The 72,089-nt window shown below is 36.4% G+C and overlaps 1 protein-coding gene across 1 annotated transcript; it reads left to right on the forward strand.

Annotated features, from left to right (window-relative positions):
* Positions 1-20,569: 20,569 nt before the first annotated feature.
* LOC141674048 (uncharacterized) lies at positions 20,570-21,493 on the forward strand. Its single transcript, XM_074480773.1, has one exon. The coding sequence runs from the start codon at positions 20,570-20,572 to the stop codon at positions 21,491-21,493; it is 924 nt and encodes a 307-aa protein (XP_074336874.1).
* The last annotated feature ends 50,596 nt before the right edge of the window (positions 21,494-72,089 follow it).

A 72,089-nucleotide genomic window follows, 5' to 3' on the forward strand; every position in this document is an offset into this window, starting at 1 on the left:
ACAGACACTTTCATCTTTTCAGAATCAGACTTTACAATTTTAGCTACAAACTTAACAGGATTTACCTTTGGCTTAACAGTTTGTTTAACAACAATTGGCTCAATTTTGTTCAGTTCCTTTTTCACCTTTATCATCTCCATAGCCTAAGCCCTCTTTCCAGTTTCCACTACTTAATAAGTTCTGAATTGTTCTGTCAGAGTTAGTCCAAGTCCTGATAATCTCTTTTTCTTTTTCTAACTCAGTTTTGAGAGATTTATTCAATTTTAGCAATTCATCTCTAACATAAAAAGCATCATCTCTCTCTCTCTTTCTGAGTTTGATGGAACATAACTAACTCCTTTTCTAAATAATCATTCCTTTTCTTAAAGCAAGATTTTCAGAAGTTAATCTTTCACATGCTAAAGTTTGATCTTTGTAGCTAATAAACATAGTTTTAAGATATAATCTCAACTCAGTAATATCATCAATATGAAAGGCATAAGTTGTTTGAGGTCCCTTTAATTCAGCAGTTTCAGGGCTTGTTGTGCATATGTTGTGTACTTGATGATTTCATAAACAAAACATCTAAGTAGATTTTACTTAGTGAAACAATGTAGCACTCGACGGATAAGAATTATAGTCCCGACGGATAACTCATTATAGTCCCGACGGATGTTAACTTATTATCCATCGAGTGAGTAGCTTATGTAATAATAAGTCTGTAACACAGTTCTGTATACATCTTTGTATAGATTCTATAGTAGCCTATAAGTCATGTTCACTTTAACTAGATATGCAGAATAGGTTGATTAATTGTATATAAATGATCTCTTGTAATTCTGCATAAGTGAAATGAAGTCAAGTACCAAAATAGCTACCGACGGATGATTAACAAAGCCATCGACGGATGATCAAATGACTATCAACGGATGTTTAGTGTAGCAGTAGACGGATGATCAATGAAGCCATCAACGGATGTTCAGAAAGTCGACGGATGATCATATATCCAACGGATGTTCATGAAATCCAACAGATGATCATATAAAGAATTCAAACAACAGTTGAACAGTGAAAGATGAGCACAGCCGTCGAGATGTATACAAATCTACCGTGGAAGCCCAATAACTGGGTAATAGAGGACGAAAAGCAGCAAAGCTTAAGACTGATAGTTTTTATATTTATTCAGTCTTTTTGACTTTGTAATCTTGGTAATATATAAACCAAGAATGTAGCAAATAGAAAAACAAGTTGTTGAGAAATAAAAACAGAGAAATCTTTGTAAGCAGAATCATTAGCATTTCCCTGTATTCTCAGCAGTTCAATTTGTAAGCAGCTGTGAGCATTTTTGCACACAGAGTCCTCTCGATATATAATATATATCTCTGGTGGAATTGTTTAAATCCACCAGAAAGTTTTTAAAGACTCTTTTTTTTAATTACTTATGTTTTGATTCAATTAAGTTTCTATTCCGCATTGTGCTAATCAAAACACTTATATCTATATTCGAGTTGAACATTTTTATTTCGAGAAAAAGGTTCAAGAATTCCATTCAACCCCCCTTCTGTAATTCTTGCTATATTGTTAAGGGACAAACAATTAGTATCAGAGCAAGCTCTTAATCTACAAAGAGTTTAAAGATCAAAATAATTCAGCAAGATGAACAAGAAAGACGTTGGAGTCAAGATTCCTTTTCTAGATAAAGATAATTACCATCATTGGAAGGTAAAGATGCATCTTCATATGCTTTCTCAAGATGAGGCCTATGTGGATTGCATCGAAAGAGGTCCTCATGTTCCAATGAGAGCTACAACAGGAAACGAGCCATCAGTTCCCAAGCCAAGTCACGAATGGTCTGATCCTGACATTGAACAAGCCAGGAAGGATAAAAAGGCCATGAACATTCTGTTCAATGGAGTTGATGCAGACATGTTTGACAACATTATTAACTACAAAACTGCCAAGGAAGTCTGGGATACTATACAGATAATCTGTGATGGCACCGAGCAAGTTAGAGAAAATAAAATGCAACTCTTGATTCAGCAATATGAGCATTTTCACAATGAGGAAAGTGAGTCACTCACTGACATTTTTAGTAGATTCCAAAAACTACTAAATGCTCTTAAGTTGCATGGAAGAGTCTATTAGACTAAAGACTCTAATCTGAAATTCCTTAGATCTCTTCCAAAGGAATGGAAACCAATGACAGTCTCATTAAGAAACTCACAAGATTATAAAGAGTTTACTTTGGAGAGACTGTATGGCATCCTGAAGACCTATGAGCTTGAGATAGAGCAGGATGAAAGGATGGAGAGAGGAAAGAAGAAAGGAGGATCCATTGCACTAGTTGCTGATTTGGAAAAGGAGAAGGAAGTGAAGATGGAAGCTGTTGAGTCAACTTCTAAGGTCTGTGAAAGCAAGGGCAAGGGGATTGCAGTAGAAAGTGAAGATTCATTGAGTCAAGATGACATGGAGGACATTGATGAGCACCTAGCATTTCTTTCCAGGAGATTTGCCAAGCTCAAGTTTAAGAAGAACTTTGGAGCAGCCAAGCCAAATAGAAACATGGTGGATAAGTCAAAATTCAAATGTTTCAAATGTGGCTTGGCAGGGCATTTTGCAAATGAGTGTAGAAAGTCAGATTCCAGTAAGAAAAGGTTTGAGTATGTGGATTATAAGCAAAAATACTTTGATCTACTCAAACAAAAGGAAAGGGCTTTTATTACACAAGAGAATGACTGGGCAGCAGATGGTTTGGATGAAGATGAAGATGTCAGCTATGTCAATCTAGCCCTAATGGCCAAGTCTGATGAAACAGAGACAAGTTCCTCAAGCAATCAGGTAATCACTACAAACCTTGCACATTTATCTAAAGATGAGTGTAATGATGCCATAAATGACATGTCTACAGAATTATATCATTTGTGTGTTACACTTAAGTCTCTTACTAAAGAAAATGCTAAAATCAAACAAAACAACTTGTTTTTAAGTGAGAGGAATAATGTGCTTGAGTCTCAGTTTGTTGATTTTGAGAAACTAAGGATTGAGTGTAAGATTGCCAAGGAGGAATTAACTGAGTCCTTGAAAAAGGAAGAGATTTTAAAGAAGCAGCTCGAGCGTGAACAAGAGGTGATTAAAGCATGGAAAACATCCAGGGATGTCCATGCTCAAATCACCAAAGTTCAAGGAATTGAGTCTTTTTGTGATGAAGCCTGGAAAAAGAGCAAAGAGAAACTAGAACCTAATTTGGTAGATGGTTTGCTAACAGATGTAGACTCGACAGATGATGAGGACTATCCGTCGGATAACAAAAAGTGTTATCCGTCGAAAGATGAAAATCCTCATCCGTCGGCTGTGAGCAAGCCCATTAGCAAAGCCAAACTAATCAAGTTGAATGAGAAGTATGGGTCTGTTTCCAAGAACTTTGTTTCAGGAGAGTCAAGTCAAGTTAAGAAAGGGAAAAAGGCTAATGTTGGTCACATGACTGTCAAACAGTTAAGTGACAGACTTGAGAAAATTGAGGTAAAAACAGAGACTAAAAGGAAAAACAATAGGAATGGTAAAGTAGGGATTAACAAACACAATAACTACACACCTGATAAATATGCTCCTAGAAAAATCTGTGTCAAGTGTGGTAGTGTAAATCATTTATCTGTTAATTGCAAATCTGCCATGCCTACTCCCATGTATGTTCAGTCTCAATTTCCTAACATGAATGACATGCCTCCCATGCCTGTTAATGCTATGCCAACACATAACATGAATGCACAGTTTGCTAATATGCCATTTGCACCTAATCCATATTATGCTGCATACAGTATACCTCAAATGCCATTTAGCATGCCTTATTGGAATAACATGTTTACACCAAGCATGCCATTTCCTGTTAGCCATAATATGCATGATAATTATGTTGCATTGAATGGTTTCAAAGGTCCAACCCAAATGACTAAGGAAGAATCTGAAATTCCTAAGTCAAATGAAATAAGACCTAAGAAACAGAAGAAGAAAGCTAACAAGGCAGGACCCAAGGAAACTTGGGTACCAAAATCAACTTGATTTGATTTTGATGTGTGCAGGAAAACAGAAAGAATCTTTGGTACTTGGATTGTGGCTGTTCAAGACACATGACTGGTGATTCTACCCTGCTCATAGAGTTTAAGGAAAGAGCTGGCCCAAGTATTACTTTTGGAGATGACAGCAAGGGTTATACTGTGGGATATGGCTTGATTCGAAAGGACAATGTCATCATTGAGGAGGTTGCCTTAGTGGATGGTCTCAAACACAATCTATTGAGTATCAGCCAGCTTTGTGACAAAGGTAATTCAGTAACCTTCAACAAAGAAGCCTGTGTTGTGACTAATAATCAAAGCAACAAAGTTGTTCTCACTGGTGTGAGAAGAGGAAATGTGTACCTAGCTGATTTTAACTCAACTAAAGCAGAATCTGTAACTTGTCTTCTCAAAATCAAGTCAGGATGAAAGTTGGCTATGGCACAAGAAGCTATCTCATTTAAACTTCAAGACCATGAATGAGCTGGTAAAGAAAGAATTGGTAAGAGGTATTCCTTTAGTGGAGTTTTCAAAGGATGGACTGTGTGATGCCTGCCAAAAGGGGAAGCAGATCAAAGCATCATTCATGAAGAAACTTGATTCAGCAATTGAAGAGCCTTTACTACTGCTTCACATGGACTTGTTTGGACCAATCAATGTATTGTCAATCTCAAGGAAAAGATTTTGCCTAGTAAATGTAGATGATTTCTCAAAGTTCTCTTGGACATATTTTCTAAAGTCTAAAGATGAGGCTAGTGAAATCATCATCAATCACATAAGGCAAGTCAACAATCATCCTAATTTCAAAGTTAGAAGAATCAGGAGTGACAATGGAACTGAGTTTAAGAACTCTGTCATGAGAGCATTTTGTGAAGAAAATGGGATACTGCATGAGTTTTCAGCAGCAAGGACTCCACAACAGAATGGAGTAGTGGAAAGGAAGAACATATCACTTATTGAAGCTGCAAGGACAATGCTTGAAGAATCTAAACTACCAACATATTTCTGGGCTGAAGCTGTAAATACTGCATGCTACACTCAGAACATTTCTCTGATTAATCAAGCAAGATGCATGACTCCCTATCAATTGTTCAAGAACAAGAAGCCAACTCTAAACTTTCTTCATGTCTTTGGCTGCAAATGTTATATCCTGAGAAATCAAACTGATCAAAATGGGAAGTTTGATGCTAAAGCAGATGAAGGAATTTTTGTTGGATATGCTGTTGGTAAAGCATATAGAGTCTACAATCTAAGAACCAACATTGTTGTGGAATCTATACATGTTGTGTTTGATGACAAAAAGATTGAAGGACTGGAAGATGGAGATTACCATGAGAGCCTCAAATTCGACAATGTTGAGATGGTTAGTGATGAAAGTGATGATGAGAGTGATCAAGAAATAGTGTCTAAGGATAATGCAGACAAATCTACCACCAATGAAGCACAAAACTCAACATCCGTCGAGTTACATAATGCTTCATCCGTCGGAAGGCAATATGTGTTATCCGTCGGAAGACAACCTGCCTCATCCTTCGGTACTCAAAATTCACCATCCGTCGGGTTATCAAAAGGAGCAGGAGGTCAAGACAGATCACCTACAGAAAATTCTCCTTTCTCAAATCAAAGATCCACAAACTCAGGGGGAGTTTCTAGAAATTAAAACTCAATCACACATCAAGACAATCATGAGGCCTCTTCATCTAGAGCTTATCTACCTCAACAAAGGAAATGGATAAAAGATCACCCCTTTGAGCTTATCATTGGTGATGTTTCTTCTAGAGTTCAAACAAGAAGAGCAACTCAGGAAGAATGTCTATACAACAGCTTTCTGTCAAAGGAAGAACCAAAGAAGGTAGAAGAAGCTTTGTTGAATCGTGATTGGATTTTAGCTATGCAGGAGGAGCTAAATCAATTTGAAAGGAATAATGTATGGAAGCTGGTACCCAAGCCTAAAGGAAAGAATCTAATAGACACCAAGTGGGTATTCAGAAATAAGATGGATGAAAATGGCATAGTAATCAGGAATAAAGCTAGATTGGTTGCTAAGGGTTATTGTCAGCAAGAAGGAATAGATTTTGATGAAACTTTTGCTCCTGTTGCAAGACTTGAAGCCATCAGAATCTTCTTAGCCTATGCAGCCCATGCTAATTTCAAGGTCTATCAAATGGATGTCAAAAGTGCCTTTCTAAATGGAGATTTGGAGGAAGAAGTGTATGTTAGTCAACCTCCTGGTTTTGAAGATCCAAATTTTCCAGAATATGTCTATTATCTACTGAAAGCACTTTATGGACTGAAGCAAGCACCTAGAGCCTGGTATGACACTTTATCAAAGTTCCTTTTGGAAAATTATTTCACAAGAGGTACTGTAGATAAAATTTTATTTTTCAGAAATGTTAATGACTCTAGTATACTTGTTCAAATTTATGTAGATGATATTATTTTTGGCTCTACAGATGAGAAACTTTGTAAAAAGTTTGCCAAATTGATGCAAAGTAAGTATGAAATGAGTATGATGGGAGAACTAACTTACTTTCTTGGTTTGCAAGTTAAGCAAGTTAGTGATGGAATATTCATTAGTCAAACTAAATATATTTTTGATCTCTTAAAGAAGTTTGATCTAATGGATTGCACATCTGCAAAAACTCCCATGGCCACATCAACTAAGCTTGAATTAAACACTACTGAAAAGTCTGTGGATATTTCAAGTTATAGGGGCATGGTTGGCTCACTTCTGTACTTAACAGCTAGTAGGCCAGATATAATGTTTGCTACTTGTTTATGTTCTAGATTTCAGGCTGATCCTAGAGAATCTCACTTGATAGCTATTAAAAGAATCTTCAGATATCTCAAGGGAACACCAAAACTTGGCATTTGGTACCCTAGAGATTCTGGCTTTGATCTAACTGGTTATTCAGATGCAGATTATGCAGGTTGTAAAATTGATAGAAAGAGCACAACAGGAACCTGTCAATTTCTAGGAAACAAGCTTGTGTCCTGGTTCAGTAAAAAGCAAAATTCAGTTTCTACTTCTACAGCTGAAGCTGAATATATTGATGCTGGCAGTTGCTGTGCACAGATTTTATGGATGAAAAATCAATTTCTAGATTATGGTTTGCAAGTTGAAAGGATTCCTATTTTCTGTGATAACACAAGTGCAATTGCCATCACTGAAAAACCAGTGCAACATTCAAGGACAAAGCACATAGATATCAAGTACCATTTCATAAGGGAACACGTAATGAATGGTACTGTGGAGTTACATTTTGTTCCAAGTGAGAAGCAACTTGTAGATATCTTTACCAAGCCACTGGATGAATCCACCTTTTCAAGGTTGGTAAGTGAGTTAGGTATGCTTAATTACTCTTAAATTTATCTGAGTTATTTTGCAAGTTGTAATGTAGCCAGAAATTTAGTTGATTTTTAAGTCTTGGATGAAATTTTGGCTAAGTCAAAACTTGCATCTCGACGGATGACCCTTATCCATCGAGTTTAGTCATCCGTCGATATACTACTTGCTAATAAAAGTCAATTATTTTTCTGGAATACTTTATGACTCGACGGATATCAGTTTATCCTCATCCGTCGAATTGTCTAAATCTCAGCCGTTAATTCCCTGAACATTATCCATCGAGTATACTTACAGTTTGTAAGCATTACACGACGGATAATGGGTGGAATTTTTACAGTTTACTTTTAAAAGGCTAATTTAGGCAATTTCTATTGGTTAATTTACTTTTCTTTATTATTGTTGTCAGTTATTTTTGAGATAGTATAAAAGCTTATTTCATTCCAATTATTTTCTTTTATCATTCTCAAATTCAACTGCTGTTATTTCATTCTCTCTCAAACAATTATTCTCTTTTTCTTCAAGCTTTCATTCTCTAACAATGGCACCTGTAGTAAAGATTATGTCTCAAACTGGGTTCATTTATGAGAAGAACAACTTCACTGTATTGGTCAATAAGGGTATTCAACAATCAGAGGACTATCACAAGATGATGGACTTTGAGAAGAACTGCAAGCTAAATTACGCCATGCTGGAATCACCCACAATCTTCTGTGAAGTTGTTGAAGAGATGTGGACCACTGCAATCTACAACTCTACTGATAAGACCATCACTCTAACCATCAAAGGTAATGAATTCTGTATCAATAGTGATGTGATAAAAGCATGTTTCAAAATTCCTGATAATAATGTGACTTCACCACACACTGACACTGATATTATCAATATGCTTAATTCCATGCATTATGCACTTCCTACTTCTAAACTGAGTGATATTAGAAGAATGGGTCTTAGGAAGGAGTGGAGTTTCATGTGTGATGTAGTTACTAAGGTTTTCTCTGGAAAAGTCAGTAATTTTGATTCTGTGAACATTTCCATGCTTAACATGCTATACATGCTAGTTACAAATAAATTTTACAATTTCAGTGACCTTGTCTTGTTTGAGTTAGGTTTTAAACTAGGTGAGTTAGCTAAAAGAGGAAAGAATATGTATTATGCTAGATTTTTCATGTTATTGGCAAACCATCTATGTCAAGAGATTGTACTTGAGAACCCAAACAACAAACTGGCTTGTTGGGTTCAAGAGAGAAGACTCATTGCAGACTTGAATAGAGCAAACCATCACAGGGATGTGACAATGTTCTACTTTCCAGTAATGCAGGCATCTCAGGTAAGTGAGGTAAGTTCATCCATCCCTTCAACTATTCCAACCTCCTCAATTTCTTTGAGTTCAGGAGTAGCTATGGCAACTGTGATAATGACCAAACAGTTGCCTACCAAAGATGCCAAAACTACTGCTATTTCTAAATTCAAATCAAAGAAAACCCCCTCTGGTATCTCTCAAAAGGTACCAGTTGAAAAATCCACCAAAGCAAAAGAGGGGAGTGTGAAGGAGGGTAAGTTAGGTGAGGGAAGGGGTGAACATCAAAGAAACCCCAAGAATAAGGATGGAGACTTGAGTGAACCCCAGCCTAGCCACACTGCAGTTTCCAAACAAACTGCAGTGCTTAAAAAGGATAAAAGCTCACTTCTAGCTACATCCTCCCAAAAGGATGCAGTTATTGAACAAAGCTCTCTGCCAAGAGCACAGGCCAAAAGGGTTAGGGACACAAGGTCACCCCAAACTTACACAAGAAAGAAGAAATCTAAAACCTCTGGGGATGCACAGGGCACACACATAGTTCAAACTGGTGCTAAAGACATAGTCCATGCACTCTCTCAAATTCAGTATGATGTGGCTCCAATAAATGTGGAGTCACATCCAAAATCTCTATTTATAGAAGCATCTGAAACACCATACTCACCAACAAACTCTCTGGAAGTGGATATGATAAACACTTCAATTCCTGATTCCCCTTCTTTAACTCTGTTGGGGAAGCCAAAATCTAGTGCAAGTGAACATCATCTTTTAGATGATTTGTTGGCTCACTTGCCAATTCTTTCAAATTCTATTGTGACATTTGTGCCCCAAATATCTTCAATCAACACAGAGTCAACAATAGTTTCTCTTCCCACCTCATTCATTTCTACTTTCTCGATGGATATTGCTCATCCGTCGAGTAGTGATTGTATCCCGACGGATAAGCCTAACAGCAGTTATCCGTCGGATAGCATTACCACTTACTCGACGGATATCACTTATCCGTCGAGTATCTCTGCACAACTTCAAACTTCAATTATTTTAAGTGCAGAAGATTTAGTGGTTGTACAGTCACTCTTAGGACTGAGAGAGGAGAGTGTATTGAGTGAGAGGCTGGGTTGCTCCCAGGCAAAAGGAGAGGAAAAGAGTGAAAATCAGCAATCCATTTATTCAGGATTGGAAAAAGTGAGTGAGAGGAGTCCCACCTTAGTAGGTGAAGGTGAGGGTGTGAGGGTGGGGAGCCAGGGTGAGACCCTGATGTAACAAAAGAGAGACTTTGAGAGAAAACCAGGTACAGAAGCCATAAGGGTGGATCCAGCCATTGCTAGTGAGTCAATGATTGTGGATGATGCTGAAAAGGAAAGACAATTTCAGCAACATTACAAAGCTGTAATTGATAACATTTCCTTGGATGCTGACACTTTTACTCACCCTGTGTCAGCCTATCAACTGTTGGCTGCTCAGGGCAATGTGGAGGCAGAACAGACTTTGAACTTAGTACACACCTCAGAATCTCTTCAAAGAGATAAAGCTGTTGTCAATAGGATGCCTTCTCAAGCTGGTGAGCCATCTGAAGAATTTGAAGTAAATTCTAATGATGATGACTCTGTCTCTTTGGATGGAAGCATGAACTTAGGGGGAGATGAAGGCCCAAGTCCTGTTTCGAATTTACCTGAATGGGCATAGACAAAGGAATCTACACCAGGACAATTTGGTGTATCTTTCATTAAGCAAGTTATGGCTATTCAAAACGCCCTTCAGGAAACTTCGGATGCTGGTATCAAGGCTATCCTTCAAGCTCACCTAGACTCTCCACATCTCATGAAGATCCAGCAATTAAGACAGAATCTGAGTGTGGATGAACTCAAAAAGGATATAGCTGACTTGAAGACCTATAATTCTGAGAAGCTGGATTCAGTCATGCCATATGGTACCATGCAGGATCTATTACTAAGATTGAGGAGAGAATCAGATTCTGAAAAGAAGCTGGCCAAGATGGAAGATAGAGTTCAAGTTATTGAGAATTCAGTGCCTACCCTTCTTCAAAATCAACAGACTTAGACAAATCTTCTCATGCAACTGGCTAAAGCACAAAGTCTAACTCCTCAACTTGATGATAACAAAAAGGGGGAGAGAGAACCAAGTGAGGGGGAGAAACTTCAAGTTCAAATCAACAAAGTAATTATACCTTCAATTACTGTCTCCAAGCCACTAGTTGCAGATATTATAGATCTAATTAAAGCAGCAGCAACAAACTTGAAAGTTGCTGAAAAAGGAAAGTTGAGTTTGATCAACTGGGAGAAGATTGATGAGGAGATACAGACAAAGTTTGAACTTGTCAAGGAGCCAGTTAAGTCAGCCATCCATCACTCTCAGTCAAGCAAATAAGTGTGAATGCGATGAGCATGAATTATCTGGAAAGAGGACAATCTTCTTGCATCAAGTCTCCAAAGGCTGAAACAATTCTTAAACCAAGGGCAAATTATCCAAAATCATCTTTGAAGAACCCCTTGGACACTGTGTATGAGACACCCAAGCCTGATGAGAAGAAGCTTCTGTCAAGATCAATTGTCTTCTATAAAGATCCAGCTGATTCAGCTTCAAAAAGGAGAATTGCTAAGATATTCAAAAATGGAAAGGAAATTTGTGTGGTAGCTGGACATCCACAATTTGCTCAAGCAAAGAGAGAAGAAAAGGCCAGATTAAAGAAGGAAAAGAAGCAAGCTGTTCTAGATGCAAAGAAGACTAAACAAAAGAAAGAGCAGATTGCTATCTTGGCCAAGCTACAGGCTGTGAATTCATCTCAACAAATTCCCTCTCAACCATCTGAAGCTGCTGAATCAAAGAAGCAAATTGAAGAATAGAAGAAATCCCCAAGGAAGAAAGAATTGGCTAGAAGAATAAAAAGGAAACAGGATATTGTTGACAAGGAATTGGAAGATCAATTTTCTAAGGAAACCACACCAGCTTCAACTCAAGCATCAAAGCCCTCTGTGGTATTTGAAGATATAAGGGTGGTCGATCCCTACAGGAATATTCATGATGAACCTATTGTGCCGAAGGATGAGCCAATAGAGTGGGATAACATACCAATTCCTAACTTCAGCTTACCAATCCTTAGCAAGCCAAAAAGGACAAAGTCAAGGGCAGTCAAGAAAGTGAAGCTGTCACCTCTCAAATCCAAATCAGTAGTTAAAGCTCAACCCAAAGTCAACAGGGGAGACTACTTGTACTTGTGTGACATCAAAGAATTTTTAGATCTAAATCTTTATCTGGATGAATTGGATGAAGTGAGTGGAATTAATGCATACAAGAACCTACCTGAAAGGTTAGTGTTCAAGTACAAAGGAGGAAGGGAGATTCAGTAACCACTTCACAGGATTCTTCAAGAAAGCCAAGCTGTACTGATTAAAGTTTATTCATCTTTCAAGAAGAACTTTGGGTTCAATGTAACTGCAAGAAGACTAGTATTGAAGAAGATTGAAGAACTAAGGAGTATTAGAGCTAAAGATGCACTCCCAAAGACTCTAATCATCCCATACACAGGGAGAAGAGTTCATCTAAGGCCCTACTGGCTGATGGAGTTCATAGATGACAAAGGTGTGAGAAGATTCTTCAGGTTAGAAGACCAATTGAGTATCTCTAGCAATGAGACTCTCTTGGAAATGCAAGAAAAGCTAGATCTCTCAGAATCTGATGAACTGGAATTCCACAGGCAACTCCAAAATCAGATTGATGAAAATAACAGAAAGCTTGGAAGAAGATCCAGACCTGCAAGAAACTAGAAAAATCTGCTCAGGCTAGAGGAGCATCTTGAAAATGACTGTGAGCCAAACCTTGTACATTTTGATTAATTGAAGCACTTTTAGTATTATCTGCTTATTTTTAAAGCTGTATGTTTAGGATATTTTGTTATCATCAAGTATCTCTTAATTTATGGCTATAATTCCAGTAGATATAAATTGGGGGAGATTGTTGTGCATATGTTGTGTACTTGATGATTTCATAAACAAAACATTTAAGTAGATTTTACTTAGTAAAATAATGTAGCACTCGACTGATAAGAATTATAGTCCCGACGGATAACTCATTATAGTCCCGACGGATGTTAACTTATTATCCATCGAGTGAGTAGCTTATGTAATAATAAGTCCGTAACACAGTTCTGTATACATCTTTGTATAGATTCTGTAGTAGCCTATAAGTCATGTTGACTTTAACTAGATATGCATAATAGGTTGATTAATTGTATATAAATGTTGTCTTGTAATTCTGCATAAGTGAAATGAAGTCAAGTGCCAAAATAGCTACCGACGGATGATTAACAAAGCCATCGACGGATGATCAAATGACTATCAACGGATGTTTAGTGTAGCAGTCGACGGATGATCAATGAAGCCATCAACGGATGTTCAGAAAGTCGACAGATGATCATATATCCAACGGATGTTCATGAAATCCAACGGATGATCATATAAAGAATTCAAATAATAGTTGAACAGTGAAAGCTGAGCACAACCGTCGAGATGTATACAAATCTACTGTGGAAGCCCATTAACTGGGTAATAGAGGACGAAAAGCAGCAAAGCTTAAGACTAATAGTTTTTATATTTATTCAGTCTTTTTGACTTTGTAATCTTGGTAATATATAAACCAAGAACGTAGAAAATAGAAAAACAAGTTTTTGAGAAATAAAAATAGAGAAATCTTTGTAAGCAGAATCATTAGCATTTCCCTGTATTCTCAGCAGTTCAATTTGTAAGCAGTTGTGAGCATTCTTGCACACAGAGTCCTCTCGATATATAATATATATCTCTGGAGGAATTGTTTAAATCCACCAGAAAGTTTTTAAAGACTCTTGTTTTTAATTACTTATGTTTTTGATTCAATTAAGTTTCTATTCCGCATTGTGCTAATCAAAACACTTATATCTATATTCGAGTTGAACATTTTTATTTTGAGAAAAATGTTCAAGAATTCCATTCAACCGCCCTTCTGTAATTCTTGCTATATTGTTAAGGGACTAACAGGGCTGCCATCAGCATTTTCCATCAAGGCATAGTTCACCTCATATTCAGAATCAGAAGAGTCTGTCCAGCTTTTTTTCTTTGTGACAAGTGCCTTGCCTTTGTCACTTTTTCCTTTCTTGCAGTCAGGAGATATGTGGTTTCTTTCACCATAATTGTAGCATTTGACTTTTGAGTTGTCTCCTCTATCAGACTTTGCACCTTTGCCTTCAGATTTTCTGAAACCTTTCTTATCAATACTTCCACCTTTCTTGAAAAACTTCTTTCCCCTTCTGAATTTCCTGTAGGCTATCTTTGTGACACCCTTCACTATAAGAGCACATAATTTCATCATCTTTTCATCAACATCTACTTTAGGTAAACTTTCAGTTTCTGAATCATCATCATCATAACTTGATGATTCTGAATCAGACTTTTTGATGAGAGGTTTTCCTTTGCCTTTCTTTGAGATAGCCACTTTGGGGAATTCCTCCTCAGCCTTAAGAGCAACTGTCCTTGACTTTCTCCCAAGTCTCTTGCTCCTTTGATCCATCTCAAGTTCATAAGTCTTGAGCATACCATAAATTTCATCAAGAGTAGTTTCATCAAGAGCATAGTTGTCTCTTATAATAGTAGCCTTCAAATCCCAACTTTCAGGAAGAGCTAAAAGGAATTTTAGATTTGAATCTTTAAGATCATATTCCTTGTCCACCAGTGACAGATCAGTCAAGAGTTTGATAAACCTGTCATATAAGTCAGTTAATGACTCATCACTTTTTGAGTCAAAGTGTTCATACTCTTGAGTGAGTATAGTCCTCCGGTTATTCTTGATTGCATCAGTTCCCTGTCATTTTGTCTCCAAAGCATCCCATATCTCCTTTGCAGTCTTGCAGTGCATTACCATGTTTGACATGACATTATCAATGGCACTATGCAGCAAATGCCTGATCTTTTACATCCTTGGAAATTGATGAGTTATCTTCAGCTGTGTACTTACTTTTCTCCTTTGGTATGGTCTTTGCTGGCTGATCTGCAACTACAACAGAGAGTTTGGTTGGCTTATGCGGTCCTTCATTAATTCTATCAAGGTATTCTGGATCTGTAACTTCCAGAAATATAGCCATCTTCACTTTCCATATGGGGTACTCAGAAGGTCTTAGTATGGGAACCCTTATAGTCTCATTTCGACTGTGGATTTGAGTCTTTTGAGTTTTTTCAGTTTTGGCGGGCTTGGTTGGATTTTCTGCTTTTTCAGACATGATTGTTTTGGATCTTTACTGTATGTGTGTTAACAGATAGGCTCTGATACCACTTGTTAGGTAATACAGTACTATAGAAGGAGGTTGAATATAGTGTAGAATACAATCAAATCGATTTAGAACACAAGTAACAGTAAACATATATATTCAATATAATAAACTCTGTTACAATGGAACTGTTCTCTCTCAGTGATGAAGAAATATCACGAGAGCTGCTAGGTTACAATGTATGATCTTCTCGATAATGATAACACATATAGTGTAAACCTATGTCTGTGTTTATATAGTACACAGTTATAAGATAACTTCTAATTGATATGGAATATAATTCAGTCTCCTAAAATATATCAATCAAATATCTTATACAATTCTTAAGTCCTCTAACTCTTTCCATGCGTATCTTCTTTTTGTATTAGTCTCGATATTATTTCCTGTAAATCAGCTTCCTTCCTTAACTGTTAGTCCTCTAGTACTTAAGTTTTGATATCCATCTTCTGATATTATCTTCTGATAATATAAGTCCTCATATCCTTAAGTTCTGACTTCCAGTAAGTACTGATTCCAGTAAGTACTAATATTTCCTGTTTGTTAAGATCTGAAAACTAAACATGAATCATATTAGATATGACATCTCAAATATATCTAACACAAAGCATCTCCTACAGATGGATTAGCATTTAACCTTCCCAGACCACTTGTGATTCCAGATTTTCGAGAGTGAGAACTTCCACTGTAAATCTTCTTTAATGTTTCAGAAAAATCTCTTATAGGTGTAGGTTTCTTACTTCCCCATAGCAGAATCTTCTTCTTCTCTTCAAGAGTAAGTTCTGGCTTATCAGAGACTATGTTTTTAGAATCAGGATTTGATAACTCAGCTTGAATTGGGTTTGAAAAATCATCAACATGAGTAGTATCAGAGGTTGTGATTGGTTAAATAATAGCTTCTTCTTTATTAACTTGAGCAATGTCATAGGTTAACTTGAGTTTTTCAGCCCAATCAGCTCCATAAATCTTCCTTCTTTGATGAGCTTGACTGACTTTTTCTTCTTCAGCAATTTCATCAGTATCAAAAGATTGAACAACTGTATAGATTGGATCTATCTTTATGATTTATTTGCTTTAGATATTGATTTCTTCTTAGCAACAACTTTGGCTTTAGGCTTTGAAAACTTGGACTTCTCTATTATCTTCTATTTCCCTTTATGACTCATATTAGCAGTTAAGATAGCTTGGGATCTAAAAGATCTTTCGGCTTCTTCCTGACACACCTCCCTTATGACTACCCGTTTGGTTGGTTTGTTAGAAGGATCATCTTCATATGGATCTTAAGAGATAACAACAATATTAGTATTTGTTGTCTTTATGGAATTCTTGAAATCTTCCTCCATTTGCCTTAGTTGTTCTAGATCAACTTCAGGATTTTCTATCTCAAATATTCTTCTACTTACCTCAGAGTCAATTTCTTGAATCTTTGGATCCTTTTAGAATAGAGTTTTCTTTCTACCTTTTACTTTCAGAGTTTGAAGATACTGACTTGCTTCTATACCAGCTTCTATCTCCAAAATGCCTTGGTCATCATCAGTAGTTGTGACTTTCACAGTTTGTTGAGTTGTTGTAGTCATGGTCAGTTCTTTAGATTTAACTCTTCTTTCATTTTCCTTACTTTCTCTTCCTTGTCTAGATTGAGACCTAGTGACATTTTTTGATGAGCCACTAATCCCAACTAGCTCTTCACCTCTCCTCCTTTCACTGTCCTTTTGTACCCCCTTATTACCTCCATCAGGATTTTCATCATCAGTATTTGTCAATGTTAGCTGCTTGCATTTAGATTTAACTATTTTCTCCCCCTTTTTAGCATCATCACCAAGCAGTAGAGAAAGAATCAGCTCCATTGAGTTCTGTACCTCTGTAAGTTGTTCAGACATTTGAATTTTCTTAGCTTCCAATCTAGCTTGATTGACTTCAATTGTGATTTGTCTGGCAACAATTGGTGTAATTTGCTTCTGAATTTCTTGATGAGCAGTCAGTCTTGAAGCAATCAAATATTCTTTGATCTGATTGATTTGAGAAGTAGTTGCTTCTTGAGCTGTATGTAAGGATCTGACAATAAGAGTAGATGCTTTCAGATGATTCAGCATATCAGGATTTAAAATTCTTTGTTTAGTTGTTTCCAGATGTTCAACAGATTTTTTTCTAGAAATATGATATGTAGCATCTTTCCATTTAGCATTCCAGATTTCTTCGAAATAATCATGCTTCTTCTTAGCATCCAACTCCTTCGGCTTCTATTGCCTCACATGATTAGGCATATCTTCACGGAAGAAAAGATCATCCTCAGGATCTATAAGAGCATTTGAAATATTAGCTTCTTCACCATCATTATATTCTTCATTTGCAACTGGATCTTGAACTATCTGCTGAACTTCATCTCCAGCTTCAGCATGTAAAATGGAATCAGAAATTGGTGTTGTATGTGATCCAGCAGCTTCAGAAGCTTCCATACCATCAGCACTTAACTCCGCATCTTCAAGAATTGTAGATAAATGAAATAGAGCTTCAAAATTTACTTCCAGAACTTCAGTTCCTGTAGAGTGTTGTGGTGGTCCTGCTATGGATAGAACTTTATGAATGGATTGTTGTGCTACTTCATCTTTAGTAACAACAGGGAGAATTTCAGGAGATGAAATAGTAGAGTGAATGGACTATTTTTCAACAAAAACAAGGATTGCTACATGTGGTGGAATAGTAGATTGAATGGACTACATGAAAGTATCTGGACTTAGACCTGCAGGGAGATTATCAGCATTTGGTACATTAGAGTTTATTCGAGGGTCAACAGACTGTTGTTCAACATATGTTTCTTTATTACTCCGTGTACCTGCAAAATATAACAAGTAACACTTAATCTATATATTCTTTTAAAGTAGTCTCACTACTCCTCACACCACACAGCTCATAACTTTTAATAGTTAGAGTTTCCTCATAAGGATTACTAAATCCTGTCTCTTATCTACCTCTTCTTTTGCCAGGAAGGATCCCGCCTCTCTTTAATTCTGTTTTTCTTTAAATCTTTTCACACGACTCACAAAAAAGCTCTGATAATTTGTCCTACAGAAATAAGAGGCGGCTAAAGAAGGGTGGTATGTGGTCATACAACTAGAGGTGGTCCTTAAATAAGGTCTAGAAATAATCATACCAACAGGATTTATAACATGCATAATAAATGCTGAAAATACCAAATCGGTATTTGAAGTAAATGCTGATAAAGTAAAATCAGTATTTATACCTTGTGAATCTGAAGATTCACAATTGAACTCACAGTTGAAACTGTGGTTATGACAGTGTGTTGTTCACTAATTATGGGAACCTCTATTTGAATTGGAGAGGATTTGACCAGGTTACTGTCAAGTACCATGGTCTCAAACCTTGTTCTTCTTGTAAAGAACTGACACTTGAATGTGTTATTTGATGCTATCACAGAGTCTTTTAGTAGAAACTGATGAAACCTCTGTGTTTTTGTTGGTGTCATCATAATCTACCTCAACATGTAGTCTCTTACCAACTTAATGTTGTTTTTGAGTGGTGAGCATAGTTACTTGAACCATGTCACTTGATTTTGGAAATATTTGAGAAATGGATTCAAGTGTTTCATCTTTAAGAATAAATTTGAGATATAAGATGTGTGATTTTGAGATTGAGTGTTAACAACTTCCTTTAAGAGAAAAAGAAAGTTTCAAAGAATATGTCTTGTTCCGTAGTATAAGACTTTTGAAATATAGATATATATAGACATTTTGATAGACAAGAACACTCAAAGATCATAATTCTCATGAGTTTGGAATTAAACCTTTATCAATTTCTTCTGTGATATCAGTTGCTTCATGTAATATTGTGCTCAATCTGTATCTAACTATCAGTAGTTATTCCTTAATTATCAGAGTTTTAAGAAACATCCTGATATCATTCTCAATTTATTCACCAATCTTGTGAAAGTAGCTTCATAGAGAGGATTGGTGAATATATTTTCTAATTGCTGATCTGTTGAAACAAAGACCAATTCTATTATACCTTCTTGCACATGTTCCCTTATGAAATGATACCTAATGCTGATGTGTTTAGTCATTGAATGCTGCACTGGATTTCTTGTCATTGCAATAGCACTTTGATTATCACAATATATAGAAATAGCAAAATAATCCAACCCATAATCCAGTAACTGATTCTTCATCCATAGAATCTGAGCACAACAGCTTCCTGTAGTAGTATATTCAGCTTCTGCAGTTTATGTGGAAATTGACTTTTATTTCTTTCCAAACCAAGAAATAATCTGCTACCAAGAAATTGACATCTTTCAGAAGTACTTTTCCTGTCTATTTTGCATCCTGCAAAATCAGTATCTGAACATCCACTTAGCTTAAACTCTGAATCTCTAGGATACCATAATCCCAGATTCATGTTGCCTTTGAGATATTTAAAAATTCTTTTCATAGCTAATAGATGACACTACAAGAAAAAGGTGAATAAACATCATATGTTAGACATCGGTCGAATGTGCCACCGATGTCTAAACTGTTATAGACATCATCCTATGAAAATGCGATGTCTATGTTGTTAATAGACATCGCTTTATTTAGAACATATGTCTATATTTTGAAAAAAAAATGAACGCGGCAAAGCCCCCCTTTCTTTCCCCCCTTAGCTAATTTTCCCCCTTAACGAATTCACTCTCCCTCTCTTCAGACAAATTAATTAAAAAATCTAAACTAAAAACTAAAAACTGCTCTCTCTCTCTCTCAAACTCTCTCTCCCCCATCAATCTCTCTCGAACTCTCAGACCCTCTCCCGTCACCGGTTCTCTCCCACCCAAACTCTCTCTCCCTCTCTCTCACTCACCATCTCTCTCACCATCTCTCTCTCGTCCATCTCAACCTCTCTCTAAAACACACAAAATGTCTCTCTCTCGCTCTCAAACTCTCACCGGAGTCTCGCCGTGGTCTCGGTCGTACTCTCTCCGACCTCTCACCGCTGCTGCAATCTACTCAACCAAAGCAACTGCGCTCACTCTTTGTACTCTCATATTTGCACTCAAATTAGGTTTATTTCTCCTTTTTTTTCATTTTATAAACTTGAATTAACCTGCATGTTAACCATTAATTTAGAATTTTAAAAACCCTGGATTTAAAAAATTGTGTGTTTTTTAAATTGAAACCCTAGATTTGAAAATATGTGGTTTTTTAAATTGAAACCCTAATTTATACTAGGTGGATGTTGCTCTGTAATTATCTTGTTGCTTGTAAATTTTGGTTTTGATTTTACATTTGTTTAATTTTAATTGTGCTTAATTGTATCTCTCTGTTTTGACATCTGTAATTACTTATAAGATAATTGTATTTTAATTATATCTCTCTATTTTTCAGTGTTGTTCTGTTAGCAATGAATTAGGATAGTGGTACAAAAACATTGATAACAATTTTGTCAATTGTTATCCTAATTTATGTTTGATATTTATGTTTTACTCATTTTATTTTAAAATTAGATAGTGGTACAAAAAAATAGTAGGAATATAATAAATAATATTAATCATATAAGTTATAAGACTGAAATTTTAGTGATATACCAGGTGGTTTTATATGGACAAGTCTTGGATAAAAGCCGATTGGGATTCTTTGCAATATGAGATTGGTGTCGAAAATTTCTTGATATTTGCCGAGGAAAATGCTAAAACCCCAAAAAAAATATCATGCTCTTGTGCACGCTGCGTTAACTTCAAAAAATTTAGTGTCAAGATAATTAGGGGTCATCTTTATGAATCTTGTTTTAGTTTAGGATATTTGGATTGGATTTGGCATGGAGAAGGGGTTGCTAGTAGTACTAAGTCATCAGTTGGTAGTACTTGTCCTGCTAAAAAGCCCACACCCCCTTCAGAAACATATAATGTATGTCAAGCAACATATAATGATGATGAATATTGGGATAATGAATCTGATGACTGTAAGAGGTCTATTGCTGATGCGGAACAACCTCTTTTTGAGGGAAGCGAGTGCACTAAACTAGAGTCAGTCCTCAAATTACATAATTGGAAGGCTAGGTTTGGAGTTAGTGATAAAGCCTTTACCAATCTTCTTGAATCCGTTGGCTCTTTTCTTCCTAAAGAGCATGTGCTTCCGGGTAGTATGTATGAAGCTAAGAAAACCTTAACTGATTTAGGACTTGAGTATGTCAAAATCCAATCTTGTCCAAATGACTGCGTGTTATACAGGGGACCAGCTGCCGAGTCTTTATCTGAGTGTCCCAAATGCCATCTTTCTCGCTGGAAAATTGGAAAAGATGGTAAAGTTAGGGTTAATGTTCCAACCAAAGTGATGTGGTATTTTCCGATAATCCCTAGATTTAAACGATTGTTTAAATCTACTACTACTGCTAAATTAATGAGTTGGCATGCGGAGAATCAATCTAAAGATGGAAAAATGCGTCATCCATCTGATTCTCCTGCTTGGCGAAATGTAGATTATAGGTGGCCCGAGTTCGGTACGAGGCTAGAAATATACGCTTAGGATTAACGGCTGGTAGTATAAATCCACACAATAATGGATTAAACAATCGGTATAGCTGTTGGCCGGTCATGTTAGTAATGTATAATCTTCCTCCATGGTTATGCATGAAGAGGAAGTTTATGATGTTATCGACATTGATTTCTGGCCCGTGTGAACCTGGAAATAACATTGACATATATCTACAACCAATGATCGATGATTTAAAAAAATTATGGGAGGAAGGGGAACCAAATGTGTATGATGCACATAGCAAATCTGTCTTCACTTTAAAGGCAGTTCTTATGTGGACAGTAAACGACTTCCCGGGATACGAAAATCTGTCAGGCTGCATAAATAAGGGGTATAAGGCTTGTCCAGTATGTGGTGATAACACTGTCGCTAGATATTTAAGTCATAGTAGGAAAATGTGTTATCTAGGCCATCGTCGGTATTTAGATGAGCATCATCCTTATAGGAGGCATCAGATAACATGTGATGGAAAACAAGAACTTGGTTACGCACCTGAGCCACTTAGCGGAGAAGAAGTGTTAATGCAACATCAGCAACTTGAATTTAGTTTTGGGAAGGGGGGAAGGAGAAAAAGGTAGAGTATGCATGGAAAAAAAAATCAATTTTCTTTGAATTGGAATATTGAAAATTTCACCACGTGCGTCATTGTTTAGATGTTATGCACATCGAGAAGAATGTGTGCGATAATATAATTGGGACACTACTTAATATGAAATACAAGATTAAGGACAGTGTTGCCTCTCGTCTTGATATGATTGATATGGGTGTAAGGACTAATTTAGCTCCTGAAATAGGTGAAAAGAGGACATACTTACCTCCTTCCCCTTTTACTTTGTCTAAAAAAGAAAAAAACTATGTTGACATCATTGTCCAATATGAAACTTCCATATGGACATGCATCAAATATCAGAAACTGTGTATCACTGATTGATATGAAGTTGTATGGGCTGAAGTCGCACGACTGCAATATCCCACTCCAGCAGTTACTACCAGTTTGTATTCGTTCCGTGCTTCCAAAAAATGTTAGGGTAAGTATAATAAGATTGTGCTTTTTTTTTTCAACTCCTTGTGCAACAAAGTCGTAGATGTGTCAAAATTGAGTAAACTCCAAGCAGATTTGATTTTGACCTTATGCGAGTTGGAAAAAATATTCCCTCCATCCTTTTTCTATGTTATGGTACATCTAACAGCCCATTTAGTAAGGGAATTGCGGTTATGCAGACCAATTTTTTAATAGATGGATGTTTCCATTTGAAAGATTTAATAAAATATTAAAGAGCTATGTCCGAAACCGATTTTATCCGGAAGGTTGTATAGCTGAAGGCTATCTGAAGGACGAATCAGCCAAGTTTTGTATGGGTTTCTTTAGCGAGAGTAGTAGAACTGCAGGTCTTCAGAAAGATGATGACAAGTTTTCCGGTCCAGTAGGTCGTGTGACAATGAAGTCTGTTGCCGAAAAAGAACGAGATGAGGCACATCTCACGGTCCTTCTTAATAATCCTGAAGTGGAACCATACGTTCAGTAAGTAAAATATTTATAAGTATATTTATAAGTGTATTAGTTATTTTTAGTAGGTGGCTCATTCTATGTACTTGCAATATTTTCAGATTGCATAAGGAACGCTTGGAAAGAATTTACCAAGGAAAAAAGAAGAGTGTACAGTGGCTTTTGGGAGAGCACAATCGATAATTTCCCTATTGGTTTTAACAAAAAGTTGGTTTACATTCTTTTTTTATTTTATTACAAATTTATGCAAGTCGTGCATTTAATTGAAATTAAATTTTATGCATCCTTACTTTACTTATAGGTAAGTATAGAAATGAGGGAAAATTCTGAAACCGTGTCTGAAACAATTAGATGGTTGGCTGGAAAGCCTTCATTTTCAGTGCTGACGTACGAAGGATATATTGTTGAGGGGTCCATTATGAAGGAGCGAGATAATGCTAGGGTAGTTCAAAATAGTGGTGTTTCATTAGTTTTTAGGATAGTCCAAGTGTCTAGTGTCACACCCCCAACTTAAATAGCAAAATAGTTATAGTTATTACATCATTTTAATGAGTACTACACAACCAAAATCCAAGATCTTACAGTTTAGGGTTTGGAACAGCCCAACACTATCAACTATTACATCTGATTACAAATACCGAGTCCTCACACAGCTATTATTACTTATTCTACCTGGGCTCGAACATAAGCATCCGCATCACAGGTCTTACGGGCAGTCTGCTTGAATCTAACCATGGCTGCTAGCTGTAATATCAGGGTAAAGCAAGAAGTGAGCCAAAAGCTCAACAAGTGCTAACAATACAACGCAAAGCATAAATCGAGATATACCTTTAGGAATGACAATGGAATGACATAATCAATGATAATCGAGAGATAAATCTTATGTGAGTTGGCATCATTTTGCTTGCATCAAAACAAATTTTAAAACCATTCTTAATCAAAATCATTTTATGACGCTACGGATTACAGCCGGTGATCAGCCGCGAAGTAATCCCGAACCTCGCTGGGTTCTAAAACATTATTGGGAATCCCTAGGCAACTTTTAAGCCTAATATAAGTGTGGAAAGGACTCGCGTCTCAGTCCAGATCCACCATTCAAGAAAACATTTGTCCCCCTTTGGGACTGAAAAATCCACGTTTTAATCATTTTAAAAACTGATGCCGATTTATGACAAAATTTCTTTCGACTGTAATTATTTTTATCAAGGGATTATAGATCAACTTGAAACACTGGAAATATGACTCTAAATCTCAGGGCCATGATCTACTAGACTTTACTATATTAGGGTAGTTGAGAGGTTTCCATAAACAAGAACTTAGACAAGGAAATTAAGCCAGGCTATTGGATAAGATGAAAGAGTAATGCCAAACTAGACTTAAAGCAACAGTTGTAGACAAGATATAGGTATTAGAACATCAAAAGATAGGCATCACTGGTTCCAATAGGATAAAGGTGTTAAAATATAAAGAAGGCGATCATCAGCTCAGTATATAACAGGGTGTCAAGCTTTAGGGTAAGGATAGGGTTATCAAACAATCATGAATGTATTTAAGAAATGATTGGCTTTTAGGTATCAAAATAAAGTTTCTATCGAGGCTATTTCAAGAGTTGAATCAAAGCATCAGGGTGCAACATCAAGATTTCTCAGGGATCAGTAGCATGATAAACAAAAGGATCAATAAGATATTATAACGCATCTCTAATTTATCATGGCATTAAACTATCATGAAAGACTTTTGAACTACTTGCAATATGTACTCGAGGGTTCATGGCATTTCTATGTAACTCAAAGATAAACAAAAGATACTCTTGATTTAAATATATCAAAATGACTCAGGATAATTGCATCGATATATATATGAACTGTTTACAGTAAATGCGAAGGTCAAGTTGAATCACTTGCCTTGAGATAGACTGGTCTGGTCTGACTGGTAGGAGCAACAACTGGAGCTTCACTCGACTTTTATGGCAAGTTTTCCCTCGTCTCGAGATCCTACATAATAATAATAATCCTCATTATAATATATTCTTTCCATCTTAACCTATTTACAACCCGAAATTAAACATGGATGGCACTTAGGCCTATACGCACTTAATTCATATCCACCTTTATATTTTCAAATGTACACATGTAACCACATAATCACATATCGTATATTAATACCAAATAACATCATATACACCATAATGCCACACTAGGCTTGGATGATCTCGACTCACCACTCAAGTTACTTGGTCGCTAACTAAACGAAGTCTTCGAATTTGGGCTTCCTAACTCAATGTGCCTTTCCTAAATTATCCAAAACCTATTGACCCTCACTTGTGCCTTTTGTTCTACTGACCTTATACTATCTTATAACTATGGTGGTCGACCTAATACTCACTTCTAAGTGTCCTAAAACTATGCGATAAGTGAAAGTGTTCACTGGTGCAAATTTCAGAATGGTAACTAAGGTTTCTTGAGTGCATTAGACACTCTTAAACTACAAGTTTTTCTTCAAAATTTTTACACAAGACTTTCCTGACCTAAGGGCATCTCACAAGCTTGATGTGGCTCAAAGGCCTGGCTTGGGCCTTCTTGGGCCTAAGCTAAAAGTCCAAGGTTCCCCTGTTTTTTTCTGGGCAGAAAATGCCCTGACTTGAATTAACTTGTGACACGTGGTTCTAGCTCATATCCTATGAACTATGGTTGGAAAAACTTCTCTGACACACCCTCTAACTAAGGCCCAATTGGGCCTAATGAGGGCCTACCCATGACATGGCCAAATCTCCCTATTTCTAAGTTGTAACAAAACTGTCCCCTGCTGGACAGATTTTGTTATTCTACTTGTGCACCTAACCAAATGACATGCAAACCTCCAATCAACTCCTAAAACCTATTATATATTCCACATACTAACTTCTGGTGGCTTGGGCCTCAAAGTGCACATCAATGACATGGTCAAAACTCGCTCTAAACCTCAGGGTACTAAACTGATTTTTCTGCAGAAACTATAACTCTCATTTTCCAAGGTTTTGACTTGACAAACCCAATTAACAACAACTAAATACTTAAACCAAGACCTATACTTGGTATTCTACTGAACTAACTCCCTTTTTCTCAAAATAACCTTGGTGAGATCATCCTTACCTAAGGTGCAACTATGGCAAAACGAAAGAGACTACTCTTAACAAATCGCAAATCTTCATGCTTTTGAAACAACAAGATATATATTTTTATAAAAGATAACCACAATTTATTACCATGCAACAAGAAGCATAAATCAATATTATCACATTATTCCTACTGAAATTAAGGCTCACTAACAAAATCTTTTCCAAATGATCAAAATCTTACAACAAACTAAGAGAATTCCACATGCATGCATGCCTTCGGGTTTTTCAAACCAAACAACATATTTTCTACATATATTCCATCTTAAAATTGACATGCAAGCCTAGCATAAGGTATACCTAGATGATCACTTAGCATGCAAGGAGTTTTATCAAATTTTCACCACAAAATTCAAGTCATTATCACATAAACATGCAAAAATTGAACAAAACAACAAGAATGATTTCAAGGACCATTCATTCGGCTCCCATATGGTCATGGCCGAATGAAATGGATGGAAATGGCCATTAAATCATCAAGAGTTTCCTTCTCAAGACTTGGCACTTATCCATTCATTGTAGTCCTCTCAAAAACAACCTTAAATCCATAAGAATCAAGATTGTATTTTGAGTTTCACTAAAACCTTTACATGCAACCCTTAAACTTAAACTTTCTACTCAAAACTCTTTGAAATATGAATGATCATGGTATGGGAGATAACATTTACTTGTATAAAGAGTAGAAGCTTGGTGGAGAAATGAAAAAAAATGGGGAGGGGTGGTTCTCGGCTAAAGGCCGAGAGTGAGAGAGAGAGAGCCGAGAGTGAGGGAGGAGGAGGGAGAGAAGAGTGAGTGTGGTGTGGGTGATGAGTAAAAATGATCATGACTTTGCTTGTCTTATGGTTTTTGTATTGGCAAAAGTGAGTGGAATTAGGAATTGACATGATTAGCCTTCCACTTGAACTTGGTTGAATTTGCATGCAAGGGTAAAGAAGGTATTTGGCTAGGAAATAAGAGTTAGTGGGGTGGTTATTGACTCTTTAGCCCTTTTGGAATGTATGGAAGGAATTTGCATGCAAGGATAACTATGGAATTTGCTAATTATATTTATAAAGATTTATTTTTATAAAATAAAACACAAGTTCAAAAATTATAAAATTTATACCATAAAATAACTTGGATTTTTAGAGATTTTATAAAGTCACTTTCAAAATTTGTGAACAAAATATCTTTTAAAAGAAAATTTCTCCAAGGCTTAGAATATTCCTTATAAATCAAAAGTAAAGGAAATAATTAAAATTTTGCTTTGAAAAAAAATCATGTATTACACATAAAAATTTTATAATGCAGAAATTCTCGCTTACACAATCGTACAATAATTGAACATATTTTTATTCGGCTTTAATATTATACCAAATCCACAATTAATATTACACGAAAATGCCGGTCGTAACATCCTCTCCCCCTTAAGGGATTCTGCCCCCAGAATCTAAGAGAACAGATGAGGATACCGGGAACGCATATCAGACTCTAACTCCCAAGTCGACTCTTCGACCTTAGGGTTCCTCCAAAGTACTTTCACTAACTTTACTGATTTATTTCTAAGACTCTTTACTTGCCAGTCGAGTACTTTAACCGGTTGCTCCACAAATGACAGGTCTGCCTGAATTTCTACAGGTTCATATTCTATCACATGGCTAGCGTCAGGATTGTACTTCTTAAGCAACGACACATGGAACACATTATGCACATGCTGATACTGAGGTGGTAAGGCCAACTCGTAGGCCACCTTTCCTACTTGACTCAAAATCTCAAAAGGACCTACGTATCTAGGTGCTAACTTTCCTTTCTTGCCAAATCTTATCAACCCTTTCCTAGGTGACACTTTTAGCAACACAGCTTCGCCAATTTGGAATTGAACATCCTTACGCGCTGGATCCGCATACTTCCTCTGTCTATCTTGAGCAGCAAGCAACCTTTTCTGAATTAACTTGACTGAGTTATGCAACTGTTGTACCAATTCTGAGCCGAGAATTCTTCCTTCTCCTACTTCATCCCAACTTGTTGGTGATCTACATTTTCGCCCGTACAAAGCTTCATATGGTGGCATGCCGATACTGGAATGATAGCTGTTGTTATATGAAAATTCAATTAATGGCAGGTGGTCGTCCCAACTTCCAGCAAAATCGATTGCACAACTGCGCAACATGTCTTCAATTGTTTGAATTGTTCTTTCACTCTGGCCATCAGTCTGCGGGTGATACGCCGTGCTCATATTCAACTTCGTGCCAAGACATTCCTGGAATTGCTTCCAGAATCTTGAGTTAAATCGGGGATCTCTGTCTGAAACTATTGATACAGGTACTCCATGCCTTAATACGATTTCGTGCACATACAGATGAACCAACTTGTCCAGTGACGACTTCTCATTTATTGGAAGGAAATGCGCCGACTTCGTAAGACGATCAATTATAACCCATATTGCGTCATGTCCGGATTTTGTTCGCGGTAGTCCTACTATAAAGTCCATAGCGATATTTTCCCATTTCCATTCTGGAATCTTCAGGGGCTGAATTAACCCGCTTGGTCGTTGATGTTCTGCCTTTACTTTCTGACAAGTATAGCACTTCGCAACCCATTCTGCCACGTCTCGCTTCATATTTGGCCACCAAAAGTTCTTCTTTAAGTCTTGATACATCTTGGTGCTTCCCGGGTGGATTGAGAATTTCGAATGGTGGGCTTCATGGAGGATCTCATTCTTTAATTCAGATACATGGGGAATCCATATTCTGGATGAAAACCTTAGTATTCCTTGCTCATCCCTTTTAGTATTAATCTCTTCTCCAGATAACTGATTTTTCTCTTTTTCCATTACTTCCTCTTGATACTTCTTTATCTTTTCCAGTAGTATTGGCTGAAAGGTCATTGCATGACAAACTTCTTTGACTTCCCCATAAGCACAAAGTTCCAATTCAAATTTTCCGATTTCTTCAGATAACTCTTTTGATGTTATCATTGCATTCAATCTTTCCTTCCGACTCAGCGCATCGGCCACTACGTTCGCCTTTCCAGGATGGTAATTTATCGAACAGTCATAGTCCTTAATCAATTCCAGCCATCTCCTCTGCCTCATATTGAGCTCTTTCTGAGTAAAAATGTATTTTAAACTCTTGTGATCCGTGTAGATTTCACACTTTTCTCCATAGAGATAGTGTCTCCAAATCTTGAGTGCGAATACTATGGCGGCTAGTTCCAAGTCATGCGTCGGATACTTTAACTCGTGCGGCTTCAACTGTCTTGACGCATATGCTATTACCTTACTGTGTTGCATCAACACACAACCCAAACCCTTATGTGAAGCGTCGCTGAATATTACAAAATTCCCTTGATCATCTGGAAGTACTAACACCGGCGCTGTTACCAACTTCTGTTTTAACTCTTGAAAGCTACTTTCACATTCTGCACTCCATTCAAACCTTTGATTCTTTCTGGTTAACTTGGTCAATGGCGTGGCGATCTTCGAGAAATCCTTGACGAATCTTCTATAGTATCCGGCCAATCCTAGAAAACTTCGCACTTCCGTAGGAGTCCTTGGCCTCTCCCAACTCATAACTGCATCAATCTTCGCCGGATCCACTTTAATTCCATCATTTCCAATAACATGCCCCAAAAATTTGAACTTCCTTTAACCAAAACTCACATTTGGTAAACTTGGCATACAACTTCTCTTGTCGGAGTATCTCCAAGGCTATCCAGAGATGCTGCATATGTTCTTCTTCCGATTTAGAATAAATAAGGATGTCATCAATAAATACCACGACAAATTTATCCAAATACTTCTTAAATACCCGATTCATCAGATCCATGAATGCGGCCGGGGCGTTGGTCAATCCAAACGGCATTACTAGGAATTCATAATGCCCATATCTGGTCCTAAATGCGGTCTTGGGAATATCTTCTTCCTTGATCTTTAATTGATGGTATCCCGATCTCAAGTCAATCTTCGAAAAACATTTTGCTCCCTTTAACTGATCAAAAAGGTCATCTATCCTTGGTAGCGGGTAGCGGTTCTTGATCGTTACTTTATTCAACTCCCGGTAATCTATGCATAGACGCATACTCCCATCTTTCTTCTTCACAAAGAGAACAGGTGCTCCCCATGGCGACGTACTTGGTCGTATCACTCCCTTATCCAATAATTCTTGTAGCTGGCTCGCCAACTCTTTCATTTCTGCTGGTGCCATCCTATACGGAGCCTTTGAAACTGGTTCCGTGCCTGGAGCAAGGTTGATCTCGAACTCAATTTGTCGATCTGGTGGTAAGCCTGGTAGTTCGTCGGGAAACACATCGGGGAACTCATTAACTACAGGAATATCTTCCATGCTGGGGCTGCCTCTCTCTGAATCCACTACATATGCTAGGAACGACTCACAACCTTTTCTAAGTAACTTCTTAGCCTGAATAATTGTAAGAAATAGTCGCTCTTGCCTCTGACTCTTAAATACTACCTTCTCTCCACTCTTCGTCTTTAAATTCACTCTCTTGGTCTTACAATTTATCTGCGCGCTATTCTCTCCTAACCAATCCATTCCTAAGATTATATCAAATTCTCCCAGCTTGAAGAGTATCAAGTCGGCCGAGAACTTATATCCTGAAATATCAATCTCACATTTTGGACAAAATCGATTCACAGGAATCTTCTCTTGGTTCGCAATTACCACATTTACTACCTCACTCATAACCGTTTTATCACATTGGATCTTATCAACAAAGGATTCTGTTATGAAAGATCTTGTGGCTCCCGAATCAATCAATACTTTGGCTTTGACATTATTGAGTAAAAGTGTACCTGCTATCACCTCAGAATTCTGAACAGCATCTTTCATCTTTAGATCAAATGTCCTTGCTGTTGCTTGCGGGGTTGGTGCGGGTGGTGGAGGTAATGCCAATACCTCAGCTGGCACGCTTGCACTGGTTCTTGCCACGTTCATCAGAGCTCTGACTGGTCCTGTTGCCTTACATTCCCTAGCCATGTGTCCAGTCTTCCCACATTTGTAGCACGTAACTCCTGGCTTCGGCATCTTGCACTCATTTGCCAAATGTCCCTTCTGATTGCACCTATAACAGGTCATACTCAGCTTATTGCATACTCCGGGGTGCCTTCTTCCACAGTGCTTGCATTCTGGCCTCTGGAACCTGTTTTCTCCAACTTGCCCTTGGTTTGCCTGATTGTTCCCTTTTGATTCTTGCCTTTTGCCCAAATTTCCTTTCCTTTGAAAATTTCCGCCCTTCTGGAAACCAATCCTCTTTACATTCCGATCTTGCGAACTTCCAGCTTCAGACTTTTCTCCATAAAATGGAACCTTCCTCTTCTTGTTATCCCTCTCTTTCCTTGACTGCATCCCATTATTCTCAATCAGAGCAGCTTTCTGTACTACTCCCGCATAAGTCTCAAGTTCAAACATAGCCACCCTATCTCTGATCCAAGGCTCCAATCCTTGTTGAAATTTCTTTGCTTTTTCTTCCTCAGTGCTGGTATACTTTGTCACAAACCTTGACAACTCAGTGAACTTCTTCTCATATTCCAGTACAGTCATGTTCCCTTGTTTTAACTCAAGAAATTTTAGCTCCATCTGATTCTGCATGTACTTAGGGTAATACTTGTCCAGAAATAACTTCTTAAATCTTTCCCAAGAAATCTGCTGAGTGACTTCCATAACTTTTACTGATTCCCACCAATAAATGACTTCTCCCTTCAAGAAGTAAGTGGCATACAGCGTCTTCTGATCGTCCCCTAACTGTACCAACTCAAAAGCCCTTTCCATCTCCTTGATCCATGTGTTTGCTATCACTGGATCAGTGGTATCCTGAAATACAGGTGGATTCACATTCTGAAAAGCCTTGAAAGTGACAATTTGTCTTGGTGGTACTGGTGGTTCAGGTGGTTGATATGGCTCACGGTTATCTTGGTTTTCAATTCGTTGTTGAAGAGTTAATTGTTGTTGAGCTATAGCATTGGTTTGCTGTTGCAAGGTTTCCAGTAGTTGAAGAATATTTGGGTCTGTGGTGAAGGTGGTTGTTGGATTCTTCTTTTTGGGAGGCATGATCCTGAAATAAGAGTTGTGTTATAACAAATATGAATGATAAAATGATTCGAGGGTATCGCATGGCATTCTTGTTTACATATGGGGTCACGTTTCCAAATTAAGCAGATATGATGATAAAAACATAAAATAACAGTTGAGAGCAAATGGAACAATAGCACATAATTATTGAAATTTTAAAGGTCACAGTACATAGGATTGGGACATAGTCTGATTCTAGAAATAACAGGCTTATTTAAAGGAAAGACAGAAGCAACTGGGGATTCCTTAGAGTTTGATAGTACAACAACATGAAAGGTAAATGGAAAGAACTAAGGCTCCACTCCATCTGAACGGGGCTTGGTAGACTTTTCCTCTCGAAGTGTCTTCACAATGCTCTGGAGCTCATCCGCCACCATCTGAATGACATACTGGCTGGTACGGTCCCGGTGCGCTGGCATCTCTTCAAGCTTAGTGTTGACGTACCCAACCAAGGTCTCAAGTCTCGCAATCATCTGCTCCTTGGGCTTCCCTTCGTAGTTTCGACTGTCCGGATACACGTTCTTCAGTCGGTCTATCAGTCGGTCGTACTTGCCCTGAAGCATGTCGAACTCGCGCCTCAACTCAGCATACACGGAGAAAGCAATAGTGTCGTCCGACCCAGAGGATGACGAGGAATGCGCCCTTTGCTGACAACCAATAAGAGGAGTATTAATAATAATTTACTTTACCTACTCTCTCGCATAGTATCTATAACCTACTCACAAGTCCTATAACCTATTTGGGCTGTCCAGGGACTCTAAACCGTAGCTCTGATACCAAAACCTGTCACACCCCCAACTTAAATAGCAAAATAGTTATAGTTATTACATCATTTTAATGAGTACTACACAACCAAAATCCAAGATCTTACAGTTTAGGGTTTGGAACAGCCCAACACTATCAACTATTACATCTGATTACAAATACCGAGTCCTCACACAGCTATTATTACTTATTCTACCTGGGCTCGAACATAAGCATCCGCATCACAGGTCTTACGGGCAGTCTGCTTGAATCTAACCATGGCTGCTAGCTGTAATATCAGGGTAAAGCAAGAAGTGAGCCAAAAGCTCAACAAGTGCTAACAATACAACGCAAAGCATAAATCGAGATATACCTTTAGGAATGACAATGGAATGACATAATCAATGATAATCGAGAGATAAATCTTATGTGAGTTGGCATCATTTTGCTTGCATCAAAACAAATTTTAAAACCATTCTTAATCAAAATCATTTTATGACGCTACGGATTACAGCCGGTGATCAGCCGCGAAGTAATCCCGAACCTCGCTGGGTTCTAAAACATTATTGGGAATCCCTAGGCAACTTTTAAGCCTAATATAAGTGTGGAAAGGACTCGCGTCTCAGTCCAGATCCACCATTCAAGAAAACATTTGTCCCCCTTTGGGACTGAAAAATCCACGTTTTAATCATTTTAAAAACTGATGCCGATTTATGACAAAATTTCTTTCGACTGTAATTATTTTTATCAAGGGATTATAGATCAACTTGAAACACTGGAAATATGACTCTAAATCTCAGGGCCATAATCTACTAGACTTTACTATATTAGGGTAGTTGAGAGGTTTCCATAAACAAGAACTTAGACAAGGAAATTAAGCCAGGCTATTGGATAAGATGAAAGAGTAATGCCAAACTAGACTTAAAGCAACAGTTGTAGACAAGATATAGGTATTAGAACATCAAAAGATAGGCATCACTGGTTCCAATAGGATAAAGGTGTTAAAATATAAAGAAGGCGATCATCAGCTCAGTATATAACAGGGTGTCAAGCTTTAGGGTAAGGATAGGGTTATCAAACAATCATGAATGTATTTAAGAAATGATTGGCTTTTAGGTATCAAAATAAAGTTTCTATCGAGGCTATTTCAAGAGTTGAATCAAAGCATCAGGGTGCAACATCAAGATTTCTCAGGGATCAGTAGCATGATAAACAAAAGGATCAATAAGATATTATAACGCATCTCTAATTTATCATGGCATTAAACTATCATGAAAGACTTTTGAACTACTTGCAATATGTACTCGAGGGTTCATGGCATTTCTATGTAACTCAAAGATAAACAAAAGATACTCTTGATTTAAATATATCAAAATGACTCAGGATAATTGCATCGATATATATATGAACTGTTTACAGTAAATGCGAAGGTCAAGTTGAATCACTTGCCTTGAGATAGACTGGTCTGGTCTGACTGGTAGGAGCAACAACTGGAGCTTCACTCGACTTTTATGGCAAGTTTTCCCTCGTCTCGAGATCCTACATAATAATAATAATCCTCATTATAATATATTCTTTCCATCTTAACCTATTTACAACCCGAAATTAAACATGGATGGCACTTAGGCCTATACGCACTTAATTCATATCCACCTTTATATTTTCAAATGTACACATGTAACCACATAATCACATATCGTATATTAATACCAAATAACATCATATACACCATAATGCCACACTAGGCTTGGATGATCTCGACTCACCACTCAAGTTACTTGGTCGCTAACTAAACGAAGTCTTCGAATTTGGGCTTCCTAACTCAATGTGCCTTTCCTAAATTATCCAAAACCTATTGACCCTCACTTGTGCCTTTTGTTCTACTGACCTTATACTATCTTACAACTATGGTGGTCGACCTAATACTCACTTCTAAGTGTCCTAAAACTATGCGATAAGTGAAAGTGTTCACTGGTGCAAATTTCAGAATGGTAACTAAGGTTTCTTGAGTGCATTAGACACTCTTAAACTACAAGTTTTTCTTCAAAATTTTTACACAAGACTTTCCTGACCTAAGGGCATCTCACAAGCTTGATGTGGCTCAAAGGCCTGGCTTGGGCCTTCTTGGGCCTAAGCTAAAAGTCCAAGGTTCCCCTGTTTTTTTCTGGGCAGAAAATGCCCTGACTTGAATTAACTTGTGACACGTGGTTCTAGCTCATATCCTATGAACTATGGTTGGAAAAACTTCTCTGACACACCCTCTAACTAAGGCCCAATTGGGCCTAATGAGGGCCTACCCATGACATGGCCAAATCTCCCTATTTCTAAGTTGTAACAAAACTGTCCCCTGCTGGACAGATTTTGTTATTCTACTTGTGCACCTAACCAAATGACATGCAAACCTCCAATCAACTCCTAAAACCTATTATATATTCCACATACTAACTTCTGGTGGCTTGGGCCTCAAAGTGCACATCAATGACATGGTCAAAACTCGCTCTAAACCTCAGGGTACTAAACTGATTTTTCTGCAGAAACTATAACTCTCATTTTCCAAGGTTTTGACTTGACAAACCCAATTAACAACAACTAAATACTTAAACCAAGACCTATACTTGGTATTCTACTGAACTAACTCCCTTTTTCTCAAAATAACCTTGGTGAGATCATCCTTACCTAAGGTGCAACTATGGCAAAACGAAAGAGACTACTCTTAACAAATCGCAAATCTTCATGCTTTTGAAACAACAAGATATATATTTTTATAAAAGATAACCACAATTTATTACCATGCAACAAGAAGCATAAATCAATATTATCACATTATTCCTACTGAAATTAAGGCTCACTAACAAAATCTTTTCCAAATGATCAAAATCTTACAACAAACTAAGAGAATTCCACATGCATGCATGCCTTCGGGTTTTTCAAACCAAACAACATATTTTCTACATATATTCCATCTTAAAATTGACATGCAAGCCTAGCATAAGGTATACCTAGATGATCACTTAGCATGCAAGGAGTTTTATCAAATTTTCACCACAAAATTCAAGTCATTATCACATAAACATGCAAAAATTGAACAAAACAACAAGAATGATTTCAAGGACCATTCATTCGGCTCCCATATGGTCATGGCCGAATGAAATGGATGGAAATGGCCATTAAATCATCAAGAGTTTCCTTCTCAAGACTTGGCACTTATCCATTCATTGTAGTCCTCTCAAAAACAACCTTAAATCCATAAGAATCAAGATTGTATTTTGAGTTTCACTAAAACCTTTACATGCAACCCTTAAACTTAAACTTTCTACTCAAAACTCTTTGAAATATGAATGATCATGGTATGGGAGATAACATTTACTTGTATAAAGAGTAGAAGCTTGGTGGAGAAATGAAAAAAAATGGGGAGGGGTGGTTCTCGGCTAAAGGCCGAGAGTGAGAGAGAGAGAGCCGAGAGTGAGGGAGGAGGAGGGAGAGAAGAGTGAGTGTGGTGTGGGTGATGAGTAAAAATGATCATGACTTTGCTTGTCTTATGGTTTTTGTATTGGCAAAAGTGAGTGGAATTAGGAATTGACATGATTAGCCTTCCACTTGAACTTGGTTGAATTTGCATGCAAGGGTAAAGAAGGTATTTGGCTAGGAAATAAGAGTTAGTGGGGTGGTTATTGACTCTTTAGCCCTTTTGGAATGTATGGAAGGAATTTGCATGCAAGGATAACTATGGAATTTGCTAATTATATTTATAAAGATTTATTTTTATAAAATAAAACACAAGTTCAAAAATTATAAAATTTATACCATAAAATAACTTGGATTTTTAGAGATTTTATAAAGTCACTTTCAAAATTTGTGAACAAAATATCTTTTAAAAGAAAATTTCTCCAAGGCTTAGAATATTCCTTATAAATCAAAAGTAAAGGAAATAATTAAAATTTTGCTTTGAAAAAAAATCATGTATTACACATAAAAATTTTATAATGCAGAAATTCTCGCTTACACAATCGTACAATAATTGAACATATTTTTATTCGGCTTTAATATTATACCAAATCCACAATTAATATTACACGAAAATGCCGGTCGTAACATCTAGTGCTAAGAATGTAAATCCCATAGAGTGTGAGTTAACATTCTATGGCATTGTATAAGAAATCTGGGAGTTAGATTACCACGCATTCAAGGCCCCTTTATTTTTGTGTACATGGGCAACCACTAATAGAGAAGTCAAGTCTGATGGTCTTGGTTTTACGCTCATGAACTTCAATCGACCAGGCCACAAACAGGACAAATTTGCCTCTGTTGACCAAGTCAGCCAAGTCTTTTATGTCGAGGATCCATGTGATGCGAATTGGTCAGTTGTGTTATCGTCAACAACTCGAGATTATCATGACGTGTACAATGAAGATGTGGAAGAAGAGACCTCCTGGAATCCTCCCACGTTCTGTTATGATATCCCTATGTGTGATCCTACTACTTGTGATGATGATGCAAGTGTTAGCAATAAAAAACAAAATGTTGAGGGTATTTGGGTGAAAAAATCATAGAATTATAATTATTATGACTTGTACTTATTTAATTAGTTGTATTAAAATTAAATTTCAATGAACTCTTTTTTTTGGCTCCCTGATTACACTTTGTAGTTATAATTATTATATTATGTGATAGAATTACGTGTATTTGCACCTTTTTGGCTCCCTGATTATAATGACTTGTACTTGCACTTTGTTTCATTATAATGTTTTGATTTTGCTTTAAGTTTAATGTTATAATTATTTTGCATTTTCTTTGGGTTTTGTTTGAAGTTATGTTAGAATTCTAGGTATTTTTCATAATAATTAGCCTTAAATTTTGCATAATATTGTGGAATTATAGCATAATTGTGTACTTGTTTTAATTTTGATAGCTTGTCCAGATTGAAGGAAGACGAGATAAATGGTACCGAAAAAGCAAAAGAAATCAGTAAAGGCAGGCTCAGAAAATAAAACAGAAAATGCATCAGAACCCGAGGTTAGAGCATCTGGTACTTGTGATAATCATGAACCTGAGGCATCAGAAACTCAACTGGAGGAGTCCGAGCAACCCGCAATTACCTCAACTGGTGCTATGGCAAGAAGTTATGGAGGTACTCGAGGGGTATGCGCAATGCACAAAGTAATTGTGAAGAAAACGCGTGGGAAAAAATTTAAAGTCATATGTGATCAGTGGGGAATTCCTAACGGGGGAACCAGGGCTCGACTGCAATCCTATATCAGTATGTTGGCGAGGACTACAATTCCAATTGATATTGCTAATTTGACATGTATAGATCCTGAATTAAAATCAAAGATTTGGATAGATATTCAGGTACTCCACAACCCCTTCATTTTTTTGCACTTGTTCTGTTAATTTCTTAATTTAAAATTGTTATTATTCCTTGTATTTTTTGCCAGTCAACATTGAAAGTTGGTCCACACTGTGAGGACATTGTCCTAAAGTCCGCGGGCTCTAAATGGCGATAATTTAAAACCGAATTGACGAGGAAGTTTCTGCTTCCGTTTGTTGGAGACAAGAAGAAACTGAATAAGCCACTTAAGAGATATGCTTTTGTCAGTAAGTCAACATGGAAGAATTTTGTGAAGCAAAGGACTGATCCTAGCTGGACGGTATATTTTATTTTATTGGACTTTTGTAATTCTCCAACTGTTTTTCCCTTTCCTGTTAATTTTACACATCAGTTTATGTAATTCTATAAATTTGTTTGTAGGGAATTTATGAAGCGCAGAGTGAAAGGGTTTCGCAGAGAAAGTATCACCATCGCTTGTCTAGAAAGGGCTATATTGGTCTAAAGGAAGACGAAGTAAGAATAAAGTCATTACTGTCTTATTAAAAAAATTGCATTTTTAATATTTTGCTGCATATTTTGAACAGATCAAAAAAGGAAAGTTACAGCCGGAAGAAGAACCCGATAGAGCAATTTTTTGGCAAAAAGCTCGGAAGCGGAAAAATGGCGAAGAGGTCGAAGAGGTTGATGAAGACCTGGCTGCTGTATGCGAAAAAATTGTAAGTGTTCATGTATGATTATGTTAATCCTGTTGGGTTTTTTTAAGTATTTTTCATACTTAGTATTGTTTTTTAATTATCGACATGGATGTTAATACTTCTGTAATTTTTTGCAATATCAATAGAATGCCCTGTTGGAAAAAAAGAAGGGTGAAATATAATTTTCTGGAGGTGAAGACGTTTTGACTACAGTTTTGGACAGTCGTGAACATTCAGGAAGGGTTTGGGCTGTTAGAGGTTACGTAACTCCAAAACAATACTTTAAGCTGCCTAGAGAGAAAAAGATTCGAATCACGAAGAAAGAGTTGCTAGCTCGTGATCTAGAAAGAGATGAAAAGGTCGATAAAAAGACGTAGGCTCTTGAGGCAGAGATTGCTGAGTTGAAGGCAATGATAGCTTAGGGATCGCTCTTCACTCCCCAATCATGTCGGAAAAGGCAAGTCATCATCCAGGAAAAGCATTTGTAGTGGCCTGCAGTGATGATGATGATGACGTTGATGAATGTGTTCCAACACCTGCACCTCCTGGAGTTTTGGTAATTTACCGATAACTTAGTATTTTTTTTAATTATAATTATGCAGTAATGATTTCTTTTCAACTTGGTACTTTATATTTCGTATTTATATTTGTTTTTTTTTTATGTATTAGAAGCAAAGATCGTGTGAGCTATCCGTCAACATGATAGACAACAAGGTCGCTTTTGGTATGGTGTACCCTAGAAAGGATAAAGAAAAAGTGCATGGAATCGATATACCACTTGGACATAAGTGTGTATCTGTCGATGGGCTACTCAAACTAGATGCGTTGCTTCCGGTGTCGGTACGTGGCGAAATGGTGACAGTCCGCGATGCACTTGGCTCCTTTTTAGCATGGCCTGAAGGATTAATCCGCTACACCACTCCAGCGGTATGCGGATATTTAAATTGTTGTCTGGATTTTAAAATTAAAAAATTCTTTTGTCCGGATTTCAAATTTTGTTAGTTTAATTGTCTACAGATTAAGAAAAAAGAAAGGAAGCGACCAGGTACAAAGCCAGGTCTAGATTTGAATAATTTAAAGTCGGATTTTTTGGAAGCAAAGCCAAGTGCAAAAGTGCCAAAAGGCTTTAACTTACTCTATAAGCATGTTGTTACATGGATGAAGACTACCGGGGTTTCGATACAATTTAAATACGAAAATGAAGTGTTTGGACATGAGAAAGTAATTTACTTGTTACATGAGAATGTTCAGGAGGTGTTGGAGTTTGAAATACTAGGGCAAGCTGTACTTGCATCTTACATGGCATAAGTTTCTTTTTTTTCCTTTTTTCAATTTCAGTAATTTTGCGGTTCAGGTTTGTTTAATTATGTCTTTTGGTAGGTACTTGTATTCTGAGATAAGTGAACGGCCAGAATTGGCGGAGACGTTTGCTTTCATTGATCCAAGATCCACTTATTACTTGAATACAGAATTTGAAACTTACATCGTGAATCGGTTGAAAGAGGGTAACCCGAATCGACTATTCTTCTTGCCGCACAATCAGAAGTAAGTTATTACTTTGTGATATTAAAAAGCTGAATAGTAAGTAAACTAGTATATAATGTGTGAAATTTTTCTTTGACATATTTTTTAATAAAAACAGTATGCATTGGATTTTGGCCATTATTTGGGAAGGCGAAATATAGTTTCTTAATCCTCTCCCTCACCCAGTACAGTTTCCAGATCTAGAAAAGGCATTATCGAGGTAATTTTGTTTTTCCTGGAACATTTGATGAGAACTTTTGATAATCTGTGGTCTTATATCAGTTTATTTAAATAATGCAGGGCATTGAAAAGTTTTAATTCTGAAACTGGTAGGGGCAATCACAAGCCATCCAAAGCAAAATTTCTAAGTGTAAGCGCTTTTTTGTGCTTTTGTAATTATGGTTAATAAGTAATTTAGTTCAGTTGTAATTTTTTGCTTTGGAACAGGGGTCCACTAAGCAACCTGGTGGCACATAATGCGCTTATGTAGTCATGCGCTACATGAAAGAAATCATCAACGACACTAGATTGACTTTTACTACAAAGGTGTGCATCCTTGTTCTGGCATTGGGATTATATAAAGGTCCATTTTTCATTTTATAAAAATAAAGTTTGTTTGAATTTTTCAGTGGCTACAGAAGACTCGCATGTGTAACACCGAGGAACAACTTGATGAAGTACGTGTTAAAGCTCTCGGTTATATCCAAGAGCACATCTGAACAGTTTCTAGTGCTACTTTGGTTTTGGACAGGTTATGTAGATCTGAACATTTGATATTATGGTTGTGGACTAGCTAGTGCATGTAGTTATTTAGGAGTTGGTTTTGTGGATTGGTAGATGTTTGTTTTGCGGATTGGTAGATGTTGGTTATCCGGATTGATGATGTCGATTTTGCGGATTGATATTTGTTGGATGTATGTTGTGAATGGTATTTATGGCCAGATTGCAGATATTGCAAATACGCGTGCAATTTTAAAATTTTGTGTTTACATATATAGACATTAGTTTTATTTATGATGCCTTGAAAAGTAATGTCTATTGGTAAAAAAATGATGTCTAAAACTTTTATTAACATCAATTTTTTCATTGCAAAAGCGATGTCTACAAATATAATATACATCACTTCTATAAATAAAAAGATGATGTTGAAAACAGGTATAGACATCAGGAAAAAATGATGTCTAAACAATACATATAAATCAGTTTTAAAATAATAAAATTGATCTTTTTATACACATAGACATCGTCCAAAACCGATGTCTAACATCTTATTTAATATCGCTTTTTTATAAATAAAACTGATGTCTATATAGAAAAAGACATCGCCTAAACGTGATGTCTAAGATGCAATAACACATCTGTTTTGTTTTTAAAAAAATGATGTCTTTAAGTCAATAGACATCGCCCAAAACCAATGTCTAATATATCTTTGGACATCAGCTTTTTTTTAAAAACCGATGTCTAACAGCTTAAAGGCATCATTTTTAGGCGATGTTTAAGGTATTCTTAGACATCAAAACTGATTTAAAAACTGATGTCTAAACCTTTTTTTGTTGTATTAGCAATTGTTCAATGGCTTATACTTGATGTAATTATCATATAAAAATAATATAGTTTAACACATTTTGTAAAAAATAGGATCTCAGACATCAGAAAATTGCTAAAAACTGATGTTTATGTTAGTACAGACATCGGTTTCTGGCCGATGTCTAGAATAGACATCGGCGACTAAGACATCGGTCAAAAAACACAAAGACATCGACCAAAAACCGATGTCTATTTGTTTTTTTCTTGTAGTGGAGGTTCCCTTGGATCGGCTTGGAACCTTGCACAGAGACAAGTAACAAACATGACATCAGGTCTACTAGCAGTCAAATATAGGAGTGAGCTAATCATGCCTCTGTAGTTAGTTATATCTACTGAAGAACCAGTATTTAAATCTAACTTAGTTACAGTGGCCATGGGAGTTGATGCAGTTAAGCTGTCTTGTATTTCAAATCTTTTGAGCAAATTCCTGGTATATTTGGATTGATTTATGAAGATCCCTTCATCAATCTATTTACTTGTAACCCCAGAAAATAACTCAATTCTCCCATCATACTCATTTGATATCTAGACCACATTAGCTTTGCAAATCTCTTACAAAGTTTATTATTAGTAGATCCAAAAATGATATCATCAACATATATATGTACTAATAACAAGTCCTTACCATGGTATTTATAAAATAGAGTTTTATCAATTGTACATCTTGTAAAACCACTTTCTAACAGTAATAGAGCAAGTATTTCATACTAGGCCCTTGGAGCTTGTTTTAGTCCATAGAGTGCTTTATCCAGTAAGTAGACATGATCTGGATACTTTGGATCAATGAACCCTGAAGGCTGTTCCACATAAACTTCCTCTTCGAGTTTTCCATTTAGAAATGCACTCTTTACATCCATTTGGAACACTTTAAACTTCTTGTGAGCAACATAGGCTATAAAAGTTCTGATTGACTCAAGCCTTGCAACTGGAGCAAAAGTCTCATCATAATCAATGCCTTCTTGATGTGAATAGCCCTTTGCAACCAGTCTTGATTTTTTCCTTGTAATAATGCCCTCACTGTCAGTTTTTTTGTCTGAACACCAACTTTGTACCAACAACTGATCTGTTCTTTGGTCTTGGCACAAGAGTCCAGACTTTGTTCCTTTTAAATTCATTAAGCTCCTCTTGCATTGTTGTAACCCAGTCAGTATCTTGAAGAGATTCTTTCACCTTCTTAGGTTCAGTTTGAGATAGAAAAGAATGGCAGAGACATTCATTTTGAATGGCTTTCCTAGTTTTCACACCACTTTCAGGATTTCCATTGATTAAGTCAGGTGTGTGTGACTTATACCATTTTCTTGTAGATGGAAGTTGACTCCTTGAAGAAGAACCTCCCCTTGATCCATGAACTCTCTGTTATTTCTTTGACTAGCACCACCACCGTGTCCTGATGCTCCCCCTGAATCAGTGTTCCCATTGTTATCAGTATTTGACTCATCAGATTGAGAGTCTAATGACTAATTTACTTATATTCCTTGAGTTGAATCACTTGTAGAAGACTCTGGATTTTAATCATGTCGCTCCCCCTCAACATATGCTTCAGTATTTGAAGATTTTCCACTGTCATGTGGATCATCAGAGCTTGGAGTGATTTCAGGATTTACTGTATCAGGACTTGCCAGTGTATCAGGATTTAGTTGTTCAGCATGTGGTACTTTATTTTCAAATCTCAACTAGTCATGGTCATCTACATCTTCTAATCCTATAATATTTTTGTCATCAAAAGATACATGTACAAATTCCATGACTTCTCTTGTTCTCTGGTTGTACACTCTGGAGGCTTTTGTAGATAATGGATATCCCACAAAAAATTCCTTCATCAGCTTTTAGATCAAATTTAATAAGTTGCTCCGGATGGGTTTTGAGAACAAAACACTTGCAACCAAAAATATGAAAGTACTTCAAATTTGGATTCTTTCCCTTCACCGTCTCAAATGGTGTTTTACCATGCCTGTTGATCATTGTGGCATTTTGTATGAAGCAAGCAGTTTGCATAGCCTCAACCAAGAAGTAGGTAGGCAATCTTGCTTCCTCTAGGATGGATCTTGCAGCTTCTATGAGAGTTCTATTCTTTCTTTCAACAACTCCATTTTGTTGTGGAGTTCTAGGAGCAGAAAATTCTTGTTTTATCCCCTTGTATTTGCAGAACTATTCCATAAAAATATTTTTGAATTCAGTTTCATTATCACTTCTGATGATCTTCATGTTGTATGTTGATCCTTTTTCCAGCTCCATCACATGATCAAGAAGAATGGATGTAGATTCATCCTTGGTGTGCAAAAAATACACCCATGTGTATCTTGTATATTCATCAACAATTACAAGTGCATACCTCTTCTTGGAAATTGACATAACATTGATTGGACCAAAGAGATCAATATGAAGTAGATGATATGGTTCAAGAATGGAGGATTCAGTTTTACTTTCGAAAGATGTTTTCCTTTGCTTGTCTTTCTGGCATGAATCACATAAGCCATCAGGAGTAAACACAGCATTGGGCAATCCTCTCACAAGATCTTTCCTCACAAGTTCATTGATATTATTGAAATTGAGGTGAGAAAGTCTTTTATGCCAGTTCTAGTTGTCTTCCACAGATGCTCTAGTAAGTAGACAAACTTCTGATTTGTCAGTATTTATGGAGACCCTGGCTTCATATAAACTACCATGTCTTACATCTTGCCATCAGAATTGATGACAATTTCAAAATGTTCCTCATAAAAGTTCACAGGGTAACCTCTGTCACAGATCTGATTCACACTAGTTAAATTATGCTTGAGTCCTGCAACCAGATGATATATTTTCAATGATGACATTCCCAATTTTGATTTTTCTATATTCCAATATTTTTCCTAAGTTGACATCTCCATAAGAAACACTTAGGCCAGCTTTCTCCCCAAATTCTGATAGCAGGGATTTATAATCAGTCATATGTCTTGAGCAACAACTGTCCAAGATTAGAGAATTTCTCCTGTTACCCTGCAATTAGTATTTGAAATTAATTAGTGTTTTTAAGGACCCAAACTTTTTTGGATCCTTTGGGCGTTTAAGTATGTTAACATATGCAGCAGAAGACTTCAGATCATAGTTTATGTTAACATTCTTACTATTAGTATTTACACATACAGAAACAGATTTTGTTTTATTTAAAGAGGGTTTCAGTTCATAATGTTCATAATATAAACTGTGATACTCTTTGCATGTATAAATAGAGTGTTAAACACTACCACAATGAAAACAAGGACCTTGAGGTTTATATCTAACTGTTCTATTCCTAAATTTCGATTTAGGAGGAACAATATTTATATCTTTATTCTTCCTGCAAGAATTAGCAAGATGACTAGTACTACCATAGTTCAAGCATATTTTTCTAGGTGCATTGGGAGTAGTTACATAATTACCATTTTATTAACACCTACTTTTCCATTCCTGTTTTCCAAGGCTTTTTCTCCTTATTTTTCATGTGTAAATCCTTCAGCTTTTGCTTAATCTGTTTTTGAGTCATTAAACCAATATTTACTGATTTTTTGTGAACTTGTTCACTCTTATCAGTAATTAATATGATCTAGGTGCTGAGGTTGAACCTACCTCCTTAACTGATTTAGCAGCATCAACACTTGGATTAAACTTAATGGTCTTCAACTGAACCTTGTTCAGTTTGACCTTAGTATCGTTATTTACCGGTTTAGTCTTCTCAGTTTCTTTTCCAATTTTCTTATCAGAATTAGATCTATTGGCATATCCTAATCCTGATTCCCAACAGCCATTCTCTAAGATTTCTAGAGTTGTTTTTCCCGAGTTAGTCCAAAGCTTAATAACCTCTCTCTCTTTAGCTAACTCCTTTTCTAGATAAGCATGCTTTTCTAACAATTTTCTTTAATATACACAACATCATCCCTTTCTTTTTGGATTTCTAGCATGGAAAGCAACTCAATTTCCAGGTGATCATTCCTTTTCTTTAACTCAGAGTTTTCACTCTTGATTCTATTGTTCTTAAAGGTTTGATTCTTATAACTAACAAGCAGAGACTTAAGAAATAATCTTAATTCATGGATATCATCAGTATCAAAAGCAAGGGTGGTATGAGGTACCTTTAATTCAACATTGTTATCCTCAGTATCAGCATTTACCATGAGAGCATAGTTAACCCCATCATCTGAATCTGATGAATCATCCCAGTTTTTCTTCTTTGTGATCAAGGTTTGTTTCTTCTCAGTTTTGGTTTTTTGTAGTCAGCTGCAAAGTGTCCAATACCATCACAGTTGTAGCATATTTCCTTTGACTTGTCAAGTTTTCCAGACTTTGATTCATTCCAGTTAGTATTTCTTCTATTATTCCTCTTATCAGAGTTTAAGGAACTGGAACCTTTTCTAGAAAATCTTCTCTCTTTCTTAAAGTTCTTGTAGACCATCTTTTTAAAGCTTTTAACCAGTAGAGAAACCATTTGTTCCATATCTTCATTGTTGTCATGATCACTGTCAGTATCTTATTCATTATCAGTATTTGAGTCATCATCATAGTTTGATGATTCAGTATCTAACTTTGCAATCATAGCTTTTCCTTTGGAGTAGCCTTTTCTCAAAGCTTTCTCCTTTGGCTTCTCTTCAACTTTGAGTGCAACTGGTCTAGACTTGGATCCTTTTCTCTTGCTTCTTTGCTCTATCTCTAGTTCATGAGTTTTTAGTATTCTAAAGATCTCATCTAGAGGTGTTTCATTAAGTTCATAATTATCTCTTAGTGATCAGACTTTAAAGTCCCACTTTTCAGAGAGTGCAAGTAGAAACTTCAAGTTTGGGTCCTCTAAATCATATTCCTTGTCGACAAGAGATAAGTCATTCAACAGCTTCTAAAATCTGTCATAAATCTCAATTAAGGACTCATTATCTCTTGAGTCAAAGTGCTCATATTTTTGAGCAAGTACTTTCCTCATATTCTTCTTGATAGCAGTTGTTCCTTGACACTTTACTTCTAAAGCATCCCATATCTCTTTTGCTATTTTACATCCAATAACCCTATTAGACATAACACTATCAAGACTGTTGTGCAAGATATGTCTAAATTTTGCATCCTTCATAATAGATGAAAGATCTTCAAGAGAGTAGTTCTTCCCGTCTTTGCCAACCATCATTTCTAGTTCTCCTGCAACAGAAACAGCTACCTTCATTGGTTTATGAGGACCATCATAAATCCTGTTTAGATATTCAGGATCTGTGGCTTCTAAGCACAAGGCCATCTTGACTTTCCAGATTGGATATTCATGTATCTTCAGCATTGGCACCTTGATGGCTTCATACCTACTCCTGTTGCTGAGCATCTGGGTAAGTTTGATGCTAAAGCAGAAGAAATCGTATTTCTTTGTGTCAGGTCCGTAATCAACTGTAGAGGGGAAGTGAATACAGTTTTTGCAAACAATTCGATAAAACTTTAACAGAATCAACAATTTTTATATTAACAGACAAAAACTGATTACAAAATTACTCTCTCAAAGGATGAACAATTATCCTTGAGAGCTTCTAGGTTATGCGAATGATATATCAATGTACGCAACATATAACGTATGAACCTAATATGTACTTATATAGTGCACAGTTACATAATTAACAATGAATCATATTCTATTACAATAAGGAAACCTATTACATATCCATGTATGATTGCTTCTAAGATAAAGTCCTTCACCGCCTTGAATTTCTGCTTTCCTTTTCTTCCTCGAATATACATTGAAGTGACAAATCCTGATGACATCAACTGTTGTAACACCCCCAAATCCGGGGTCGGGGATTCGGGTTATCACGAGTTCCATTTCCCTTATCAATACTTAATATTATCAGTCAACCAACTACTGCGTACTGTGACCCCACAATATACACACACACACCACAAGTTATAGTCTCAGAGATGAATACCAAAAATAACACAAGTCGTTTTATTCCACAATTATAAGTCATTACACCTCAAAAGGGTTTCTGAATAAATTTACATATTCTTTGCCATTATTACAATTCATAATATACATAAGTCTGGTACATCAAAAGTTGAAAGCCTAGCCTATTGGTAGATCCTACCTCTGCTACAACGGCATCAACGCCTACAGGAAACTGCGGAACGTTTCCTATCCGCTCACGAATTGGGAGCTTGATCCTGTTCATCTTGTCTATCTGTTGTTGTGTGATGAAAGAAGAAAGCAAGGGTGAGCAACAAGCTCACCGAAATAATATGTATAATGATTTACAATATATGAGCATTCTCATAGTACTCATGAAAGTCTTGGTCAAGTAAAAAAATGAACCAAGTTTGATATCTTATCGCGACCAAGTCGCAAAATATTCAGTATATATGTATATATACTTTTCAAAATCTTGGAAGTCCTCTTCCATTCATAATATACACAGAGTTCCAGTTGATAACTATATAAAAATATCGTTGCAAGGTGATCTCATATATCTAACCTTGTCTCAACGTTTTTGTGAAAATCTTTGTCATGCATAAGATAATCATTAACCAGATATAAGTTGAAAAGATGAAGTTACAAGATACTCCAATATACTTATATCTTTTCCGGATACTACTTGAACTACCACCGTTCAAGGTATCATCAGTTTCAAAAGTTCATCACATAGATGAGACTACAAGAAAAGACTTGAATAGATTCAATCTTTGAAATATCCTCAAAATGAAATGAAGTTATGAGATACTTCATTTGATGAAAACATCATTTTGAAAACTCGACCCTGCCAACACTCAACAATCGCCCAACCATAGCCTTTCTATCGAAGTGCTCTGGGTAGTGTTGCAGAAATATCCAATTGGATGATGAACTCATTACGGGAGTTTGCCGCGCCAGGAAGACCACTCACGATGATCAGTCGCAGTAGTGCAACCCCACCATTTTCTACATGTAGAGGAGAACCTGTCGGATTTACTTGTCAACCGAACACTGGACTCCTAAGGAATGGACCGTCTTAGCGGAACTTCCAGGCCACTTGGGCCAATATAATAAGGCTGGGCCGGCGCCACTCGACCAGTTACGCCACTCCTAGTTTAGATGAAATCCATGACTCTGAAACATAAAGCTCGTCCCCCCTTTCCCCAAGTAGAAACTTGTTGATACGACTCCACCAAGAAGTCGTATCTAGTTGGAAAGGAAAACTCACCGATATTTCCCAGGCGATGCCTGTTAATGGATTAACTTGTTCCAAGAATTTTACTTCCGGAGTGTTGGGTAAGTAATCAAAAACTCTTTTATCAGAATAACAACCTTGTTGCGAATATAAAATACACCACAGAGCCGAATCCCTCAGGGTTTGAGCGAGTATTTAAATCCCCTTCGAAAGGAGGATCTTAAATATAAAAATGAGTTTTGGGATCCGCCCTAACCCTTAAAAATCATTTTGAAGACTCGAAAACATTTTTAAGAATGTTTGGAGTGATGCTGATTTAATAAAATAAATCAGTCCCAATATATTAGAAAATATCTGAATATTATTATTTAAATAATATTCCCATAAAGAATAATCTTTATAAAAATAATTGAAGTAGAAGTTTAAAACTTATACTTGAAATGAATATTAAATAACCAAAGATATACTTATACGAAAGTACTATCTTTATTTGAATAATCAAAAGTAAGTTTGATTATCGACACATTATTCTTTAATAAAATAAAGAATATTAATTAGTAAATAATCGGAGTCATAAGTCCTCGAATGAATATTCAAATACTATTCATTAAATAGAATAAACGGAGTCATATGTCCTCGAATGAATATTCAAAAATAATATTCATTAAATAAAATAAACGGAGTCATATGTCCTCGAATGAATATTCAAAATAATATTTATTAATAAAAATAAAGTTATCGAATAAACCTTATTCGATTCATAGTTTTGAAACTATAACTATATATATATATAAATATATATAATATACTCGGGAACATCGACTCCCGGTTTTAGAAAATGTTCACCTTTGGGTCCCCTATACTAAGGGTATACGCAATTACTGCTTATCTCTAGCATAGGTATTATGCAACTAATAAGCATTTGAATCAACAGATATATATCAAGATTACGAAACAGACATGCATATATACCATATCACATGCTCCAATATATCGCAAGATTTGCTAGTTAACCATCATGCATCTATCACAAGATAATGCATATACATATGTATACATCACAACAACAGTATAACGGGTAAAAAACTTGCCTGAGTGCTCCGGGGTAGACTTAAGCTTAGAGTGGGTCCGGTAACCTATGAACAATAACATAAGCCGGAATTAAACCATGGTCGCTTAAGAAACTAGACTTTAACCAATTGAACCCTAACGTTTGCTTATGGTCATTTCTACACTTAACAAATCACATAAGTCATTCGAGTACCCTCGGCTCCACCATTTTTAATAAATTAACCGTTATGAATTTTAAGGAAATGCTTTCGCGAATACCCTACCAACTGCCTAGTCCACTTTACATAATTGTTTCATACTCCAATTAGTCATTTAAGGGCCTTAACCAAGGTTTCAAAGTAAGGCGAGGGGTAATGGTTCGTTCGCGAAACGCCGTTACTTAAAACGGTCGTTTCTCCTAAACCGTACATCGGATTCAAGTGAACCACATATCAAAAAGAAGCTTACGATATAATCTAACTAAACATGGCAAAGTCACAGATTCAATAGTTAGCTCTCTGTTCCGAACACTAAGAACAAGCAGTTGTATGAAATTGGGCATTACGACGACTATGTTTACGCGATTACCAAGTTTTAAACCACTCCAAACAACCACCATTCAACTCACAACCAACAATAAAACCAACCCTCATCCAAACCTTACTACATCAGTCCCCAAACCTCAAGATTTTCCAATTTATACAACCCCACACATGAACTACTAGCTATACTTAAGTTTCATTAACTATAAACAAGATTTCAACATCCAAATCACTACAAATCCAATCCAAACTCTAAACACACAAAAGCATCATGCTTCTCATTTACTATAACCATCAAAACCATCGTAATACTCAAAGTAAAGCTAGGGTTTGGAGGTGTTATACCTTCCTTGAAGTGATTAGAGTAGCTAGGAAGTCTTAGGGAGCCTCCTACAAGCTTGATCTTTCTAAAGAAATCAAGAACACAAAGTTAGGTTTTGAAGTTTCTAAAAGTCAGATTGAAAGAACTGTCAAAACGAGGGTCTTACCATGCTTATTTGGATGAGACTTGTGAACAAGAGTTGTAGGCCATCTCAATACCTTTCCAAAGAGCTATAGAACATACTATTTGAGTGAGTATTGAAGGAGATATGGTAGTTTGAAGTTGCTGCTCTGGTTTTGGCCGAGAGCTTTTGTTCTTCGAAAGCAAAAGTCAACTTCTAATTTGTGTTTTGTGTTTTTGATTTGTTTTGCTTGGTTGTTTCCTTTTGTTTTGCTTAATTATCTTTTAACCATGGTAAAATTTGTGTGGCTTGTAATAAACCAACAATCCCTCCATTTGTCATGCTTATGTCACCATGTCTATGTCATCCATTTGCCACATGTCTCTTCCTTGTATTTTGATGATGTCACAATCCTTGGCTTCTTGTACAAGCTTGTCTCTTGGTCGTTATTTATTTTACGGTTCGCTTAACTTTCGTTCTCGTTTATCGTTTGAGAGATCATACTCGGGATCTTATTACTTGGGTTCCCCTAAACCCTTCTTAATAATTTATATTCCTTTTATGATCCTCTCTTATAATTCTTGAATTTAAATCATTTTAATCATGTTACCTTATACCCAATTCTTTCGGTATCTGGTGGATTTTTTGGGAAAAATCAAAGTGTTCGAATTTGGATTCTGACGATCTTTACATACACTTATTTACTTTATGGAGTACTAATACGATCTTAAAATTTCCATAACAGTACTCCTATATAGCGTGTTCTGATAATTTTCCTTAATCAGCATCATCAGCAAAAGTTACTATTCATTTGTGTTCAAAAAAAAAAAATCCAAAAATTGGGGTTATTACAGTCTCCCCTCCTTAAAAGGATTCCTTCCCGGAATCAGATAGAAAATGAGTAGGGATGCTCTCTTAGCATTGCACTTTCTAAGTCTCAAGTAAATTTTCCCACATTGTGATTCTACCACCAAACTCTGTCTAGTTTGATAAACATTCTCCTAAGCACTTGTTCCTTTTCGATCTATAACCCTTTCTGGTTGCTCCATATAGGTTACGTCTGGTTGCATGCCTATGCGCTCATATGCCCCTATTTGTCTGGCATCCGAATTATTCTTCCTTAACATTGATACGTGGAACACGTTATGAACTTGCTACAGGTTCGGGGGTAGGGCTAGCTCATATGCTAACTTCCCAATACGTCTTAATATCTCCAAGGGTCCAACACTTTGTGGGCTTAGCTTTCCTTTCTTTCCGAACCACATCCATCTTTTCCAAGGGAATATCTATAACAACACTAGGTCCCCTACTTCCTATTCCTTGTCCTTTCGTGTCAATTCAACATACTTCTCATGTCCATCTTGGGCTACTACCAGCCGTCTTCTGATTAGATCTATTATATCCCTAGTCCTTTGGACCACTGCTGGTCCGAGCATCTTGCGCTCTGCAACTTCGTCCTAACATAAGGCAGATCGACCTTGTCTTCCCTCAAGGATCTCATAAGGCGACATCTCGATAATGACATATGATCTATTGTCGTAAGAAAACTCAATCCGCGTTAAGTGATCATTCCAAATTATTTCAAGTCTATTGCATAGACTCTCATCATAGCTTCTAGCATTATAGCTTTTACTTCTCAATACTCCTTCTTTTCTGATTCGTAAGCGTTACTATCTTCCGTACAGAATACTATTCTAGATATACCTTTACTCACTAGAGTTTTATAACCTATTAATAAATGCGTCAACCTTAGTATCACGAATGCGTTTCCATTCCGAATACCACCATACTTGGTACCACTTCATCTCTAGCTGCCTCCATCTTCGAAAGCTTGGTCCTTCGTGTAGATTTAAAAGAATTTATTGAGAGATCACTATGATCATGAACACTTGTTCTATTACATAGTTAGTATAGAAGGTGGCCATCCTTTAGTACTTGATAAGCAATTAAACAACATGTGGTATCCTACTAGGCTTCTATCACACAGATAGATAGTCATTCGGCAATACCTCCCCTTCTGGAAGGGTTGTTCTTCTCAACTTACATGAAATGAAAAGGAGAGAAAAGAACGAATTGAAGAGAATTGTATATATATATAAAATATACTTCCACAAAATATCTGGCTTGGAATCTACCTCTGAACTATAGAGGTTTATCATAGGAGAATCAAAACATATATGTATATAAATCAACATCAAGTATAATAGCATCGCATTTCACATGCCTAATTTTTTTTTTTTTTGCTATTCTGTCCATCATTCTATGGACCCATGCTCTTGCTCGAGCTTATACACAATCACCTTTGACCTCGACATCGAAATCGAATCTGGGATTTCATTCTAGACATCATCGTTATTAGAATTCTATGCTTGAACCGCAACCTTCCTCGTATAGTAATAGGACTTTCTATTGATAAGAAGGAATAAGTATTCAATAGGTAGATAATAGACTTAATTAGCCTATCAATGATAACTTATACACCACCACGACTCGATTAGTGGTACTTAATCTCAACATTCATTACCATACAACTCTCGCGGTTGTAATCGGCTCATTATTCAAAGAATCGTTGATGCATTACTATAGTCCACCACGGACCTACGGTAGTCATTCGTTTTCCTTGGAATCTTAATAGCTAACCATACAGAGTCCATACCTGTCGTATCGAATTCTTCTAAGGAGTTAACATAATCACCATTCATAATTCATGAAGAACACTCCAGCTCCTGACGTACTTTCATGACATGAAGCAGATAAAATTGCAGAAGAGTTTCAATTAAAGCAATGATAGCAGGTTAATACCATTATTAACCATATGTCTTTATTGGGAAACATGCATCTCAAAGGTTCATTTAGTCAATTTGTAACATGGTCCTGGCTTATCTCAAGATAGTACCTTCTAAGATAGATAGCCCGCTCATGGCGATTACACAAATTAAACCTTTACCAAACTACTATTACGGTTGGGTATTGCAAAGTCATCAGAAGGAATGTCAATCTTCCAAACCATAATACAACCTTCACGGCTTCAACCATCATCACTGTATTCCTCTGGCACGAGCGCCTATAATTATCCTCTTACATTTAAAGTGTCGGCCACCTATTTGGCCTTTCCTGATAGTAAAATTTCCTTACAATCAATGTCATTTTAACCACCTCCAACTAAATTTTCTACCTCATTTCAATCACTGCTTATGTGAAAATGCTTTTCTTAAGTCCTGGTGAGAAAAGAAAAAAAAAATCACCATTTTTCCATAAGTCATTGCCTTAGTCTTTAGATGTGAACATTGTCACGACTAACTCTCGATCATACTTAGGACGTCTCTTATCTTGGGTCCTTCTCATTTTCACCAATCTCGACCTTCATTGGGTTGATCTATACTTCTTATGGTTTAACACGTGCCCACCTGGCATTATTATAATTATGCCATTTTTCCTTTATCAAATTTCTATTCTTGAGAACTTCGAATAACACCTTTCTCCTTATAAAACCTCTAAGGTTATCCTTGAATCGTTCCTCCTGTATTCCCTAGATACAGGGCATATCAAAATACCATTTACTAATACTAGAACCATTGTCTATTTACTTCTGAAAAATTTCTCTACTGATCTTTAAAGGTTGTTGTTACTTTAGTCCTTCATTCCATACTACCCAAACTAATAATATCCCTATTAGGGTGAAATGCCAACCTTTATGCATTCCCCTAGGGTTCATCTCAAGTTATCGAAGTTATATCCTCAATTCCACCTTTAAAAAGGTACTTGCATCCTTCCATGGATAAATCAAGTCATATATCCTTGATAGATTATCTTATTCAATCATTCCCACCTCGATAGTCTATACCAATTTCACGATAGCATCCTTATTCAAAATAAGTTCAATCCATATGGCCTCCAAAAGATAACAATGGTTATCCACTTTTCTTGCCTGATTTGGTAATGATAACATGGATGTTCTAGAAGATATTGGTCGTGTTCAACGTGAACTTCTTCTTAATAATCCTTATTTACTTTTGTTGTTTATCTCAACAGTCATCTCAATGTTGGGATATCTTTCATACCTGGCGTCTCCCTTTCTGGGTATCATGCCCCCGGTCTTACACTTCACTTTCTTGAAGGTCACTTCCTTCATCCAATTTTCCTAATTTCTTACTTTCTTGTCTCCTCAGTTTATCCGCGTCTCCTTGTTTATCCTTCGGACTATCTCAAGGTTTCCTCGAATCCTCCCAACTTAAAGTGGATAAAATATATGTATCTTTCATGCCTTCATCCATCAGCTTTAACTCATGGTGAATCACTCTCATCCTGACGATTACATACTTTTCTATTTCTATTGCTACGAGTCTTTAGGGTTTCCTCATATCTAACTCCCTTATCATTCCTCCAACTCTATTGCCTTTATATTCCTTTCTACTTCAGTTTCTTTTTATTTTCTTTTCTATTACAATCATTTCATGAACCCACTACTCATTGACTTCAAACATCACGTCGTTCTGGGATAATTGTCATCAGAACGAATCTTAACAACTTTTACAACTTAGCTTCATAATCCATCATACTCGTCCGCCTTTGTTCTGGCTCTAAAGCTTTTACAGTATCTCCATAATCTTGGGAATTACTTTCTCGAAAACAATTGACTGAACTTTAATCTGTTTATCATAACCTCTGGCTCCGTGCCTTTCTTGGTCTTTCACCAGCGGGTGGCCTCTCTCTTAGGAAGGTAAGTGACAAAAACAGTCTTTTGTGATTCGTCCATCATTTAGAATCTCAAATGATTCCTATATTTCCTTTAGCCAGGCTCTTGCCTCGACTGGGTCAACCTGTTCCTTGGAACTCTGAGAGCTTAGCGACTTAAAGGTCCTGAAAGAATTTCCCACCGCACTGTTTCCTCAGGGTGGTGGTTGGGGATAATAGTCTAAGTTCTGTCTAGAAATGTCCATAAATTGTCGTATAGGAGTACCGTCTCGGGTCTCCTTTACTTACTCGACTTCTGTTTCCTTAGTCTGAACGTTCCCCCCTCCTCCCCATAATTGAGGTCATCCTACATGTTTTAAATCCTCATTTTCCACTTCATTATGTTATAGGTTCCTTCTATCTTGATGGCGACCTCCCTGACTATCTCGTTCAGGGTTTTCTATAAATCTTATTCCTCAAACTAGCTTTCATCTAAGATCTCATCTTTAAGCTCTTGAAGATTTGGAACCCAAATTCTGTAGGAATACCTCAATATTCCCTTATCATCTTTCTCGGTATTAATCTCTTATCTATTTGTTGGCTCTCTGCCTTCATTCATCACTTTTTCTGGCACAATATGTTCTTTTCCCATAATTCGGGTTCTATTGCAATCTCAAACAGCTTTTCGGTACCGGCTCCGGTTACCTTCACTTCTATTTCCATTTTCTCAAAATCTCTTATCAACTCTCCCAAAGACATTTTCATCTTGAGTCTCTTCTTTATACTAAGGGCATTAGCCACCATTTTGGCTTTCCCTGGATGATAAAGAATCTCATAATCGTAATCCTTGATTAGCTCTAACCACCTCCTATGGCGCATGTTGAGCTCTTTCTGCGTGAAAATGCACTAGAGCACTTATGGCTTGTGTAAATCTCGCACTTCTCTCGATACAAGTAGTGCCTCCAATCTTTTGGGCAAAACTATTGCCACGAGCCCAAGCTCATGGGTGGGGATATTGAAATTTATATTCCCTTAATTGTCTTGACGCGTACGCGATTACCTTGTTGTGCTGTATAAGAAGCACCCTAATTCCTTATGCGAAGCGTCACTACACATCACAAAATCTCCTTTTCCATCCGGCAACGCCATCATAAGGGCCGTCACCAATCTTTGCTTCAGTTCTTGAAATTTGTTCTCATATTTCTCTGTCCATTCGAACTTCTTAGTCGTACGAGTATGCCGCGTTAAAGGGGCTACTATCTTTACGAACTTGAACGAACCTCCGGTAGTGACCGACCAATCCTACCTCTGGTAGTTTTCCTAACCATGGTTATCAATTCCTCAGTGGTCCTTTATTCATTCTTGTCAGGGATCCTCCTCAGCAACAATCCCTTCTAGGACAACATCCTCAACCGCTACATCCTCAATATGAACATCATCCGGTCCCTCGTTAGGACGCTCTATCGGATCCACAATCTGATCCCCAATATGTAGTAAAACATCATCGCGCTGTTGTTCCTCAACCTCAGGGTTCGGAGTCCCGCTACCATATATGATAACGAACTACGTTCTATCATGATATTTATAAGGGTTCCCATAAGGGTTTTAATTGTTAGTACTACGTTAGGTAGTCCGACTATGAACTTGGCAAGAGTTCTCATTATCTTAGTGAACTTATTATTTTCATGTCACATCATCTCTGAGGTTTATAACGCTTAGCTCTGATACCATTTCTGTAACACCCCCAAATCCGGGGTCTGGGATCCGGGTTGTCACGAGTTCCATTTCCCTTATCAATACTTAATCTTATCAGTCAACCAACTACTGCGTACTATGACCCCACAATATATACACACACACCACACGTTATAGTCTCAGAGATGAATACCAAAAATAACACAAGTCATTTTATTCCACAATTATAAGTCATTACACCTCAAAAGGGTTTCTGAATAAATTTACATATTCTTTGCCATTATTACAATTCATAATATACTTAAGTCTGGTACATCAAAAGTTGAAAGCCTAGCCTATTGGTAGATCCTACCTCAGCTACAACGGCATCAACGCCTACAGGAAACTGCGGAACGTTTCCTATCCGCTCGCGAATTGGGAGCTTGATCCTGTTCATCTTGTCTATCTGTTGTTATGTGATGAAAGAAGAAAGCAAGGGTGAGCAACAAGCTCACCGAAATAATATGTATAATGATTAACAATATATGAGCATTCTCATAGTACTCATGAAAGTCTTGGTCAAGTAAAAAAATGAACCAAGTTTGATATCTTATCGCGACCAAGTCGCAAAATATTCAGTATATATGTATATATACTTTTCAAAATCTTGGAAGTCCTCTTCCATGCATAATATACACAGAGTTCCAGTTGATAACTGTATAAAAATATCGTTGCAAGGTGATCTCATATATCTAACCTTGTCTCAACGTTTTTGTGAAAATCTTTGTCATGCATAAGATAATCATTAACCAGATATAAGTTGAAAAGATGAAGTTACAAGATACTCCAATATACTTATATCTTTTCCGGATACTACTTGAACTACCACCGTTCAAGGTATCATCAGTTTCAAAAGTTCATCACATAGATGAGACTACAAGAAAAGACTTGAATAGATTCAATCTTTGAAATATCCTCAAAATGAAATGAAGTTACGAGATACTTCATTTGATGAAAACATCATTTTGAAAACTCGACCCTGCCAACACTCAAAAATCGCCCAACCGTAGCCTTTCTATCGAAGTGCTCTGGGTAGTGTTGCAGAAATATCCAATTGGATGATGAACTCATTACGGGAGTTTGCCGCGCCAGGAAGACCACTCACGATGATCAGTCGCAGTAGTGCAACCCCACCATTTTCTACATGTAGAGGAGAACCTGTCGGATTTACTTGTCAACCGAACACTGGACTCCTAAGGAATGGACCGTCTTAGCGGAACTTTCAAGCCACTTGGGCCAATATAATAAGGCTGGGCCGATGCCACTCGACCACTTACGCCACTCCTAGTTCAGATGAAATCCATGACTCTGAAACGTAAAGCTCGTCCCCCCTTTCCCCAAGTAGAAACTTGTTGATGCGGCTCCACCAAGAAGTCGTATCAAGTTGGAAAGGAAAACTCACCGATATTTCCCAGGCGATGCCTGTTAATGGATTAACTTGTTCCAAGAATTTTACTTCCCGAGCGTTGGGTAAGTAATAAAAAACTCTTTTATCAGAATAGCAACCTTGTTGCGAATATAAAATACACCACATAGCCAGATCCCTCAGGTTTTGAGCGAGTATTTAAATCCCCTTCGAAAGGAGGATCTTAAATATAAAAATGAGTTTTGGGATCCGCCCTAACCCTTAAAAATCATTTTGAAGACTCGTAAACATTTTTAAGAATATTTGGAGTGATTCTAATTTAATAAAATAAATCAGTCCCAATATATTAGAAAATATCTGAATATTATTATTTAAATAATATTCCCATAAAGAATAATCTTTATAAAATAATTGAAGTAGAAGTTTTCAAACTTATACTTGAAATAAATATTAAATAACCAAAGATATACTTATACGAAAGTACTATCTTTATTTGAATAATCAAAAGTAAGTTTGATTATCGACACATTATTCTTTAATAAAATAAAGAATATTAATTAGTAAATAATCGGAGTCATAAGTCCTCGAATGAATATTCAAATACTATTCATTAAATAAAATAAACGGAGTCATATGTCCTCGAATGAATATTCAAAAATAATATTCATTAAATAAAATAAACGGAGTCATATGTCCTCGAATGAATATTCAAAATAATATTCATTAATAAAAATAAAGTTATCAAATAAACCTTATTCGATTCATAGTTTTGAAAACTATAACTATATATATATATATAAATATATATAATATACTCGGGAACATCGACTCCCGGTTTTAGAAAATGTTCACCTTTGGGTCCCCTATACTAAGGGTATACGCAATTACTGCTTATCTCTAGCATAGGTATTATGCAACTAATAAGTATTTGAATCAACAAATATATATCAAGATTACGAAACAGACATGCATATATACCATATCACATGCTCCAATATATCGCAAGATTTGCTAGTTAACCATCATGCATCTATCACAAGATAATGCATATACATATGTATACATGACAACAACAGTATAACGGGTAGAGAACTTGCCTGAGTGCTCCAGGGTAGACTTAAGCTTAGAGTGGGTCCGGTAACCTATGAACAACAACATAAGCTGGAATTAAACCATGGTCGCTTAAGAAACTAGACTTTAACCAATTGAACCCTAATGTTTGCTTATGGTCATTTCTACGCTTAACAAATCACATAAGTCGTTCGAGTACCCTCGGCTCCACCATTTTTAATAAATTAACCGTTACGAATTTTAAGGCGACGCTTTCGCGAATACCCTACCAACTTCCTAGTCCACTTTACATAATTATTTCATACTCCAATTAGTCATTTAAGGGCCTTAACCAAGGTTTCAAAGTAAGGCGAGGGGTAATGGTTCGTTCGCGAAACGCCATTACTTAAAACGGTCGTTTCTCCTAAACCGTACATTTGATTCAAGCGAACCACATATCAAAACGAAGCTTACAACATAATCTAACTAAACATGACAAAGTCACAGATTCAATAGTTAGCTCTCTGTCCCGAACACTAAGAACAAGCAGTTGTATAAAATTGGGCATTACGACGACTATGTTTACGCGATTACCAAGTTTTAAACCACTCCAAACAACCACCATTCAACTCATAACCAACAATAAAACCAACCCTCATCCAAACCTTACTACATCAGTCCCCAAACCTCACGATTTTCCAATTTATACAACCCCACACATGAACTACTAGCTATACTTAAGTTTCATTAACTATAAACAAGATTTCAACATCCAAATCACTACAAATCCAATAACAGTACTCCTATATAGTGTGCTCTTATAATTTTCCTTAATCAGCATCAACAACAAAAGTTACTATTCATCCGTGTTCAAAAAAAAATCCAAAAATTGGGGTTATTACAACTGTTGACCATCAGATACTGATATAAGTACCGAGGATGTCACTCTTCAGTAAATACTGATATTAATTTCTGATAAGAACTCTTGATAGTTTATATTCTGATATCATCAATTATATATAACAATCTCCCCCAACTTGTGCATTATGAAAATATGTACAAGTTCCAGTTGATGATGTCAAAACTATCTAAATGAAGAAATCAAGTAAACATATTCATTCTTACTTCAGTGAATATCAAATTTTACACTTCATTGTGAACTCTAACATAGTCCTGAGCTTCTTCAAGAAACTTCCTCAACAGGTTTTCTTCCATTATATCCAAATACCATTGCATCCTCTGTTTGTGTTATTTAAATTCATCTGTTGATTCATTATTCTGATAGATAGCAGCCTCGAGGTCATGTATCTTTGAATTTCCAAGAGATAGATCATCCAGTTCCAGAAACCCAATCTTCTTTCCATCAAGATTAAAGTTAAGACTTATCTTCCTAGATGTATATGTATCTTAGCTCCTCCAAAAGGCACATCAACAGCGTATTCAGTTTGATCAATGTACTTTGGAATGTAGTTAGATTTGTAAGGCATTCCTCTCTGCTTTAACTATATCAGCTTCTTTATAAATGTAGACCATCTGGCAGTTACAGGATTGGTTACCTTGAGAATTGTAGCAACAAGTTCTAATTTCCTCCATGGTTTGTCTCTTAACTGTTCTTGAGTCAACCTTAATTTTCTCCCAGACTTCAGAAAATAAATCATTTTCTCTTTAACAAGATCAATAACAATTTATAATGATATGATCTTCTATAGGTCTTCAAGCATCACATTATCTCTAATTTCTGTCAGATTAGCATGCTTCCTTAGAATCAAAGCATTTCTTACAGATGGATCAGCATTTAACCGTCCCAGACCACTTGTGATTCCAGGTTTTCTAGCATGAGAACTTCCACTGTAAATCTTCTTTAATGTTTCAGAAGAATTTCTTCTAGGTGCAGGTTTCTTGCTTCCCTATAGTAACTTTCTCTTTTCTTCAAAAGTGTGTTCTGACTTATCAAACACTATGTTTTCAAAATTAGGATTTGATAAATTGGCTTGAATTGGGTTTGAAGAATCATAAACATGAGTAGTATCAGAGGTTGTGATTGGTTGAATAACAGCTTTTGCTTCTTTATTAACTTGAGCAATGTCAGAGGTTAACTTCAGTTTTTCAGCCCAGTCAGCTCCATGAATCTCCCTTATTTGATAAGCTTGTCTAACTTCTTCTTCTTCAACTCTTTCTTTAGTATCAAATACTTATGAACTGTATAGACTAGATCTATCAGTATTAGAGATTTAGTTGCCTTAGATACTGATTTCTTCTTGACAACTCTTTGGCTTTAGGATTTGAAGGCTTGGACTTCTCTCCTATCTTCTCTTTCCCTTTATGACTCATGTTAGCAGTTAAGATAGCTTGGGACCTAAGAGGTCTTCAGCATCTGCCTGACTCACCTCCCTTATGACTACCCCTTTGATTGGTCTGTTAGAAGGATCATCTTCATATGGATCTTGAGAGATAACACCAACATCAATATATGATATCTTTATAGAATTCTTAAAATATTCCTCCATTTGCCTTAGCTGTTCTAGATTAACTCCAAGATTTTCTTTCTCAAAGATTCTTCTACTCACTTCAGAGTCAAATGCTTGAATCTTTGGGTCCTTGTAGAATAGAGTTGTCTTTCTACCTTTTACTTTCAGAGTTTAAAGATATTGACCTACTTCTGCACCAGCTTCTATCTCCAGAATACCTTGGTCTTCATCAGCAGTTGTGACTTTTAAATTTTGTTGAGTTGTTGTACTCACAGTCAGTACTTTAGATTTAACTCTTCTTTCACTTCTTTTACTTTCTCCACCTTATCTAGATTGAGACCTAGTGATTGCTTTTGATGAGCCACTAGTTCCAACTAGCTCTTCACCTTTTCTCCTTACACTATCCTTTTGTCCCCCCTTATTACCTCCGCCAGGACTTTCATCATCAGTATTTGTCAATGTCAGTTGCTTGCATTTAGACTTAAAAATTTTCTCCCCCTTTTTGGCATCATCACCAAGCAGTAGAGAACAAATCAGCTGCATTGAATTAGGTACCTTTGTAAGTTGTTCAGACATTTAAACTTGCTTGGCTTCCAATCTATCTTGATTGGTTTCAATTGTTATTTGTCTGGCAACAATTGGTGCAATCTGCTTCTGAATTTCCTGATGAGCAATCAGCCTTGAAGTAATCAAAGATTCTTTGAATTGATTGATTTGAGAAGTAATTACTTCTTGATTTGTATGCTAGGACCTTACTATCAGAGTAGATGCTTTCAGATGATTCAGCATGTCAGGATTTTAAATTCGCTATTCATCTATTTCCAGATATTCAATAACATTAGTTCTGGAAATAGGATATGTAGTATCTTTTAATTTGGCATTCCAAATATCATCAAAATAATCCTGCTTCTTTTTAGAATCTAACTCCTTCAACTTCTGATGCCTCACATGTTTAGGCATATCTTCAGGGAAGAATAGATCATCCTCGGGATCTATAAGAGCATTTAAAGTATCAGCTTCTTCACCATCATTAGATTTTTCATTTGCAACTGGATCTTGAACTATCTGTTAAACTTCATATGCAGCTTCAGCATGTAAGATAGAATCATAAATTGGTGTTGTATGTGATCCAGCAGATTCAGAAGCTTCCAAAATTTACTTCTAGAATCTCAGTACATGTGGAGTGTTGTGGTGACTCTGTAGTGGATAGATCTTTATGAATGGACTGTTGTGCTACTACGTCTTCAGTAACAATATGGAGAATTTCAGGTGATAAAATAGTAGAGTGAATGGACTATTTTTCAACAAAAACAGGGATCGCTACGAGTGGTGGGATAGTAGATTGAATGGACTGCAGGAAAGTATCAGTACTTAGACCAACAGGGAGATTATCAGCTATTGGTACATCAGAGTTTGTCCGAGGGTCAACAGACTGTTGTTCAACAGTTGTTTCTTGTGTACTCTGTGCACCTGCAAAATATAATAAGTAACACTTAATCTCTATATTATTTTAAAGTAGTCTCACTACTCCTCACACCACTCAGCTCATAACTTTCAATATTCAGAGTTTCCTCACAAGGATTACTAAATCCTGACTCTCATCTACCTCTTCTTTTTCCAGGAAGGATCCTGCCTCTCTTTAGTTCTATTTTTCTCTAAATCTTTTCACATAACTCACAGAAAAGCTCAGATAATTTGTCCTACAGAAATAAGAGGTGGCTAAAGAAGGGTTATATGTGGTCATACAACTAGAGGTAGTCCTTAAATAAGGTCTAGAAATAATCAAACCAGTAGGATTTATAACATGCATAATAAATGCTGATAATACAAAATCAGTATTTAAAATAAATGCTGATAAAGTGAAATCAGTATTTTTATACCTTGTGAATCTGAAGTCACAATTGAACTCACAATTGAAACTGTTGTTATGACAGTGTGTTGTTCACTATTTATGGGAACCTCCATTTAAATTGTTGAGGATTTGACCAGGTTACTATCATGTACCATGGTCTCAAACATTGTTCTTCTTGCAAAGAACTGACACTTGAATGTGTTATTTGATGCTATCACAGGGTCTTCAGTAAAAACTGATGAAACCCCTCTGTTTGTGTTGGTGTCATCAAGATCTACCTCAGCATGTAGTCTCTTACCAACTTAATGTTGTTTCTGAGTTGTGAGAATAGTTTCATGAACCATGTCACTTGATTTTGGCAACATTTGAGAAATGGATTCAAGTGTTTCATCTTTAAGAAGAAATTTGAGAAAGAAGATGTGTCATTTTGATATTGAGTGTTGACAAATTCCTTTGAGAGAAAAAGAAAGTATCAAATAATATGTCATGTTTCATAGTATCAGACTTTTGAAATATAAATATGTTTAGACATTTTAATAGACAAGAACACTCAAAGATCATAATTCTCATGAAATTAGAATTTAAACCTTTCATCAATTTCTTCTGTGATTTTGTGCTCAATCTGTACTATAGTGAACATATGTAACTTAAACAGAGATTAGTTGTACACATGCACTATTGAAAATTTGATGTAATTAAATAGGCAGTACTAACTTGAATATGAACAGTCATAATAAGTTAAGCACAAACAAAATAAGAAACATTCATTAAACTATGAAATCAAAGAAGGAAAAAGATTTTTCATTAATATTAAGAAGGTGAGTACAAGATTTAGAATTTTAAATTAAAATCCTAACTTAATCTAAGCTACTCGATCTTCTTATTCTTCTCATCCCCTTCCTTCTTCATCTCCCTGTGATGGAAGATGTGAGACATGGTACCTGCAAGAGAAATTATATTCTCTAGTAGTGCCAAGCATTTGAGGCGACGCTGATCGGCCTCCTCAGCCCTTCGCATCTCCTTAAAATGGACATCCATTCCAAAAAGATGCAACGATAGGGTGTCGTCCCAGTCGAGACGATCAAAAATCGACTACAGGAGTCCAGTAGGAGGGTAATCTTGACCGTCAAATATGACCCTGAGACGAAAGGGATTGAAGTATAACCTTCTTGGTTCAGGATTGGGAACTGGCTGATAAACTCCATGTTTGAGAGAACAGATAGTAGCCATTGAATTTGTGAGTTTTGGAGTTTTGGATGAAAAGTTTTGAGAAAATTAAGAGTTGTGTATGAGAAATAAGTGAGTTGTTTTGGAAGTGAAAGGTATGTATTTATAGCGGAAGAAATAGAAACTGAAAAGACTTTCAAATTAACCATGTAATAATTAAACACAGCATGTATAACACCCTCCAAATCCGGGGTATAGAGTTGGGGCATTATTGATAACCACTACAAATTAAACCAGCACAAGTGGAATATAAATATGATAATTACCCCGAACTACTACTACTCAGGATCTTTTAAGGTTAAGAGTTGAAAACAAGAACCACACACTAACTTTATTACAAACTCAAATAAAAACAATTTGTCTCAAGAACTCTCTTTGTTACAAAACTTTATTCTATCTACATTCTCACCACACAACCTTTATTCAAGCCACACAAAACTTTTATTCAAACCATAATACTATTTATCCTGTTATACCTGATCTGGTAACTCAAAGCTCTCTTCGGGGATAGAGATGAACACTCTTGGTATAAGAGGGTCCCGCTGCTTGACTCGCTTCTTGACTACGCGGGTCCTGATGGGTTTCATTCTCTACCTTAACTGTAAAACAATAGGAATAACAATAAAAGAGGATGAGCCAAAATTGCTCAACAAGCCTGCAACAACATATATATAGTATCAAAAGAGAAAAATAAATGAACCAATAAGCTGATGGTTTGAACAACCATCTGAATCTGTATAGGATAACAATTTGCCAACACTAGCGAGTGCCAAATGAACAAGACTGGAAACAAGAACCAACATATGCACTATAACCTGCTGATCAGTTAGGATACAGTGCGGATCTATACCCAACTGCATAGACCCAACCAACATAAGGAGTACTCAGGCAACTATGGCCTATTAATTAAAGGTCTAGGTAAAACCCAGCCCGTATAGTAACCATCCAGTCCAAAGTGTAGCATCCGGAACAATCGGGATGCTTTTGATGTATCCCAATACCAGGATATATCAAAGTATATGTAATAAGGGTAAAAGTATAGGAATACGAATAAAGGATTCAATAAATTGGGAGAAATCAAGAATCGAAATGAAATAGAAATAAGATTCAATAATTGTGTAACAGTGTATATGAACAAGAATTATCAAAGATAACTGATATGGGAGAATGAGATATAATTCACTATTCTGAATTTAGAATAGGGGAAAACTTGCCTTGCGCGTACTTAACCTGGTTCAACTCACCGCCTTCTGTCCCTAGCCTGATCGGCCTTGCTGACACTGAACCAATCATAGAAAGATAGTCGTTTAGATACTTTACTACATACACATATCTTGAATTGATACCACGTATCCTTAATTATCTACCCATACGTTTCTATCTGACTCGCATATCTAAACATGTAATTATATAGCACATAATGTTCATATAATCATGTAAAACACATAACATATAAGGCACATAATTGATTTCAACCACATAATTATTTTTAGAATCGATACTAAACTCATACATGTATTAACTAACCCTATTTAATTTTATTTATAATTTTTCGGGATTTATTTGACTCGATTCTACCCCTAATAGGGCCTATAAACAATTAATTACCACAAGACCACTCTCTTTCGGAGGAAATTATAACTTACAATTATTTTTATTGGATTCGTTTCATTTTTCTGAGTCTAGGGGTCTTTGTTTCGCTCAAATCGGACTAACGGTTTAATTATTATGAATTAAACAAGATTTAATTAATTAATATTTAATTATAAATAATTAATTATAATTAAATAATCCTTAATTATATTTTTAAATAATTAATTAATAATTATTGTATTTTAAAATAATTAATCTCTAATTATTAGGATTAATTACAATGTATTACAATTATTTACAAATTATTATTACTCATTCGATTAGATCGATTATTTATAAATAAACAATCGATACAACTAACTGATACGCTATTTATTGAATAAATACTAATTACTCGAATTATAATCTAACTCAACGATTAACTACTCGTATAAATACGAGCTACTCGCGATTCTCGAATACTATCGAACTATCATTATTATTATAACTTGTAAGATTTATTAATCTGTATTTAATTATACGCTACGAACAATTATTACGACATTCTTCGAATAATTATCGCTCGAATGATAATTTTATTTATTGAATCACTACTCGTATAAATACGAGTTACTCGTAATATTTACTAATTATTGGATTACTAATCATATTATTTAATTATTTTTAATCCTTATTTATTAATGAATTACCTAATTATTAATTAATTACCTAATTATTAATTATTTAGATAACTAATAAATAATTAGATAGATAATTAAATAATTGATTAAATAATTAAATTCTAAATTCTAAATTAATAAAATAATTTAGAAATTAATTATACTATTTTTTCAGAATTTAAAACTGATTTTTAATTGATTTATAGAATTAATTAAAACTAAATTTGGATTTTATAAAATATAAATAAATAATTAATATTTCAGAAACAGGAAACAGGGAATCAGATTTAAGGTTTTTGGATCGAAACCAGGTTGCAATTTCCGAGTTACCGGGTCGTCCCCAACCCAATCGGGTCGGGAAGAACAGCCACCGCGGCTCCACTGCCGGTGGTCGTTCCGGTGAGTAAACATCATCCAAACGTCGCGATTCCAGTCGATTTCTTCTGGGTTTTCAATCCACAACATCTCTGGACCACTCCCTTTTCTTCTTCTTCGTCGCTCCGTCAATAATGTCGCCGGAAAGTTTAAGAACACGGCGGCGACGTTACTTCTCCGGCGAGCACGAAACCGGAGCCAAAATCTACGAAACCGGTACCGTTCGACTGTAAACTCAATGATCTAATCAACCCAATCAACAGAATCACAACAACTAGAAATCAAAACCCGAATTCGAATTAAAAACCTGAAAATATGAATTAGAATTCGAGTAATCAAACACTAAAAGCAGTTACAGAAATGAATAGGAAATTGAAAGAGCTTCACAACCATTACTTACATTATCAAATCGGTGCATAGTATCACTTCCAAAATTCGGTTTGATTCCAAGAACTCCAAACCCTAATTTCAGAGAATTGGGGATTTTCTTGATTTTCTGATTTTTTTATGATTTATTAACTAATTAATTATCAATAAATCAGCTATTTATATTTATGAAAATTATACCCCTAAATAAAATTAAGGGGCTAATTACACTCCTAACGAAAATATTTGGCCCCAAATTTTATAATTTTTGGGTATTAATAATAAATTTTTAAATATCCAATAAATACAAAAGAAATGCTACAAATTCCTAAAAATTGTGAATATTACAAAAATGCAAAGAAAAATAATGTATGATAATTTCATGATCATATAAAAATAAAAATGTGATTTTTGTGGGGTTTTTGGTACCCGAAGGGGTCCGAAAAAGTCATTTTTCGCGAAAAAGGTAAATTTGTAAAACGTCTAGGGGTTCAGAATAGCGATATGGTATAGAGCATTTTTGGAAAAATAGGGCCAATGATTTTGTTTGAAATACGGGCTTTTAAAACATGGTTTGAGTTGTACGGGTTTTGATATAAAATATATAACTTACGATAAAACACTCAATAAAAATCCAAAACACGTTTAAATCAAAACAGACAGCACGTAACACATAGCAGTTAGGGTTTGACGACTCAACACAGTTAATCACATAATAATACACATAATTTATCTTTATTATGATATACTACAAGCGTCATTTCTCGGTCATTACATTCTCCCCCCTTACCAGGATTCTGTCCTCAGAATCACACTATGTAAACAACTGAGGACACTTTTCTAACATTTCACTTTTGAGCTCCCAGGTTGATTCTTCAACCACTGGGTTTCTCCACAACACTCTCACTAATGACACAGACTTATTTCTTAATACCCTCTCTTGCCGATCTAGAATTCTTATCGGCTGTTCTACATACGACAAATCTGCCTGAAGTTCTATTGGTTCATATTCTATTACATGTCTTGTATTAGGGTTGTACTTCTTAAGCATAGATACATGAAATACGTTGTGAATATGCTGTATATGGGGTGGTAAAGCTAACTCGTACGCAACCTTCCCTATTTTCTTCAAAATTTCAAATGGTCCGACGTAGCGAGGTTTCAATTTGCCTTTCTTGCCAAACCTAGTTAATCCCTTCCATGGTGATACCTTTAGCAATACATGCTCTCCTTCCTAGTAGTCCATATCTTTTCTGGATTGATCGGCCTATTTACGTTGTCAATTCTGCGCTGCTTCAAGTCGCTTTCGTATAAATTCTACTTTTTCCTTGGTCTGCTGAATCAGTTCTGGACCTAGAATCTTGCGTTCTCCAACCTCATCCCAACATATAGGTGATCCGCACTTTCTCCCATTTAAAGCTTCGTAAGGTGGCATCCCAATACTCGCTTGATAGCTGTTATTGTAAGAAAATTCCACTAGCGGTTAGTGCTCGTCCCAATTGCCTTCAAAGTCTATTGCGCATGCACGTAGCATATCTTCGATTGTTTGAATTGTCCTTTCGCTTTGCCCGTCCGTTTGTGGATGATAAGCCGTACTCATGTTCAACTTCGTTCATAGACATTCTTGGAATTGTCTCCAAAATCTTGAATTGAAACGGGGATCTCGATCCGATACAATCGACGCGGGTACTCCATGACGCATTACGATTTCCTTGAGATATAAGTGCACTAACTTGTCCAGTGAATATCTTTTATTGATCGGAAGAAAATGTGCTGATTTCGTCAATCGATCAATGATAACCCAAATTGCATCATGATTTGCTTTCGTCCTTGGAAGTCCCACTATGAAATCCATAGCTAAGTGTTCCCATTTCCATTCTGGAATATCTAGTGGTTGTAGTAGTCCACTCGAGCGTTGATGTTCAGCTTTCACTCTTTGGCACGTGTAACACTTGCTAACCCATTCCGCTATCTCTTTCTTCATATTTGGCCACCAAAAGTTTTCTTTCAGGTCTCTGTACATCTTTGTACTTCCGGGATGAATCGAATATCTTGAACTATGAGCATCTTGTAAAATTTCCGCTTTTAGTTCTGGTACGTTAGGTATCCAGATCCTTGAAGCAACACGAAAAATTCCTTTAGCGTCCTTCTGTCTGGTAATCTCTTCTTCTGTTAAATTGTCGATATCCTGGTCCATTACTTCTCCCTAACACCTTCTTATTTTCTCCAATAGTTCTGGCTGAAAAGTCATAGCGTAAATCATTTCGGTAGAACTTTCTGGTACACGAACTTCAATCTCCAATTTATCGAATTCCTTGATTAAGTCATCTGAAGATGTTAACAGGTTCAATCGTTCCTTTCGACTTAATGCATCTACTACTACATTGGCCTTGCCTGGATGATAATTGATTGAAACGTCGTAATCCTTGATCAACTCTAGCCAACGTCGCTGTCGCATGTTAAGTTCCTTCTGGGTAAAAATGTACTTCATGCTTTTATGATCCGTATAAATCTCACATTTTTCGCCGTATAGATAGTGTCTCCAAAGCTTCAGTGCGAACACAATAGCTGCTAGTTTGAGATCGTGCGTCAGATATTTTTGTTCATGCGGCTTTAACTGTCTGGAAGCATATGCGATCACGTTGCCATGTTGCATTAAAACACACCCGAGTCCTCGATAAGAAGCGTCGCTGTATATGACAAAGTCTCCTTGATCATCAGGTAGAACAAGCACAGGTGCGGTTACTAGTCGATTCTTTAATTCTTGGAAACTTGCTTCGCATTTCTCGTTCCATTCGAACTTTTTGTTCTTTCGCGTCAACTTCGTCAATGGTGTAGCTATCTTTGCAAAATCTTTAACGAATCTTCTGTAATACCCAGCTAATCTGTAATAACCCCAATTTTTGGAAATTTTTTGAAACCCTTATGAATAGTGATTTTGCAGATTATGCTGAATGAGAAAACTTTTCATGCCACACTATGTAGGGGTTCTGGTATGGATATTCTGAGATTTTATTAGTACTCTATATGGTATATAAGTGTATGTAAAGATCGTCAGAATCCAATTCCGAACACTTTGATTTTTCCCGGAAATCCACTAGATACGGAAAGAATTGAGTATAAGGTAACAGGATAAAAAGGATTTAAATTAAAGGATTATAAGAGAGGGTCATAAAAGGAATATAATATATTGAGAAAGGTTAAGGGAACCTAAGTAATAAAATCCCGGGTATGATCCCTCAAACGATGAATGAAAATGAAAGTTAAGCGAACCGTATAACAGATCAGCGGTCATTAGGCAAACAAATAGAAGCTAATCAAAGAGATTAGTGGGGATGATGTTATCCAACCAATAGAAAGAGGACAAAGGAGGGATGATGACATCACAAAGTGATGCAAGCATGACATAAGAAGGAAGGAAATGTGGTGGAATATTAACCACACAAAACCAAGGTTAATTTGGTA

Source organism: Apium graveolens, chromosome 7 (assembly GCF_009905375.1).
Source record: "Apium graveolens cultivar Ventura chromosome 7, ASM990537v1, whole genome shotgun sequence".
NCBI classification, from domain to species: domain Eukaryota; kingdom Viridiplantae; phylum Streptophyta; class Magnoliopsida; order Apiales; family Apiaceae; genus Apium; species Apium graveolens.

What these genes read in the sequence shown, in the direction of transcription:
- LOC141674048 (XM_074480773.1), top strand. Translation starts at nt 20,570, where the DNA reads ATGGACAAGTCTTGGATAAAAGCCGATTGGGATTCTTTGCAATATGAG.